At 35.5% G+C, this 72,089-nt stretch overlaps 2 protein-coding genes, 2 long non-coding RNA genes and 1 pseudogene across 4 annotated transcripts in view; 2 read left to right on the top strand and 3 right to left on the bottom strand.

Annotated features, from left to right (window-relative positions):
- Positions 1–2,264, bottom strand: part of LOC133796936 (COP1-interacting protein 7) — a 5,966-nt gene extending 3,702 nt beyond the window's left edge. The window contains exons 1-7 of the mRNA XM_062234641.1: positions 1,993–2,264; positions 1,713–1,892; positions 1,278–1,408; positions 941–981; positions 775–827; positions 502–654; positions 1–86 (exon numbers count right to left, since the gene is read on the bottom strand). The exon at positions 1–86 is cut by the window's left edge and continues 183 nt beyond it. Coding sequence (XP_062090625.1) covers positions 1–86; positions 502–654; positions 775–827; positions 941–981; positions 1,278–1,408; positions 1,713–1,892; positions 1,993–2,051 — 703 coding nt within the window. The 5' untranslated portion in view covers positions 2,052–2,264. The remainder of the gene's footprint in view (positions 87–501; positions 655–774; positions 828–940; positions 982–1,277; positions 1,409–1,712; positions 1,893–1,992) is intronic.
- A 15,284-nt stretch (positions 2,265–17,548) lies between these two features.
- LOC133799173 (small nucleolar RNA Z247) lies at positions 17,549–17,642 on the bottom strand (annotated as a pseudogene).
- An 8,209-nt stretch (positions 17,643–25,851) lies between these two features.
- On the top strand, positions 25,852–26,645 carry LOC133793730 (uncharacterized). The gene is made up of 2 exons (XR_009874929.1): positions 25,852–26,098; positions 26,379–26,645. It is a non-coding gene; the product is annotated as an uncharacterized LOC133793730 (long non-coding RNA).
- A 14,565-nt stretch (positions 26,646–41,210) lies between these two features.
- On the top strand, positions 41,211–41,921 carry LOC133795303 (probable 2' cyclic ADP-D-ribose synthase BdTIR). The gene is made up of 2 exons (XM_062232759.1): positions 41,211–41,680; positions 41,801–41,921. Exons 1-2 carry the CDS (start codon positions 41,211–41,213, stop codon positions 41,919–41,921), a joined length of 591 nt encoding a protein of 196 aa, XP_062088743.1.
- Positions 41,922–52,976: 11,055 nt separating this feature from the next.
- On the bottom strand, positions 52,977–54,654 carry LOC133793729 (uncharacterized). The gene is made up of 3 exons (XR_009874928.1): positions 54,382–54,654; positions 53,766–53,791; positions 52,977–53,690 (listed from the first exon to the last, which is right to left on the bottom strand). It is a non-coding gene; the product is annotated as an uncharacterized LOC133793729 (long non-coding RNA).
- Between the last annotated feature and the right edge of the window lie 17,435 nt (positions 54,655–72,089).

The raw sequence follows: 72,089 nt of genomic DNA, 5'->3' as shown, positions 1-72,089 counted from the left end.
ATGCCTGCATTGCAGCTAATTCATTTATCCAAAGCCTATCCTCGTTCTTCTGTTTGCATAGCTCAATGAAATTTATGCATGCTTCCCTGTAGAAATCAGTAATATATTAGCCTTTAATAAAATGTATACTCCTTGAAGCTCCTCAACATGTAGAATTCATGAAGAAGAGGGGAGGAGGGGGCAAAGAAATGGTTTGCAAGGTCAGGAGTGGGAACTTATGAGTAATCTGCTTGTAGTTACATATGCATACATATATATATATATATATGTACACACACAACTTCTGTTATCATTCAAATAATTGATTAGGCTGTTGATGCCACAAATTTAAATGTTCTCGAAACAAATAAGAAGAAGATACATAAAAAAATTAAAATAAAAACCTAAGAAAATTAGAACTATTGAACGAAACAAATAGGATGGATACTAAAGTTGAAAAGGTGCATTTAAATTAGTGCTTATTGTCAACAACGAATATTGCTTTGCTACATCTTTTGGTACCTTAAACGTGAAGCTCCAAAAGCATCAGCAAAAGATATAAGATCATCTAAATAGTCTGGTTCAAATCTAGCAACTAAAGCACGAGCATAAGCCATTGCCTGCTCTTTGCAGAGCACGGCTCTTCGTGTTTCCAAAACTCGCTGAAGACGGATCCTGTTCATAACCCGCAGCTGACAATCAATGAATGAGAAATACAGATGTCTTGTAACCAGCAAAAAATGTATGACACCATGAGAAGTACGGATAAAACAAAGGAACAGATGATGAATTTACTTGGAGTTCTCCTCTGGAGAAGCATCGACCGTTCCATTGGTTTCAGCTTTTAACTAAAAGATAAGGCCAAGTTAACATAAAAATAAAAAATTGGACAATTTAAGCAAAACATCAATTTACAATCGATATCACTTGTCAAAAAATATGAAGCTGCAAGAAGACATACCTTGGAGACAACTGCTGCCTTGTTTGAGTTCCCATCAGCAGCTGAGACATTTAATTTCAGAGGTTAGGAGCTGGAACCTCAAAACAATCTGCTAAAACGATGCAATTGAAAAGGATACATTTTACTAGTTGAAATTGACAGACTGAAAGTATGCTAATCAACCATAATTTTTTCAAACGTTTAATTGTTAGCACATTCACACTGTCGCTTAAATCTAGCATAAATGACCATTACAATTTAAAGCCAAAATAAACATGGGGATGAGGCCCACAAGTACGAGAGATCCATTATGAACGAAGTCTCCTTCTCTGCAATATATATTTATATGTGTACGTACCTTCAGCCTGTACCAATGCATTACTGTTGGTCAATTCATTGGTTTGAATTGAATTCTCAATCTGCACAATCTCTTTCTCTAAAGTCACAAATCTTTCAAGAACTTCGGGTTGGTTAACAAATCTCACAAACCTGCCGTAATGACAATATTCAGTATATTGTCAACGATAAATATTTTTAAACTTCATCAATCTAACCTCATAGCACTAAATCTACAAAATTTAGTCTAAAAAAGTTAGATTTGTAGCTTCAGCGGCCATATCCCACTCCAAAAAAGAATACCACATCTCAATTCTCAACCATTAAAGCAAACCCATTTCCCCTAAACTCATCCTTGAAAGAAAACAAAGTGCCCTTGACCAAATCTGAGTCCAAATACCACTCACGAACCAGCAATGGCCGAAAAAAAGTAAGCTTTTTAGTGAAGTGATTTTACCTTTGAAGAGTGGCTTTAGTAAACCAAGGGGCATTGGAGCCCGAGGGACGAAGAGTAATGGAGTATCCACCTTTAGAAATCTGATCTTTGGCGCATTTGAGGTGCGTGAGAAACGGCGCCAGAAGACCAGACGCCAGCTTCTCGTTCCCGCCCCCATCGGCGAAAATCACCAGGTCACATCTTCAGTACAAAATGAAGCAAAATTAACATTCAAAAAAGAAAAAAAAAACATTCTCAGCAGAAGCCCAGATGAGAAAATGTGCTTAACTAGCCAAATTACCTGGTCCTAGTCGGAGTGAGTTGGAACAGTGCATGATCAAGACGAGTTCTGGAGTCCATTTCTTTGCTCTGTTTGAGGGAATGAACAGAGAGAAGCAAAGAGAAGAAGAGAGGCAGAGAAAGAGAGAGCTAAAATGATCTTAGCTGAAGCATAGTTTTGGAATTTTCCTACTCAGGAATTATACTCTTTTCTTTTTTTAGTTTTTATTTTCTCGGGAAATTTTGTACAATGGAGAGTAGAATAGAATAGAAAGAAAGAGAAAATGCCAGCAAGAGGTGATGAAGCTAAAGACAGTTGGGCACATGGGGAGAAACTGGAGCCTTGGGATGGACCTCTCTGTTTTTAGATCGTTGATGAAAGTGGGTCCCAATTTTTTATTATTTTTTTTAAAAAAAACTTCAAAAAGAAAAAAAGATAAAATGCCGACAAATAAAAAACACATTAACAAGGACTAGTGGTGTTTGAGTAACATCCACACGCTCCCCTTTGTTTTCTTTTAATAAGATTTTATAATTGTAATTATTATCAATATTATTCTATCTAAAAGATTAGATAGGATTGAATTGAATCTACGGTGTTTTTCACTGTATTGCTTTTTTGACGGATTGGATTTAGATAGGGAGAAGAAGACGATGATGATGATGATGATGATGATGATGAGTTTTGTGGTGGAGAAACAATGGGTGCGTGCAGTTGAGAAGTCTGTTTCGTTTTTATTAATTTTTCTCTCTATTTTACTTTTCTCTCAAGCTTTCTTTGTATTCAAACTCAAGTGTGACTCTCAAAATGTATATTATACTAACTATTAATTGATTATTCCTGAATTACTATTTAATATTGTACAAATATATAGTTGATTTTTCTAATTTAAGAATGAGTTTAATATCAAAGAAAAATATAGGTAGAATAGGAGGGGTCCCTACTCCTCCTACTCGAATGTGTGTGAGTGAGTGATATATCATATATGTGCATGTTTTTGGTTTTGGAGTGAGTAAAAAGATTTGCTTTGCTTTGCTGTGAGTCACAGTGGAACTGTGAAAGAGTGAGTGAGTGAGCAAGGAATAATAAAAAGTCATCAAGTGCCAACCGCTAAAAAGCTATGTTTTCCATAAATAATACAACAACACAACTACTTATTATCATTTCGGCATCAAATATTCAATGGTATACGTACGGTGAAGAAGAAAGATATTAACAACGTTGTTACCAAACAAGTTAAGTTCTTAACTGTACCACTCAAGTAACTTACTTGGATTGGATTGTATACAATTCATGGGTAGTACTTGCTTAAGCTATATCAAATCAACTAACCCTAACCATAGTAGTCACACTCATATGGGAATTATTGGTTGGATTATTTTGCACATTATGATATGTTATAATATAATAATGTACAACCATAAACTATTACATTTTGCATTAGCGGTGATCATAACAACAATATATAATATATAAATCATTAGGTTTCTGTTTGAATCTAACTAGTGTCCCTCTCTACACCAAGTGCACTCTAGTTTGTTAAGAGCATTAATTAGGTTGATTAATCTTGAGAATTTTACATAAAGCGACAAAAAAACTAATTTTTTTAACTCTTTTACTGACACACGGGATTTTAAACATTCTTACCGTTCATTATTTTTTTATTACACTTTTACAGACTCTCATCTACGGCTCCGGCGGAGCTCTTGCAGGTGGGAAGTCGGCGGGGCTGTGTGAGGTCACGCCGAGGCATGCACAGATGGATGGGCACGCACAAAGGGACTGTCGGCTGGTGGTTGCGACGAAGCGTGGGAGAGGCTTGGCGTCAATGTTTTGGGTGCTGGGTCTGTGGCTTTGCAGTTGGGATCTCGGAGGTTGGTTTTTTGCGCAGTAGGGCTGGGTGCTTGGGGATCTTGCGACTTGGAGCTAAGATGGGGAGAGGCGAGGGGTCCTAGGCTTGTGCAGAGGTCTGGGTCGGGCTTGCACTGGTGGAATCGCGCCTGTGATGCGCATGGGCGATGGAACTCGGAGCTTGGGACGGGGTGCACCTGGGCTCGATTTTGGGGCTTGGGTGAGGATGGGGCTAGGGGTTTTGGGTTCATGATTGGTTGGGCAATGAGGGCTGGGTGCAAGTTCAGGGTTTTTTTTCAATATTGTTTTTGTGAGGTTGTTGCCGTGTTGTATTTAAGTTGTGTTTTTTATATTGTATTGATGTGTGTTGTTTTTTTAAAAATGTAATAGGTTGAACTGTGTAGCTGTGGGGTTGTTGTTTAGATTTTATATATAGTTGTTTTCATATTGGTTTTTAGTTGTTTAAATTTATATATATAGTTGTTCTATTATTGTGTTGATGTCTATTTGTTGTTTAGTTGTTTTCACATATATTTTGAGTTTTTAAAAAAAAACATGTTAGCATACAGTGAGTTAATGTTTAGTTGTTTTTTGGTTGTTTCATTGACACTGTATTTTTGTAAATATAAAACTTAAAAAAAAATGTATTTTTAAAAACTTAAGACAGTATTTAAAAAAAAATCAGGCACCATAAAAAATATAAAAAAATCACAAAAAAAGTATATTTTTGAAAAAAAAACAAAACCTTTAATCTTTGGTAGATAAAAATGAATTTGAATATTTTATGTGAATTTATTTGAATTAATGCTTTCTGATTTTTTTATATATTTAGAAGTTATTTTAGTAATTAAAATTTAATTACTTTCTTATTTTAATAATTCTATCTTAATCAATAAAGTCAAATGCAAAATGGGATACTTTTTTTTATAAAAGAATAGTGATTCTTTAAGCAAATTTATTTTGTTTTTGCTCTTTATATATTTAGTGATTCAGCTAGTACGCATTTCATGCTTGGGAAAGTGAAAGGAATGTGGAACAGGAAGAGAAAGAGAAACAGAAACAGAAACAGAGGAGGTGTTTACAAAGTCTTGTCAACTATGCATAATAAGTAATAGCTACTGTTGGGAAGTAAACCATAAATACTTGTGTATATATACATAGAGATAGAGAAGACAGACATACTTGTTCATACAGCATTAAATTGGCTAAATATGTGTTTTTATGCGTTTAAATGAGAAGTTTTATTTGGTCGGGTTGGAGATGGTTTTTGGGTGCGTTCGAAACAACTTTATAAACAGATTCGAGTTTAATTCAAAGTGATTACATGAAATGACATATTTGTCCGTTTATGTAATTACACAGTAATTGTGTAATTATATTATGTGTAATTATAGTATTTTATTTTCATAGTTGTTATAAGAATTGAGTGTAATTATATTGTGTAATTATTAAATATTATTAATTTTAAATAATATTTATTATACATATACAATATTAATTTTTTTTGTGTAATTACTAACTATTTTTCTAAGCACGACAATAATAATTCATAACTAATTAACACTTGACATTCAAACATATATTGTATAATTTAGTAATTACAAAATTATTTCCAATCACGTACTTACTAAGTTTGCATTTTTAAAGAATGTGTGTGTGAAATTGGACCCTAGTCAGCTTTCATATTTTTAGACAAAAGAAAAAAAAAAGTTGTGAGTACTTGTGAGCTATAATTAACTAGGAGATCAAATGCGAATCATGCAACTTATGAAAGAGACTCACACTTATAATCGTTAAAAACAAAAAGTTATATGCCTGAGAACAATGAGTATTAGCTAGCCAGACTAGCTAGTTCTCCAAAAGAAAACTTTAAAAAAATTAAGAAAATGTAAATGGTAAGATGCATAAATTTAAATAATAAAATAACTACACAATAATAATTCTATTTATTTTTGTACGGTTCGGATGATGTTTCTCTCTGTTAATATTTATTTATTTGAGTAAGGATTGTCAATGTAATTTTCCTTTTCAAAAGGTCTACTTTTCAGTCCTCTTCTTGTTCTAAACGCTAATTTTTTTTCCCTTCAAAATTTTGTGGCATAATGTTAGGATACCAACTTTATAATAGTTGCATTTGAGCCAAAAAAAAAAAACTTCACAATAGTTGCATGGTATATGAGCTGTCATATATTAATTGGTACATTAAAACTTAATCTAATACGATAAATTATAAAACATTCCCCATTATTTAATACTGACAACTCACATTGTTAATATCAGTTTGTAGTAAAAATTTAAGATACGAATTCGTATACATAAATTATCCTTTATATGCTATACATATGTATACATTCATAATATATACATAGTGATTAATAAAAAAAATTAATTAAAAAATATCAAGAGTGTCTCACATTGATAATTAAAAAGCCATTTTTTGTTTTTAACAGCCATGATCTTTAAATTAAGTTCAACAAATAAACTAATTAGGACATGTGTATAAATTTGAGGATATATTCAAAGAGTGTTGCTATTTGACATTTTAAAGTGCCTAACACTTCAAGATGTGTCACCTTTTAATTGGTTAGCGATACAATTATTAAATTAAATAGTGTAGAACGTCCGATATTAGATTTCATTAATAACAGTATGTCATCTATTTATGGTGTTGGACACTATTGGTATCCCTTAGCAATTCTCATACATCAACGTGGTCACTCACAAATCACAATAATTGAGCTCACTTTAGAACTAATTACTCCTTTAATTCATTGATGTAGTACTGTACTTGAAATTTTCATCAAACCCACAAGATAATGCAAGCATTGTTTAGTTAGAGTTTAATCATCATAGGTCGTCATGAATTTTCGATCTAGAGGGTGATTGCATTTGTCTTCAAGAATATACATCCAACTAATTAGTACAAATTATTGGTCATAATCACATGGCCAGCTTCCGCCAGATGATCATAATTAATATCCACACATCTTCTTTTGTCCAAAATGTAGTGTATACCGGTACTCATTTATTTCTTTGACTTTAAACTTTAGGTATATTTACATCCATAAATAATCTTGGGATCTGGTGATCTACATTATTCCGACCGCAAATGGATAATTAAATAAATAAATGTACTAAGAATTGTGTTTGCTAGTTATCTTATAAAAGCTCATTATTTGATCCTCTGACTCTATTGACAAATTAATAATAAAAAAAATTGATTGGTTTTATGTTTAAAAAAATTCACTTTGCATCCACGTTCCTAAACCTAATAATTAAGTAACTATAATAATATAAAATGCTCATGCTATAACTTTATTTTATTATTACATGATAAGTAGCTCCTACAAACATTGATTAATGATTTTATAGATCAGTAATATTTATTTATTTTGTAAACATCGGTACTGTGTTCAATGCATAATAATTGTATGTCACAATTAGGTATGCATTTACATTACATATAATATACGAGATCAAATATATTCGGTTTTTTTTCTTCTTTCTTTTCTGAATAAATGCCCTGTCCTAATTGGTTCAACTTGATCACCGATTGATATATAATACAGTCCACTAAACAATCATATTTTGTCACACACACACACATATATATATATATATACCATCATACAAAGACAAATTGTATTGTAACTAAAAATAAAAATTAAATTTACAACTAAAAAAAAACACAACAAGTATCTATCATTAAAAATTTGTTAAAAATATTAATCATAAACAAAAAGAGTTGTTATTAAAAATGTACGAATGATCATTTTTGTGATAAAAATTCGTGTTAGGATTATAAAATAATTCCTAGCTGATAAAAGAATTTTTTTTTTTTTGTAATGACACTTGCCAATAACAATATGTGATCAAATACCAACATAAATATACATTTATAAAGAACTTTAAGTAATTAAGTTACAATGGCGCGCATATATATACGTACATTCAAAGTAAAATGTATATTGGCTTTGATGGGAATTCATATATCCAAGTAAAGAATAATAAAGATCCGTACGTTAATTATCTTGGCTGGTCCTTATTCCTCTTGTATTTAGTATTGAGGTTTGTAAATTATATTATAACCACTTTATCACCATCTCTTCTCTCTTTCTCTCTACATCCCTTTCCTCTGCCTCCTACCAACAACAACAAAAAAAAAAAACAATTTCACCAAGAATTATATAATTTTATTACAATATTATATTAAGTACGTTTTTTTTTTGTTTTTAATGAAACTGAGCAAAATATTCATTATAAGAATAATGAAGTATAAATATCATAATATAAAGTTGATTTCGTTGTCTATTTATAGTGTATATTTGGCGAAACAATACACAATAAAAAAAAACCATAAAAAATACAAATAATAAAGATCTAAAGTTTAACCTATTGTCAAATTGAAAACAATTGGTCATGCATATATCAAATAGTTTTTACATTAACATTTTTCGAGTGACAATTTTGTAACACATTATTTTTTTTTTATAACTATTTAGTTGTGTCCGAATAAAAGAAACAACTAATCTTAAAACAAAAAGATATTTAATCATTAATAAATTGTTCACTTATAAAAGTTCAATGATCACAACTTTTCATAATAAATAATGATAAATTAGAAAAACATTGTGTCAATATTTTTATCCAGTCATAAACAAATGTTATAATTTATTTTAGTCATAATTTCATCATTTTTTCAGCGACAAATTTTGTTGATGATACAAATTTATTTATTTATTTATTTTTAAAAAGGAAATAAAGCAATGTGACTTCATTACATGTCAGCCTATGTGGTATTCTTTCTTGCATTAATCTAAATATTTATATGAAGTGGTTAGATTACAGAGAAGAAAAGGGGTCCGGGGCAGTTTATGAAGGAACAATCTACCTTAGTTAGCTGGATAAATTATGACACTTTGTCTATGATGATGACCAAACAACCATCTCAGGCTCAGCAGGGACATTACGGGTCCATCATTTTCTATTTTCTTGCTTTGTATTCTTCTTCGTCTTCTTCTCATATTTAACCAATATTATTGACATGAAATGCTAACCGCCACAGGGAGACAAACCACAACGTTCAAATCCCATTTTAACCTCAATAATAACATGGGGACTCTCTACTTCATTATTCAATTTATATATATATATATATTGTTCTTGAATGCCATTTTATATAGTACTATATAAACTAATAAATAAATAATTATACCAAAAATGTAAAATATTCGCTTAAATTCATTAATACTATACACATTTGAGGGTTGACCAAACTGTACATGTGAGAGTGTGACCCTTATGAGCATTTTTATGAATTAAATAGTTGTTGTAAAGTATATGCTGTACATGATGTATTGTGTACAGTACTTCCGTCATCTTTCTTTGAATTTAAACCAAAATTTGATGTTGACTATACAACAAATTGATGTAAAATCTGTGTGATCATATACATATAAATTAATGACAACCAAAATGAAAGGGAAATTTTGCATGTTAATATACCTTAATAAAAATTTATGCCCAAATTAAGATTCATCCCCAAAAGTATAATATTTTATAAAATTTTGATTATATCGCCCTTTTCATAAACGACTCACCTCTCTCTCTACTAAGATCGATAGCACTAGATCTGTAAATAAGGACCAGACTTTCTAGCACGGTACGAAAGTGGCACGAGCATGACATGGCACAAAAAAATATGGGCTTGGGTTAGGCATAACGTGAATTGAAAATTAGCACTGCATAACATGACATGGGTCTGAGCATGGCACGACACGACACGACACGAAAGCACGAACAAACTAGCCCGAAAGCACGACACGATAAAAAACTCGATATTTTGACATTAATAATGATAATAAATTTTTATTTGTCAATTATCTATAAATTAGAATGATAATAAAAGTCTATTATTTTTCTCAATGTTTATAATTTTATAATTATATTAATTTATTTTAAGATTTGTGAGTTAAATTTTTTAGCATTTATTAGTAGGTATTCAAATTAATTATCTTTGATATAATTTTGTGTACAATATTATTGAAAAATATATAAAAATATCTCAAACTATAATTAAACACAAAGAAATGTATTTGGATTGGTAGTGAGTCCATTGATTGTTAAAGAGGAGGTGGGGGGTTCAATTCTTCATTCTCACATTTTTTTACAATAATAAAATTGGCCTAAAAGTGGGTCTGAATAAGGAAAATGGGCCGGCCTGATTTGGGCCCAACACGGCACAAGCACAACACGACATGGGTCGTGCTTATGGGTCGTGTTGAGCTTACTCTTTCAAACGGACACCCGAATGAAAAATTATGCAATTTCTATTAATTGCATTGATTTGCATCGAGGCCTATTGATACAAGCGGTTTTTTTTCATGAAAATCATGATTTTTAAGGGTCCATCGAGCTGGGCATCGAGGTCTATCGAGTTTTCTGCAAATTTTTACATTTCAGATCTAAAAAATTGTGAAAAATTGTAAAAAAAACCAAAAAATCATGCACAGATCTATTCGAAATGCATAGATTAGTGTCTTAATTGAACTTTTAGTAAGTTTAAATTTTATATCACCAAAATCTATCATGGGGAATTTTATTTTAGTCTCCATGGACACTTTATCAAAATAAATAAATATAGAAAGAAATAAAGCAGACAAGGTCTATATACTGAATATTCTATTGTATTAATGATTTCTTAAATTGATTATTGATACAATACATAAATGGGGTATATATATTACAACAACACTGTACGATGACAACAGAAAAATATTCCAATCAATTCTAATTGGCACACGTATAAGATAAATTCCACAAATTGTGGGATGTGTCTAATTCTAGAATCATCTCCTAGATAGCTGTAAATGAGGAATAATCAGAGGTATCCAATGAATATGCTGAGGTGTCAATTTCTATTTTTCAACATGCTCCCTTAAGATTGATTGTGGTACCGAGACAACATCAAGCTTGTTGTTGACGCTGTTTTTCGTCAAACAGTGAAAGAAGAGCACATAAACAATAACTGATAATGACCAATTGAAATAAAACAATACAAAACACACGATTTTTACGTGGTTCAGCAGTTAAATCTGCCTAGTCCACGAGTGTAACGCCCTGGCTACCCCAGAGCAGTTACGGAGAACGGTGAACCGGAAATTTGACCCGTTACCCGAGTCCTTTGGTTAAAAACGTGATCTAAGTGTTATTATCAGGTTAAGGTGGAAAACTAGTAAAAGGAAAGGGTACATTTCATTAAGTAAATAAACTGCTCATGAGCCTTTTAAAATGTTTACAAGTAGTTCGTATTACAAAAGAGTCGCTACAGTTTCATATATACAAACTCCGCCGGCCTAAGCGGCAAAAATAGGGTAAACCCCTAGTCCCTCTGAGAACTCCTCGACCGTGGCGGTCAAGCGGCCCTGTATGTACATCACATCGCCCAAGCTCTCCACTCAAGGCTAGCCAAGCTTTTCCTTTCCTTTACCTGCACCACGTAGCACCCATGAGCCAAGGCCCAGCAAGAAAACACAATAAGATACGGTATAATATCAGCAACAATCATAATAATCATCCAGGACTATCAGTCCAACAAATAGGTGACAATAGCCAAAAGTCACAGTAACGAGCAATGCTCCCTCTAGCCATGTGACGATAGGGTCACCAGGGCTTAATCGATAAGTGTTTCACTCATAAGTTTATTCAGGACAGGTGCATGGTGATTGGTCACCAACATAACCTTCCTCACGACTCTAGAGCCGAAACTATGGACAACGTCCCTTAGCCATGTGACAAACGGTCACCGGGGTCATATACCTTGGCTATAGTCATCTGGTCGTAGACCAGGCAAGCGCTTATAAGTTCATCGACCTTAGGGCCGGTCCCGCATTAATGCCATAGGGTCATTCAATGCGTGATCATCGACTTTAGAGTCGGTCCCTGACTAGTCAGTGTCTTAAACAGGTGATCATCATTCATTAGCATTTAATATGCAATCCACGTTCACATATATCAACCAACATGCTTCAATATCAAACCATGCATGTCATATACCTGTACAAGGTGCAACTGTATTCATACACTGTTTTCTTAGCTCAAGTTCGAGCGAGAAGTACGATAAAGACGACCCCTGAGAACGATCGGTCTTTTAGCTCCTTAGCGGTTACCTAATCACAACCAATTATAACCTCCATTAATGAGAATCCACAATAATAGGGTCTTAACCTAAACACCATCCTCGGGACCTCGAAACATGCCCACACGGTGAGTAGAATCGATCCCGGGCCTTAAGGATTGAAACCCCAAGTCAAAAACCCTTAAAAACACTCAAAACGGGGTTTGGAAGGAACAGGGTAGCGCTACAGCGCTCAACCCCTAGCGCTACAACGCTATACTCAGAACCGCCCAAGTGCCAGAAACCCTCCTGAGGAGCGCTATAGCGCCCTAGGGTGGGCGCTGTAGCGCTACCTCCAGCCCAGAACACCCCTGAACCGACTTTCTTCATCTCCTTCGGTTCTTACTCGATTCCCAAGCTTCCAAAGCCTATTCTTGATGCCAAATGAACCCAAAAACCATCCCAACACATCCCAAACATCACAAGCATGGGAACCCTAGCCAAAACTCCCAACAAAACCCATGAATTCACCCTAAACATTTCAGCTGCAAAACAAAACTAAAACAGAGCAAACCAGAGAAACTATGGTTAGAAACTTACCCAAAGCTTGGCTTATGAAGCTCTTCAATGATGGAACACACTCCCAAACTCCCAAGGCTTGCTTCCCAAGCTAGAATCCTCAAAGTTGGCTCAAAAACCACAAAGAACATAGAGAAAAAGAAGGTACGGGAGAACTCTCAATGATACTCTGTTTTTCCATCACCTTTTCAGCTAAATAAGGTTATATCTATCCTAGGGGTGAAATGACCATTTTACCCCTAGGTCATTTAATGGTTTCTAAAGACTCCCAAGGGCATTTTTGGTACTTTCCTCCTAACTCGTTAATCATAATTAACGCTCTCCAATTCCCGTTATTCTCAATAATCTCAAACACCAATAGTTCACATCCCGTTACCCTTTATCTCCCGGTAACGCTCTAATCATCAAAATCACCCCGAGACTCAAACCAAGTCCCGACACTTAATCCTGTTGTGACTAAACCGCTAATCAATCATCTACGATCGTCTCATGTCGAACAGCTCGAACAAATCCACATCATAATGTGGTCTCAACATATATCACCGACATGCATACAATTAACATTATATTATAATATAATTCTCATAAACGTACATAAACACGTTTAATGGCATAATTAAACAATTATGGCCCTCCCGGCCTACTAATCCAGCCGTTAAACCACATTAGGGAATCCGGGGCATTACAACGAGTCTCTGTTATTAATACTCAAGATTATCTCTGAGAATTCTTCAGCATGAATTTTTCAGAGTTTTCTCTCAAGGATCAGAATTTCGGTCCATTACAATGGTGCTTAACCTCTCTATTTATAGAGAAGGCTGCAGAATACTATCCCACATATTTTGGGTAGTTACTCTTTTTGTGAATAAAATTAATGGCTTTAAATGCCTATAATCAGATATAAAAGGAAACGTCCCCTGAATACCAGGGGACGTATAACTGACCAAATAATATCCCACGATTCTAGGGGATTTACAATAATAAATGAGGATTACATCTCGTATTTACAACACTTATAGATATTCAAGGTGGTTATCATGTATCTCTAAGGCTTTAGCCTCCCAGGTTTCCCGTCATCTTTCGAGCTTGAGATATCTCTCGAGGCCACATGGATTTCGAGATCGTATGTGCGTCGAGCTCGGGACCCCTGATCCGAGGTCATCCCTGAAGATGGAAGCGTCTCCGGAACTATCTTTTCGAGATCATGAACACTCCGAGGTCACTACATTCGAGGTCGTCCATGTCCTGCAGGCTCGATATACAATCCTGGAGCATATTTCCAACCTTATGAGTCCACTAGTTTGCGAATCCAACTTTCGAGGTCATATTTAACATAGCTCGAAATCTGGGTGTAACACTTGTCTTTTAAATGTAGAAATTGGTTGATTGACATGGCTTTGGTAAAGATATCTGTTGTTTGTTCATGTGTTAGAATGTGTCGCACCTCAACGAGACCCTGTTTGATCATGTCACGGATGTAGTGCACATCAACTTCTATGTGCTTGGTTCGGCTATGGAAAACAGGATTAGAGGAAAGTTGCTTAGCTCGTGCATTATCACACTAGATTACGGCAGGGACACTGTGATTAAGACAAAGTTCTTTGAAGAGTGAGTTCAGCCACGCCACCTCAGTGGCAGTCTGAGTTAGAGCACGATATTCAACTTTAGTTGATGATTTTGCAACAGCCTTTTGTTTCTTGGAGCACCAATTAATCAAATTGCCTCCCAAATACACACAGTAACCAGTAGTCGACTTTCGATCATCAATAGAACCAGCCCAATCCGCATCGCTAAAGCATTCGATTGTCCAATGACTTGAAGGTTTGAAGATGAGGCCCTGTCCTATAGTACCACAAAGATATCTCATGAGCCTTTTGCAAACAACCCAATGATGTTTGAGTAGGGCTATGCATAAATTGGCTTAACTTATTTACAGTGAATGCAATGTCAGGTCTGCTCAAGGTGAGGTATTGGAGGCCTCCCATAACACTCTGAAAGAATGAAGGTTGGTCAAAAGGTTTGCTATCTCCAGTACTTAACTTTTCTCCTTGAGAGATAGGTGTTGGGCTGGATTTACACTTGAGCATATTAGTTTTTTGAAGCAAATCAGTCGTGTATTTTTCTTGAGAATGATGAATACCGTATGCTCCCCGAGTGATTTCGAAACCAAGAAAATAATTCATAGACCCCAGCGATTTTAGAGAGAAAAACTGCTGGAGTTGAGTGATAATATGCTTGACTTGTTGATGATTGCTGCTAGTTAAGAGAATATCATCGACATAGACGAGGAGATAAAGTTCAGCACCTGCATTGCGATAGTAGAAGAGAGAGGAATCTGAAACCGAGTTCTTGAAGTTCAAAGATAAAATAATTGCCTTTAGTTGATCAAACCATGCCCGAGGAGCTTGTCGAAGCCCATATAAAGCCTTGTTGAGTTTACAAACATGATGAGGAAAGGCAGCATTGACATAACCAAGGGGTTGTGACATGTAGACTGTTTCAGTGAGAGTGCCATTGAGAAACGCATTATCAATATCCACTTGTTGAATATTCCAAATTTTGGAGGCAACGAGAGCAAGAATAATGTGAATGGTAGAACTCTTTACAACTAGACTAAAAGTCTCAAAGAAATCCACCCCTGGTTGTTGTTGAAAACCTTTAGCAACAAGACGCACTTTGTAGCGCTGAACGGTACCGTCTTGGTTCTTTTTAACACGAAATACCTAGCAATTGTCAACAATACTCATAGCAGAAGTTCTAGGAACAAGGGTCCAAGTATTGTTCTTCATGAGAGCTGAGTATTCAATATCCATTGCAGATTTCCAATGGGGAAGAGTGAGAGCTTGAGCAGTAGTTTCAGGTTCATATTATGTTATTAATGCAAGCGGTGATGGGAAAAAGGCATGAAAAACTCGAGGTTTGTAGATACCGGCTTTGGCTCGGGTAATCATAGGGTGGGACGGTTTTGGGAGTGGCTGTGGAGAGGATAAAACTGGTCAATTTTGTGGGTGAGGCACTTGCTGCAAAGGTGGCAAAGGTGAGTGAACATGCAAAGGAGGAGTTGAGTAAGAAGATGAACTACCTGAACTAGTTGGTTTTGATGATTGAGTGGGAGTCAAAGGTGAATATGAAGTTGAGTCTTCTGCAAGTGAAGGAGAGGAATATACAGTATCAACATCCACATTTCCAGCTGCATGTTCAAAAGTCACAGTGGGTAAATAGGGTAACCATTGCGGGTACTGAGAAGGTGTGATGGCAGAATCTGTACAAGCAGTAGTGTAAGTGAACCCTGTAGCAAAATGAAAATCAGACTCATCAAATGATACACTACTCACGATATAGACACGACCAGATGAATGAAGACACATATATCCTTTGTGACTTGAACTGTAACCTATAAAAACACATCTTGCTGAACAGAATTGAAGCTTGTTTGAATTATAGGGGCGAAGATATGGATAACAAGCACAACCAAAAGCCTTTAAAAATGTATAATTTGGTGTGAGATTAAATAATTTTTGAATGGGAATTTTGTAGTGTAAAACAAGAGTAACGAGATGATTAATAAGGAAGGTGGCTGTTTGAAAAGCCTCCCACCAAAATCGTTGAGGCATGATAGAGTGAGCTAGAAGAGTTAAACCTGTTTCAACGATGTGCCTATGTTTTCGTTCAACTTTGCCATTTTGTTGATGTGTATGTGGACAAGGGTGACGAAATCTAATTCCCAAGCTTTGAAGGAAAGGCTCAAAGGACCGATATTCACCGCCCCAATCGGTTTGGACAATTTTGACTTTGGTGTTGAGTTGGCGCTCAACTTGAGCCTGAAAGTTTTTGAACACTTGAAGAGCCTCATCTTTGGGTTTTAATGGGAAAATCCAAGTATACCTGCTAAAGTCATCAATAAAGTGAATGTAATACCTATATCCATGTCTAGACAAGGTAGGGGCAGACCCCATATATCAGAATGCACTAAGTCAAGTGCATGTTTGGACTCTTCAAGAGTTGAGGGATATGTTTTATGATGAGATTTACCCAATTGACAGCTAGAGCAAAAATGCAAAGTGGAAGACAAAGCTTTATTTTCATTGGTTAAAACATGCTTGAGTACATTAAAGGAATGATGGCCTAACTTAAGGTGCCATAATTCAGACTCATTGACAGAAACACTAAAACAAGATTTGAAAGACTCTTGACTAGGACTTAAGATTTTATTTTCTGAGACTTGGGCGGTAGGACAAGTTGAACTGAGACTTGGAGAATATGTAGCAGGAGCTGTAAGTTGATAGAGTCCATTGCTAACCTTCCCTTGAAAAAGAACCTTCTTCGTATCCATGTCCTTCAAAACACACGAGTTAGCATAAAATGTGGCATATGAATTATTATCTTTGGTGAGTTGAGAAACACTTAAGAGATTTTTAGTAATAGAAGGAACACAAAGAATGTTATTGATTTTGACAGATTTTGTAGCACCACTTGCTTTAATAACAAAATTGCCAATATGAGAAATTTGAAGAGCTTGATCATTACCGACTGTCAAGTGAGTCTTACCATTGTACTAAGTTTGAGCTTGGAGATTTTCAACATGGTCAGTGATGTGGTTTGTGGCACCACTGTCAAGATACCAATTTGCATCATCAGAAAGAGATTGTTGGCTAGAGTTAGCTATAAAAGCTTGCTGGTAGTTACCACCGGTTCTGCCATGAGCATTATGCTGAGAAATGGCAGGTTGATTAGAATTGAAGGGAGCTGGAGCAAAGCTTTTGTCGAAGTGATAGTAACACTTGACTGTTGGATGGCCTGGTTTGTTGCAAAGTTGGCAAACAAGACGACTATGGTTGCTTCGACCACGGCCACGACCACGACCACGGAAGGGAGAGGACCTACCAGAGTGAGAAAGAACAAAAGGTTTCCTATTCTGAGCTGCAAAATTAGCAGATGGAACAATGAGGTCAGTGGTTACAACAGAGTTGATTTGATCAATCCTCATCTCCTGAATCTGGAGGAGAAACTGAAGCTCAGAAAGGGTAACGTGATCAACCCTGGATGTAAGATTAATGACAACTAAGTCATACTCAAGTCCAAGGCCACCAAGGATATAGAGAATCAAGTCATCATCATTAAAACCTGTCCTGCAGCAGTGAGACCATCAGCTATAGTTTTCATTTTTAAAATATAGTCATGAATAGACAGAGCTCCCTTTTTCATGGATTGGAGTTGAAATCGCAGCTGGAGAATGCGAGCGCAAGATTGGGTTGTGAAGAGATTTTCCAGGAGAACCCATAGTTCTTGGGAAAAATTGCAGCGAAGCACATGACCCAGCATAGCTTCAAAGATAGAGTTCAAAAGCCAACTTAAAATAGCATGTTCGGGACAAGAGGGTTTGGATCTGTAAGAAGATCAAGAAACTGTGGTGGGCGGGGTCTGGTACCAAGGAGAAAGCCTTCATAGTCATGAGCACGGACGGCAGGGAGAACCTGGGAACGCCATAGGGGTAGTTCTCATGATTTAGGTAGTGATGGGCGCAAGAAAAGGTGCAGCAGAAGCGTGCACAGCAAGAACGACCAGGGCTGGAGCTTCAACAACTAGTGGAGCTGGAGGAGGAACAACAACGTCGATGACTGGTGGAGCTGGGGGCTGGTTTTCACATTGTTCATGGCTGATGGAGGAAACAGATTGAGACCCTGAAGATGCCATGACTTCTGATACCAAATTAAAATAAATAAAGATAGAAAGAAATAAAGCAGGCAAGGTCTATATACTGAATATTCTGTTGTATTAATGATTTCTTAAATTGATTATTGATACAATACATAAATGGGGTATATATATATATTACAGGAACACTGTACGGTGACAACAGAAAAATATTCCAATCAATTCTGATTGGCACACGTATAAGATAAATTCCACAAATTGTGGGATGTGTCTAATTCTAGAATCATCTCCTGGATAGCTGTAAATGAGGAATAATCAGAGGTATCCAATGAATATGCTGAGGTGTCAATTTCTATTTTTCAACACACTTTAAGAGAAAAGAAGAAAGAGAGAAGAAAAAAATAGAAGAGAATGCCAAAGTTGTAGACGTTTTTTTTTAAAAAAAAAAAATTGGTGGTGATGATGGTTTGGTGGTGGCTGCCATAACTCCAAAGAATAATGGTGACCCGAGAGAGAGAAAGGAGGGGGGGGGGGGGAGTAGAGAGAGAGATAAGAAAGATGGAGACTAAGAAAATGATAAGGGTATTTTTGGAAACTAAACAATTAATAATATTATTTTGGAATGATATTAAAGAATTATATTTTTTTTTATATATGCACTTACATTATGCATAAATACCCAAATTTCCCATTATGTTTTATAAATTTTTGATTATGATTGAGTTGTTAACTTCTTGACTACTTTGTATCAAGTGTTTTGTTCTTAGTGTTGTTTCTGTAGAATAACAGAGGTGTTTTTCATGACAGCATCTATGACGATTGTCCCACAGTTGTTTTGATATTTACATTAGTTAAAGGATCAATTGTATGCAAAACCTAAACGCCTGCTTTTTTTCTTTCAATTTTTTTAACATGGAAGATTTTCATTCATTTTTTTTCTGGGGGTGAAAAATGTTGATAATGTTTATGATAATTTACATTTTTTTTTTATATATATATTTCTAAGTAATGGAATTCATGTGTTGTATTCTTATGTTTTCGTCGCATATTCAGTTGGGGGTGGGTTAGGCCCAGCTGAAACTAGGTCCGTGGTGTACGAGGGTATATAGATCCTTTACTAAATATGGTTTGGTCTTTGTAGTTTAAAGAATTTATTTTACTATCATATATAATTGGAAAATTTACAAAAGGAAAATACACAAATGATATAAAAATTTACTATCATATATAAAAAAATGATATCTTTTAAGATAAATATTATTCTTGAAAATATGGTTATGGTTACAAAATTAACTAATATATAGTCACATAACTCATAGATAAATTCATTTACACCACTTGAAACTAATAGTTACAAAACTATGGCTCCAATTAGACTCCAAAGTTGATTCTCAACATTAGAAACATAGTCGTGCATTAGACTCCATATCGTCCTCGGACAAGAGCAAATTGGGCCAAAGATGAGCTTGCATGCGGCAAATCAATCCGAGTTTGGTCTTTCTTATATATAGTGAGAGGGTGATCACGATGGTGGTCAACATGTTGCCGAAGGTTGTTCGGATGCAGTTCCACTGAAGGCCGAGAAAGAGAAACTAAGAGAATTAGAGATCGGGGAGAAAAAGGAAGAGAGAAAAGAGATCGGGAGCTAATTTGTGTTATTCTTTTCACGTACTTTCTAAAAAAAATTAGTACAAAATTATTCCATAAATTAAAAATAAATTTGACCTCTATAAATATTTATTGTATTAAAAAATTAAATTATTTTTGACACTTTCAATAAAAAATAAATAATTTTAATAGCAAAAAAACATAATCTCAATTTTTTTTATATAAAACTAATAATAAATATAAATAATTCAAAATTAAAAAAATTATCGTATTAGAATCAAATTACTTCTCAAAAATAAAAAAAAAATTCTTAAAAATGATAAATTATATATTATATATTTTAAAGATGCTACATAATTAATTTATATTTTTTAATATTTGATGAGAATATTTATGTCAATTTATCAAAAATATATAATAATTAAATAACTAAGAGGAGTGATAAGTAGGTGTTATTTCTTCCAAAATGTACGAGTCCACACTCTAAGTCCATGGGTCGCTTTCCTGGGAGTTAAGGCCTAGACCGGGCCTATTAGGCGAAGGGAGAATAGATATTGGCTGCCTAAGTCTCGGCAAGGCCCAGAGGACATCCGGGAGAGTGAGCCGGGACCATCATCGGGGCAGGTTGGATAAACCCGGGACTACGTACCGGGATGTCCCCTGAGGTACGGGAAAGGAGGTCACGGGCTCCCAAATTCGAGATTGGGTCGGGACCTCCGAGGATAAACCCGGGTCCTAGTAAACGAACCTGGACCCGAACGGAGGGGGACTTTGGTAAATGGATCTGGATTGGTTGGCCGAGTTTGACGTGATAAAGTGTCCCCGATACTGACATCGTCCTAAGAAGCATGGGGGTTGTCCCCACGCTTAACCTGCAGAGGAGGCTACCTCGGGATTGTACGCTGTTGGTTCAGAACTGCGTCGCCATTACTCTGATCGATCTTGTCCCCCAAATCTTCCTCGTAGCCCATAACACCCAGACTGAAACACCAGTTTGTCGCATGTCTTAGAATAAGATATTGTTTGGGCCGGCCCAATGGCCTTCGATTAATGTTTGTTTCATATTTCAATCATTTGTATTGGGCTCCTATGAGAGAAGCCAATAGTATTTACACCCTTATTGGGTCGGACCAGCCCGGCCCAAGCCTAGTGCACTCATGTGCCTATAAATACGAATAATGGTGCACTGAGGAGGGGATCCTAGATTTTGATTGTAAGCAGTTACTCTGCTCAAACTTACAGAAAAACTCCATTGTCAAAAGCTCTAAGCTCTAATACAACTGTCTCGTGGACTAAGGCTCATTAACGCCCAACCACGTAAAAACCTTGTTTACTTCTCTTAAATATTTTCTTTTAAGCTCTTTAATCTTTTATAATTCTAATTTCCAAAAACTTCGGTAAATAGCAGGGATGCACATTTTCCCCATGGGGATGGGGCCCCGTGGGGACCCTCCCCTAATGGGGCGTGGAATCCTAGTCTAAATGGGGAACAGGACAGGGACGGAGATAATTTTCAATCCTCAAATGTTAAATGGGGTGGGGCGGGGGTGGGGATGACACTCCCCGCCTCGACAGGGCCCTGTTTAAATTATTATATATTTTTGCAATATTTTATATGTATTTTATATCTAATTTCTTTATGTGTTATTCTAGTATATTAGTAATATTTTTAATATCTTAAGTTCTATTTAGGATATTGTTTAGTATTTTAAATTATAAATATTGTGTAATATTTTAATTTACATATAATTTATTATTTTTATTTAAAAATTTTAATCTAGAATTAATTTTTAAATAAATGAGTTTCTCGCCCCAATATGAGATTCCCCACCCCGTCCCCAACAAAGAATAAGCAAAGATGAGACAGGGACATTAAAATTATAATGAGGACGGGGATGCTGCCTCCCACCAATTTCCACACCATGTGCATTACTAGGGAGAATAGTAAAAATAGGGTGATAATAGTCTAGTCCTTTTAATTTTAAAATTACATTATTTAATTCGTCAAAAAATTATATTACTTATATAATATTAATACCATATAAAAAGAGACAACCATTAAAACGAATTTATTTTTATTTTACGATATACTATGATGGATTTTTTTTTTTTTGTGAGGTGAGAATTGCCTATAGTTTTTATTATGATGATGTGGTGATATCAATAGTATTTTTATAATAATGTGCTTGCCATTTGACAAACATATGGTGTAACGCTTAGGGTTATGCAAAAAATTTTGCAACCCGCCCAACCAGAATAATCCGCTCAAATCAATCTGAAAAAGCCGACAAAAAATACAACTTGAAAAACCCGACATTCATTTCAAACCGCCCAATTATTATATTGGGCAGGTTGAAATTTTTGGCAACTCGCCCAATATAACTGACCCGCCTAATTAAGGATTTGCCTATTTTTTTTAATTTTTATATTTATTTAAGTATTAATTATACATATATAAAACTAAATTCAATTTTTTTTTATAAAAGACCCTATATTTTAAAGTAACAATTATTTTTAGTTACAAATACAAACTAAAAATAGAGAAAATAATAAAAAAATTAGTGAACTTCAATTTTTTTTAATGGGTGAGTTACGGGTTGAAAAATATCAACTCGATTATAAGTTTAGGTTTGTCAAAAATCCACCAAACTCGCCCAAATCGACCAATGAACACCCCTAGTAACGCCCTACTTCCTTAGAGTTATTATTAAGTGAGTTAAAAACGTGTCATTAACTCGCTAATCGAGGTTTTAAGTTAAAAGTGTGACTAAACTGAGATAAAACTCGTTTACAGACATTAAATATAAAATATTTGGTTATTCATTAAAATCTCAGAAAGTTTTACAGTTGGGATCCCAAAATACTGTTTATAAAATATATTACAGATCAAAATATACACATGGTCGACTTAGGAGACAAAACAACTAGTACAATATATTTTCCCAAAAATAACCCTAGCCGTGGCGGCCAGGCAGGCCGAACGTGTATCCATCGCTCCACGCTTTCCGTACTCATGGTTGGTCGACCTTTCCCTTGCCCTTACCTGCACCATAGAGCACCCGTGAGCCGAAGTCCAGCAAGAAAACTCAACACAAAACAAATAACATATGCATATCTATCAACAACATATAACAAAGCAGCCAATAGGCTAAACACATAGCAGCCATGTCGTCCCAGGCGCTTTACTAGACCCTGGGTTCGCGGTCTTCACCGAGAGGATGTCTCTAGCATCCTAGGAGGGTCTCGCCCTAACGGCCTGCACTCCGCGTGCTGTACGCCGATCCCGACCCCTTGCAATACTCGGCTTCTTGCCATTCTCGGGCTTCGCCGTTTTTGGCCTTCGCCGTTCACTCACAAATATGCATCATATAGCATAATATCAACATATATTTAAACGTATACTAAACATAAACAATAGGGCTACGCCCTACAATTCAATCAATTGGGCCACGCCCTGCAATACAAACAATAGGGCCACACCCTGCTCTATGAGTACAACAATTTTCTTACCTGTGTCCCAAGCTAACTGAGCATCGCAATCTCGAGCATAGTCCTCTAACCCGAGTCTCATTGAAAACCTAGTCACAACATATTTATAATAACCATCCATCAAGTTCTAATCCAATAAATAACTTTGGAATATAAATCTAGCTTCCAAGACCTCGGATTCTACCAATCTGCGTAGTAACATCCTTCCTGAGCCTTAACATTTGAGTTCCCAAGCTAAAATCCTTCAAACATCCAATATTTGCATTTGAGCCGCGACCCAGCCCCTTAAGGGTCGCGACACGCTCAAGTCAGAGGCAAAATGCCTCTCTGCTGAGGGACACGGGTCGCGACACGCTATACCTTACGCTGCGACGCGCCTGGGCAAACAGAGGCTTTCCAGCCTTTTTGACACACACGGGTCGCGACACCTGAAGAATAGGGCTGCGACTCGATCCCCCAAACCCAGAAAACCAACATTCTTCCTGCGTTTTCGTCAAGCCTAAACCCCAATTTCATATCCTAAACACCAATTAAACCCAGAATTAAGCTTGGATTCCTTATTCACATACACTAGACAACACAACAAGTCCATAAACAACCCCGTATACTCAACAAACTTCCAAGATCATACTTAGAACTCACTTTCATGCAAGCTTTAAAGTTCTAACAAACTTCAATAGACTTTAACAGATTCAATGGCTAAAATTCCTTACCTTGCTGATATCTTTACCCTTGAGCTAATCCCAACCATAGCCAGCTTCCAATTCCTCAAAGAACTATACCTAGAATCCTTCAATTGATCCAAAGCCCTTCAAACACCAAGGAAGAGAAAGGAAGAACCGAAGGAGAGAGGGACTTGAGAGCTTCTGCCTTATTCTTCACTTAGTTCTAGTGGTTTCTCAAGCTATCTAAGTGTATATCCAACCATAGTCAAAAAGTCTAAAATGCCTCTTGAGTCTATCTTAATCCCCAAGTGCCACCAAGGGCACTTTCGTCAATTGCCAAGTCCCACTAATTCCTCGAGTGTTTCTATAAATTCTCGTTTAATCCCAACATGTCCAAATCATTGCTAAATTACTACCAATTACTCGATAAATCCCGAGCACATATAACATTCTCGAAATACCCCTAGCGTCCTCCCGAGCCGGGTATTTGACCCCGCTGTGACTTTATAGCTAAATTTCTCTCTAGGACCGTATCGGATCGTGCATCACAAATATGTCACCACTCACTCGTGGTATCAATCACAATATACACAAATATTGCATTTATGCCCTCAACGGGCTAAAATTACAAATATGTCCCTAATAACCAAATAAGGCCCACATGCATATTTAATTTACCTAAACATGCATTTCTAATTACATAATTATCAAATTCATTTATTAACATAATTAAATCAATTATTGCCCTCCTGACACGCTAATCAAGACCCTAAACTTTATTAGCAAATTTGAGACGCTATATGTAGCAATGTGAACCCAAATATTTGAATGTGATCATCTAATGGCATGTCAATATTTAATTTTATTATTATATGTTTTTTTTAGAAGATTTATTATTATATGTTGCATGTCATGTGCAAGCTAATATTATTATTACCATTATATGTTGTCATGTGCAAGCAATGGACCTATATAGATTTTAGAGGCACAAGGTAGAGGTTGAAGATGAAGTCCCTCCCTCAATTGTTTTTATTATGTTTTATTTTAATGCAGTTTTTTTTTTTTAAAAAAATTAGCACTTGAGCCCTCTAATTTTTAAATTTTTTTTTTTTAAAATTTTTTCTATCTTATTCTTTATTATAATGAAAGAAAAAATTAAATGCTTTATACATATATGAAAATACTTTTAAAAAGATTTTTTAAACATGAACTTAAATGATAGGATTTTTTTAAAATGTTTGAAAGTAAAAAACAAATAATATATAAAATCAAATGATGATGTAATAATATTTTAGCTTTTAGATATGATATTAATTAGGACAATTTATTGATGGAGTGCTTCCTGAATGATCAACACGTGGCATTGTAAATTGCCACTTAACTACAAGTGTACGACCAAGTGTCATTGTTGATGATGATTATTTTAAATTACTTTGCATTTTATTTTTCAAAACAAACAAACAAAATTGCATATGATCCGCTAATTATATGTAAATAAGTAGACATAAAGTGATATTATAAACTAACGAAAGAGTTAGGTACATAATAATTTGGCTTGTGCTTTGTGGTTTAGACAAAATAATTATTGATTATTCTTTAAAAATAAAATTCAAAAATTAAGCTGATGCAGCCTTTTTTTAGGTCATTGAATTCAATAATTAATTAATACATGCATTATTATTCATTATGAGCAAGAAAACCTTGTGACCATGATCCCTGATGATGAGCAGCACTGGCAGTGAGTAATAGTGATTCATTCAGTTTCATGTGATTTTCTTATCAGTCCATGTACATATACGATCTGTGACACACTTCAATATCATCGTCTCTTTAATTAATAGTGATTCTCTTTAATATATATATATATATTTATAGAGATTTTTGTCTAACAATATGTACTTCCCTACACAAGAAAATTAGTAAGTACTAGATATCTCAATATTACAACTCATTTCAATCTCGGATAACCCAGTGGAAAAACCTTTCTTTCTAGCTACTCATCTCTTGTTATATATCTAGATATAAATATATACATACAAGTACACACAAACGATGAAGACCTCCATCTCTTCAGCAACAATATTTCTCACTATGCTTATTCTTCTCCTCCGTTTCGTTCCAACATCCATTTCTGCCAGACAACTTGGGTTGCCCCCGCAGAAATGTACAAATTATTACGGTTTTCATATTTAGTAATTAGCATCTCTCTATATATATAGTACATATGTGACATGGCATGCCAATTATTATCGAATGCATATTATTTGTACCTTTGTAAGTGTGTTCATTTTAAAGACCACTAAAAATAATTAAAGCGGGCGGGAATCATTTGTTCAATTATTTCTTGCTTTTTTTTAATGTCTTTCTAATTAAAATTTGATATATTCAACTTAATTTGAGTACGGAAAAGCTTGATATTGTGTTGTTATGCATGTAAAATCCAGACGATGGGGATGATGAAGAGAAGAAGGAGCGTCCGCTGGAAGTAGGTGTGGGGTCAAGAGTACCGGATTGCTCTCATGCATGCGGTTCGTGCAGGCCTTGTCGATTAGCTATGGTCAGCTTTGTCTGTACAAAGTCGCTTGCTCAACCAGAAACCTGTCCTGTTTCCTATAGATGTATTTGCAATACTAAATCTTATCCCATTCCTTAAACTCCAGTATGCTCTGTAGTACTAATCTTATCTTAATTATATTAGAAACATCAATTTCCCTTTCCTTAAAATGAAACTAATATATGCCATTTTAATTTATAAATATATACATGATATATATTATAATAGGGAGCGACAATTCACTTTTTTTAACTATATCGGTGCAGTTAGTTTGTGCTTTCTACACCTCAATAATTTTTTTTCAAATTTTTTATATGACGGTGTACATTGTAATCATTCAAGACACTATGCAAATTTTCAAGAAATTCTGAATAATTTACAGTACCGAAAATAAGGTTCAAATAGTTGAATTTTACACATGTATAAAAAAAAACACGCATGCACCAAGTTATTTGAACCTTGTTTTCAGTGTCATAATTTATTCGGAGTTATCTTGAAAAATTATAAGATGTTCTAGATACACTACAAGAAATGAGGATTTTGTCGACGGTTTTTCCAGTCGGCAAAAACCAAATATTTCACCAGCAAAAACCAGTTCACTTTTGCCGACGCGCTTTTGCGTCGGCAAAAGAGAACAGTGAAGAGTGACTGGTGCACCATCTTTTGCGGGCGACTTTCACATTACGCCACCAAAAGATATTTTGGCAGCGAAAATAATTTGCTGGCAAAAAAAATCATGCGTGCAAAAGACTGTCCCACGAAATCGTGGCTTTATCTTTTGTTGGCGAACTGTGGTTTTTACCAAGAGTTATTTAGTCGTTGGCAAAAGTCTGGCCGAGAAAAAGTTAACTTTTGCTGACGCAAAAAACACACCTGGAAAAATATTTTTAATTATTGTTTTTAAAAAAAATAAAAATTACTTTTGTAGGCGCAAAAAACGTGTAGGGAAAAGTTTTTTAATATTTTTAAATATATTTATAAAATCAATTTAAAATTATTCTTGGTAATTAATTAATTTTATTAATATTATATAAAAAAAACTACATAATTATCTTTTAAATATAATTGACAAAATAATAACACATAATTAAGTAAATGTCATGAAACATATAAAATTACTTAACAAAATAAAACAAATTGTCTGAAAATTAAAGACGAAAATAAAAGTACATCTACTTAGCGAAATCATCCTCATCATCATCGTTGTCTTCTTGGTAGATTGAATGGGATGACTGGCTAGCTGAAACACCATCGAAATTAAATGTTGGTGGGGGCGGGGGCTGAAATGGGGGCGGGAAATTTATTCCCGGTACCATGGCATGCATTTGCTGCTTGTAATTCACCATGTATTGGTTGTGTAGTATTATGTATTGGTTCTGAGCGAGCATAAATTGTTCATGGGCTTGCTGCTTCATTTTGAGTTGCTTGTTTTCCTCCCGAAGATAGCCTACATCCACAGATGGTTGACTACCGGACATGGAGGACGAACTCTATGCTCGCTGTCCTCTAGTTGCCTTAAGCCTAGGCAATGTCCCAAATCCTTTCTTATAGCGGGCTCGAGAACCTAAAACATCACACACTATGTCCAAGTCCGGAGGTAGTGGGACATTAGAACAGCCAACACAAGATGCAGCAGACGAGGCAGTAACCGTACTTAGTGATGCCCGCTTTTGAGCCAGCTCCTCCTAAAAAATATTAAAGTTAATTAATTAAGATTATAAGAGACAAAATTTAAACTAAATAATGATTAATCAAATTTAAAATACTTAAATCTTACATGCGTCTTCCTAGCTTCCTCGCTTAGCCAACCTTTCTTCTTTTGGTGGAGTTGTTCGAACGTGTCAATCAAGCTCAGAAATTGGCCAGACTCATCAACCTAGAAAGGGAAAAAATATTAGAACCTATACATAAATTCATTATAAAATGATAAAAATTTATAATTTGTATAACTTAAGTTATCATGAATATGTGCCACGATGGATTTGGAGTCGTGTCCCCCCGGTATACGCCTTTTGGCCCGATTTTCCTGTTCCTTCGAGACCTTTTCTATTTTACACGAAACAATAATAATGTAATTAGTAGTTTCATAATTAAAAATAGTATAAATAATTATAGTTTTACTTGTTGTTCCTCAGAAAACCAATAATCACACAACACCGCCTAGTCAGGTTGAGAAACACCTGTATATGGTTTCGCCTTTACTGCTTCGTTGTCATTCTCCACTCCAATTTCAACCTAATATCGCTTCATATTATACCACCAGTCAGACAAATACTTCATCATTTATTTTTCCATCTGGTCCTTAACAACTTTATCCTTAACAAAAAGTGAACTTCTCCTACAATTAAAATTGGAAAAACTTGGGTAATATATACTAACCATCTTTATTAATTATTTTAGTGCTATGTTAAAGTTTAGTAAGATACTTACAAATAATCGCTGGTAAATGGTCGCAACATTAGTCTGTGGCACATTAGTTCAATGAAACAAAGTAGGGGATAAGATGTCCCACACCAATCAAGCAATGGTGTTGTTAAACCATTTTTCATAATTAATTAATTTAATCTACAATTAATAATTTAAAACAAGAAAATTTATAATCTCTATGCTGATATCCCTATCATTGAAGGGTATTATCTACACCCATCAATCATAGGAATGCACAAAGATCATAAATTAATTTCTAAAACTTGATTACTTTAACATATAATTAAATTTCTTTAAAATTAACACAGAATCTTAATTCAATTTCACAAAAAAAATTGACAGCAAAACAGCTTCATATTGACTATTCCAAAAATTTAAAATGCCTGCACTTAGAAAATCCCAAAACATTCACAATAACACATAAATTATTTTTAGCAGAAAATCCAAACATGCCAACAATTTCTAACACATACAAAATATATACACATACAAAAAAAAAAAAAAAAAAACTAAAAACATACTTTTTCACAAATGCAAAATTTGTGATATCTCAAAATCAAAAGCAGCAGCAATGGTGCGCTCAGACCGGTAGTGGAGGACATACGAGCAATTCATTCATACATACAAAAATTGTGTTAGAAAATTAAATAAAAATAACAAAAAAAATAAAATAATTAAAATAGTTACCTTTACAAGAGGAGGTGATGATGGAGCTCGGAAAATGACACCCGCGTTGGTGTGGTGGCTCGGACAGAAAGAGAAAGGAAAATGGGTGTGGGGGGTTTGGGAAAATGGGTGTGGGTGGTCTTAGAGGTGGGGGCTGGGAGGGGTGGTGGGGGCTCGAGTAGAGGCGGTGGGGCGTGGAGGCAGTGGGGTGTGGAGGCAGTGGGTGTTGGGAGGGGCAGTCGGCGGCTGAGAGGGTTGGCGGCTCAGGGGGAGGCAAACTGAAAATGTACAGAGAGAGGAGAAAAGGAAGAAGGAAAAGAAGAAAATGGGGGAAGAGGCAGACCCGAAGGTCTGATATCGCAATCATTTTTTGTCGGTGGGTATGTGCTCGTCGGCCAAAGTACCAAGCTCACTGGCAAAAGTAGCCAGTGAAACCCTAAGCAAAAACGCCACATTTTGTTTAGTGGGCACTTTTACCGACGCTTTAATGCACTTTAACCAGTGCATAATGACTCGTCAACAAAAGTCACCCAACACTTTAACACGTGGGAACTTTTCTAGCGAGATTTGCCTATCTCATCGGCAAAGGTCCCACGTGTTAATGGAGGTAGATGAGACTTTTTTCGGCGCGTTATATTGCTGGGAAAAGTATTCCCGTCGGCAAAAGTTCCATCAACCCCAACAATATATTGCTGATATTTGTCACTTCAAATATCTGATAGATTATCGTATGGTTGATTAAGTTAAAAAAGACTCATCAATTCTTGTAGTCAGAGTTGATCAAACATTTATCGTGAAATCAAGATCAAATATTAGAAATCAGAACACTTTGATGTTTAACATTCAATAAAAACAGTATTACTTACTTCGATTGTTGATATTTAAACACTCATGATTCAATCAAAACATTTATTACGTTTTATCTAACTAATAATTAGTTAACGTTCCAAGAGATTACTAATTCGTGGTTTGATTAAAAATGTTACACACATATCATAACACTTTAAGCTAGGGGTGCACGAATGGTAGATTGGGTGGGTTTTGGGCGGTTTGTGCGATTTTTTTATTTGGCGGTTTTAGAAAAATGCAATCCATAACCGCCAACAAGTGTGCGGTTTGGGTGGTTTTTTTAAGGGTGGATTTATGCGGTTTTATGGGCGGGTTGAGTTGATTTAAAGTTCGAAACTTATGATATTTTAAAGAAAAATTATAGACTATAAAGTTCAAACTTATACCATCTTTACTCAGCAGTGTCATCATGAATACTAACTTGATAAAATATTATCGTATCTCAAACTTGAATTTGAAATTCCACAATTTTTTTAATAATTGTCTAAATTATACAAATTAGAAATGATATTAAACTTATCAATTCATTCATACATTAATACTTAACAATTTGAGTTTTATTTTCACTAATATTTAACCATCAATACAAGTAACACAATTTATTTTTTCATCTATTTTTCCTAAATAAGTTTATATACACAATTCCTAAGTTAGCACCATTAATCTCATAGTAAAGAAAGCTTTCATTGAAAAAAGTTAAATCTTTGGACTACTATAAATATATATATGTATAAATATAAAGAATATAATTATTCACATCCCAAAATCAAATATCTCCATCAAATAAATTAAAAGAGCCACACACTTTATAAATTTCAATGAACCCTTTATGGGTTGTATTTTTAAGTTTAGATTATTACTAAAAATATATATATACAAAAAAAAGTAGCGGGTGCAGGTTGGACCCTCCTTATAATATTGCAATCCGTACCCAACCCATCTTGTGGCGGGTTGGGTTCAACCCTACCCAATTTCGGCTGGTTTTTTAATGGGCGGGTTCTAAGCGGGTGAATTTTGATGGGTTGGGCGGGTGAGGCGGATTAGCAGTTTTTTTGTGCACCCTTACTTTAAGTACTAACAATTAATAAAAACAATTATTAATGTTAGAGAGTATGTATCTGTAACCTAATAAGGCATAGTGCCTTGATTAGGGGGCCATGATGCCAATTTATGAAAATTATATGTTTATGTGATATATATGCGTGTGATTATGTGAGTTATATGATAATATGAATAGATATGCATATTTATGTGTATTAGATATGCATGTGGACCCATTTCTTATTAGAAGGGCAATTTTCGTAATTTGACCCGTTATGAGTATATTTGGCATATATGTGATTATGTGTGAGACCACATTATTAAGTGTATATATTTGGGTTACTCGGCACAAGACGATCCTAGGGAGCAAGCTACTGGGAAAATAACAGCGGGACCTAATACCCGACTCGGGGCTAGTCAACAGGTATTTTGGGAATCTAGTACATTATCGGGTTATAGAGTACGGTAATAAATATTCGATGATATATTTGGAGTTAGTGTGAATAGGAGGGGATATTAGGGATTTTGACCATTTTGCCATCGGGGATGTTTTGGGTTCCTTGAGCCTCGGGATTTGCTTAAGGTTACTTGAACCTTAAGTAAACCACACAAAAGAAAAATGCAAACACCCATCTCTCTCTTTCTCTCCCAACCGACTCTTTCACTATATCTCAACTTTTGGTGTGGATTTCTTGGGGAATTGAAGGCTTGAATCTAAGATTGGATTGACTGCAGCTAGAGGATCATTTAAACACAACTGAGGTAAGCTTTATTCCATGTTAAGTTGAATTCTATCATGATTTTCTAGAGTTCTTCAGGTGTTCTTGAGCTTTGTGGCTCAAGTGGTTGATTGTGAGTTTTGGTGAGTTTTTAGTCAAGTTTTAGGTTGGGTTTTGTTGCTGGTATTATGTTAATGTTGTTCTGGGGATTGAATTATGGTTCTAGGAATTATTTGGGAGGATTTTGGTGGGTTTTTGGCTAAGGAAAAATCATGGGAATTCTGGGTTTGTAGGGTCGCACCGTGACCCTGTTCTTAGGGCGCTACGACCTATGCGAACCCAGGGCCAGGTGGGGTTTCTTTCTCGGAGGCGCGCCGCGACTCTTAGGGGAAAGTCGTGGCCCGTGTTTGGATTTCCAGACAGAGGGCCTTCTGTTATGGGTGGCGCATTGCGACCCTTAGGGGCAAGTTGCGGCTCGCCTGGGCAACTTTGGCCACCTTAGGTCTTAAGTAAAAGGGGCCCAAACCTAAGTGCTCGGGATCGATTCTACTACTCGGTTTAGTAGAATTAGACGTCCTAGAGGCTAGGACTCGGTCTAGAAGCCTTTACTTGCTTGTTATTGACGTGATCCTATATTATGTTTGTGACTAGGTTATCGCTAGGGGCTCGGAACCGGGATCGTACTCGAGTGTCGTTCTTATTATACTTTTTACTCGAACCTGAGGTAAGAAAAATGCACCCAATACGTGATATATGTGATTAGGGCGTGACCCGGTTGTTGATTATAACTATGAATAGGGCTCGGCCCCTGGGAATGAACGTGATTTAGGTTATGCTTGAATGCTCTATGTCTGGATAATTGTTTAATGAATGCTTGCCTTGTTTGCATAGGTAGGACTCACCCCATTAATGAACATAGTTATTACTATGTTTGTGTTTGATTGGTTAAGATACCATGATTTATATGTATGCATACTTGTATTGTTTGAAGTATGCTTATCTGTATCCGTATCTGATTGTCTGGTTATCTGAATGTCTGATTAAAGCCTTGACTTATTAGTCAAAGGCGGCAATAGCTCGCTGCACACTGGTCGAGAGGCCTAGGCCCAATCAAGGACGTACTATTACGTTGGCCGACCCTATGGTCGTTGAAAAAAAAAGCGCTTGGCTAGCTCTATGGCTAGTTAGTCAGAGCTAAGGGCAAGGACCCCATGTGACTCTATGGTCACATAGCTAGGGCATAGGGCTCCAGGTTGACTCTATGGTCAACTATTCAGGGCAGCAGGCCCTAGTATGATCCAATGATCCTTTATTTGTAACTGTATGCATGCATGAGTATGTTATTACTGATGCACATGCTAGATATGGATTTAGAATCTGTATTTACTATTCATGCACATGTTTAAGTTTTCTTGTTGAGCCTTGACCCACGGGTGCTATGTAGTGTAGGTAGGGGAAAATGAAAGCTTGACAAGCCATTAGTTGGAGAGCTTCGGTGGCGGCGTGTACATATGCAGCTGCTTGTCCACCACGACCGAGGATGGTTCAGAGGAACTAGGGTTGTAACCTTGATTTTGTTGCTTAGGCCGGCTGGGTGTAACTTTTGATTTGTATATACCCTTTTAAACATCTGTTTGTAATATTTTGGGATCCCATGTATGTATTAAACTTTTAAATGAAAATTCAACAGTTCATTTGACCAAAATTTGTAACCCAAACCCTTAACATTAACCTTAGTTACACGTTTATGACCAAATGACTTGATTAGCAAGTCTGACACTATTTAAAGTACATAGTGTAACGGTCCTGGGTTAGGAGGACGTTACAGTATCTTAAAACACTATATGTACAATCAAACCATTGATTAATTGTAAAATGATATTTAATTATCAAAGGTTACTACAAACTATGATATCATAGTCATAACAATACCAATCAAATCAGTTTAACTTTAAATTGTTAAGAAAACACTATTAGTAAGCTTATATGTTAATCTTAGAACAATCTGGAAGAAATCAAACCGTTGATTACGTTTTCCAAACTCAAACATATATAAAGATGCAAGTTAAACTTAAAATAAATTCTACAAGTTAAAAAAAAATCAATAATTCCAAACTGAAAAACTTTTGCCGGGCAAACCAATACTTTTCCCGACGAGATTAAGACATTTCCCGGCTATAGTTAGGGACCTTTCCCGGCGATATACACATTCTCGCTGCCAAAAGGCTATCCAAAATCTCATTGAAAAATTCGATCACTCTTTGCTGTCACATTTGGTGAACATCGTTGACAAAAGTTACTTTCACCGGCAAATAATACCACCGGCAAAAAATTACACTTTCCGCGACGAGTTTCCCTAAAATCGTCGGCAAAAGTGGACCTTTCTCTGCGAAATAGTGAGACGCCCAGGGAAACATCCAATTTCTTGTAGTGATAGTTACAATGTATACCGTCGTATAAAAAAATTTAGGATTATATTTATCTATGTGCTGAAAATAGAAAAATAATATATCAGTGTTGTCAAAAAAAGTAGATGCGTTGTAGTCGCTTATGAATGTATAACAATCCATTTTTTTTATCATTAGGAATGTTTTTGTATATAACACTCAATCGGCCAAAATCCTTATACGTAATTTCTAAATATAAAATTAATAACAAAATATATGGTTAATAGATTAGATCTATATCATTTCTTCAACGAGTAGCATATTATGAAATAAAAAAAATTCACATTATTGATTTTTCTCAATATTGTGTTATATTTGCGTGGTTGATTAATTTTTCCCAGTATAGTTAAATGAGTAATTTTATATGTTGCAACCGTTGATCTAGGCGAAAATTAAAATCCAACAGATTGCATTGTAATTTCTCAAAAACTGATCACTTTTGTTGTTTGGGAGTGAAAATGCTTTGCTAAATTTGTTATTTTTACATAAATTTCTTCCCTGTATGTAAAAGATATATAAAAACTGTAGTACACATAATAAAATATATTCTCATTTATTATACGTATAATAATTCTACGTCTTGAATTTCGGTCAAACTTAATACTAAAATTTTAATAAAAATCTCAAATGTTCTACTTAATACTTTTCTTATAATGGGCGTTTCATAGTCTTATAAACTCTTAATATTATTAATAAAAAAAATACAAGATGACTATTTTTAAATCAACAAACCACTTTAATATAAAATTTAGTATACACTATAATATTATTTTTACATCTTATAACATTTTTAAGTTATAATTTATCAAACACATATCAATTTTATATTTTAGTAAAAAATAAAATAAATAATAATTAAAAATATAGAAATAGAGAGTTTTAAGATAACTTCAGCTTTACATATATTTGTGATTATATCATAAATTAAATTATAATATCATGATTATTATAATTGGAATTTTAGCTACACCGACATCTATTTTAGTTTTTTAATATTTAACAACACTTTTAGTATATGGTTTACCACATTCTGATATAGCTTTTCCAACTCATAACATACTAAAATATATAATTTACCAAACGTTCAGCAACTTTTCCCTACATCACAACTACAACTGTTTTTTCCCATAGTACATCCACTATTAGAGAAGATAAATGAAAAAAAAATTCAAATACAATAAAATAATTAATTCAGTAAAATTCAAACAAAGAAAATGAATAGAAATACCTTAATAAATGAGTCAAAAGTGTACTTCTTACATAAAATTGATCAACATTCTCAAGAATGTTCATGGTAAAAGCATGTATATATAACCTGAAAATACTAAAATAATAATTTTTTTCGAGAAAAACTTCGCCTCGTTAAAACCTCAAGAGCAAAATCTTTATGAGAAAATGATTAAGAGAAAAAAGAGTACCAATGAGATATTATTGAAAATAACCATCAATTTGAATATAGGAGTCAATATAATAAGGGTACCTGGGATGCCATAACATATGTTCATTCTTATACAATACTAACTTAGTTAAGGAATGAACAAAATAATCATTTAATTGTGGAGCTTTGATTGAAATGTCAAATTTGAAACATAAAATTTTCTAAATTAATTAATACACAATATGTAAGAAATACAGTGTTGAGTTTTGGAGACTTTCCATAGTTTCTTTGGAAGATTGCTTGTTATCAATGAGGGTTTGGAGAGAGAAAATGGTAGATTTTTTTTGGATTTTCAAAAAAATATATTTTTTTGGTATTTTTTAACTTTTTTACGGTCCTTGATTTTTTTTAAAAATACTACCTTAAGTTTTCAGAAGATACGTTTTTAAAATTTTATATTTACAAAAATATGGTGTCAATGAAACAACTAAAAAACAATAATTAAACATCAACTCACATGTTTTTTTCTTAAAAAAAATCAAAATATATATGAAAACAACTAAACAACAAATTGACATCAACACAACAACATAACACCTATTGTTATCCCTAAAAAATTGGAGATCGATGACGTGGCAATAGATGTGACAAGTGGCAGTACATGGTCTGTAAAAGACACATTAAATAGTCAATAAATACAGTCCGAGGACCAGTCCAAGGGGGAGATTGGACTTTGGTCCGAGGAGCAGTCCAAGGAGGGTGCTCGGATACATGTCCGAGGAGAGGCTAGGGACATGGTCCTTATGAGTATGACCAACAAGTGCATGGTTGTCCAAATAGAGACATGGCATGCTAGAGGAGAGTGCCATGTTAGACGAGAGACATGGCATGCTAGAGGAGAGTGCCATGTTAGACGAGAGACATGTCATGTTATAGGAGATTGCCATGTTAGAGGAGAGGAGTGCATGTCCTACCTGCAAGTGCATGTCCTACCAGTACTTGCATATGTCAAGCATGCATGTATCCGACCAACTCTTGCATGAATGGTTAGTAGGAGATATGGGTCGACCGCATAGAGGAGGACTAAGTCAAGATTCCCAGAAACGGCTTCAACAAGAACCGGTCTTAGCACGCGCGGGAATCTCTCATTCTTCCCACAAATTGGGGGTTTTGTTACATTTTGAATGTTTTTTGTAATTTAAATGTAATAAATATAATAAAATATCCTGATTCTAGGGGATATCAGATGTATGATCCTAAGCCTATAAATATATGGCTTATGGGATCAGAAAATGGTTTTCTTCTTCTTTGGAGACTTTTGGGAAATTTTGGGTCTGGGTTTTCTAGAGAGAGAAAGTGCTTGTATCTAGAAAAATTCTTATATTCTTGCAATCTGTACTGAAGAAACTCAGTTGACTCAGTTCATCTGATCTTGAGTACAGATCTATAATCACAACTCTAAGTGGATTAGACTATTACCAACATATTGGGGCTGAACCACTATAAAAATTGCTGTGTTATTTACTTTCTGTTCAAAAACCGTCTGTGTCGTTTTATTTCTCTTGAAGGCTTTATCGTTTTTGACGTTCTCACATCGTTGACCAAAAACGCGGTCAACACCTATATATAAACTTAAACAACTAAAAACTAACATTAAAACAACTATACATAAAATCTAAACAACACAAAAACTACAACCCCACAACAACACAATGCAACCAATTACACTTAAAAACAACACGACAACAACCTTGAACCCAGAACACGAAAAAAACCCCAGAACTTGCACCTAGCCATCACTGCCAAACCAACCTCGAACCCAAAACCCCTAGCCTCATCCTCATCCAAGCCCCAAAATTGAGCCCAGGTGCACCCTGTCCCAAGCTCCGAGCACCCCTGCGATTTGCGACCTCGTCCAAGCTTCAAGCTCTGTAGCCCCTGCATGTCACATGCGCGATTCCACCTATGCAAGTCGACCCGACCCAAACCTCTGCGCAAGCCCAGGACCCCTCGCCTCTCCCAATCTCAGCTCCAAGTCGCTAGATCCCCAAGCACCCAGCCTTATTGCGCGCAAAACCAGCCTCGAGTTCCCAGTCGCGAAGCCACAGACCCAGCACCCAAAATGTTGATGCCGACGCCGAGCCTCTCCCACGCTTCGTTGCAACCACCAGCCAAGAGTCCCTTCGCACGAGCCCCACCACCAGCACCCACACAACCTTGCCGACTTCCTACATGCGAGAGCTCCACCGGAGCCGAAGAGGAGAGTCCGTGAAAATGAAAGAAAAAAAACAATGAACAGTTAAAATGTTAAAAAATCCATGTGTCAATAAAATTGTATACAAAGTGACTTTTTTGTCACTTTATATAAATAATCCTTTTTTTTCTTGGTATAACTCATCTTTAAAAGATACGGATGATTAAAACGGAAGGAAGTTACACTCCACTAAGATTAATGTCAGTTTAAATTTAGATTATACGCGGCAACTTTTGTTTTAGAAAGTGTTGTCTTTAATTATTTTTCATTATCAATAAAAACACTTTTTTAGAAGTGTTGCTATTTGTTATTATTATTTATTTTAAAAATATAAGATTTATAAATATATGAGTTCTTTAGCAACATTCTATATTTAAGTGTGTCTAAGTACAAAAATCAATAAATTAAGTGTCGCTAAATATCTTTTGTGTAGTAGTGATACAAAACTGGCCCATAATTGTTTAGGATTGTTGTTTGGTACATGAGACTAGAACCAGGATAAGAATTATTTATCTTTAGACATGTTTGTTGCTTAATTTGGGATTATATATGATTAATAATTTAAACACTCAAAATAGTCATATTTACTTGAGATAATTTATTATAACTAAAAGTATGAGATAATTTATTTCAATTAAAAGTGGTGGTCTCACGTGATCCCATTCCACTCTAAATTACACAATTATAATACTAATTATAAAGAATACCATGCATATATTTTTTTTTATTGCTTTATAAATTAAGTTAATCAAAAAGTAAATTAAAACATAATATTTATCCATTCTAAAACTAATACGAAATAAACCAAACATATATAAGATTATGAATAAATTTATCACAATCTTGATAGAATCCAATCCAATAATGTTTAATCCTATACACCAAATGGGCTTCTCAGTAGTACTACCTGGTTGTACCTCGTTTTAATATAAGTTTTCATATTATGTTCTATGCACGGATATGTATAAGAACTTGTTAATTTAATTAAGTAAGCAGTACAATTTATTAGAGCAAAAGTATAAGTATAGTGTACGGAGCTTGCCACAACCCACAAGCAAGGTATACTATTCAAGTTAAGTAGTGTACGAAACTACGTATCGTTAAAATCAAAGATTTTAAAACTTAAATTTAGCTTAAATTAAACGCTACATTTATTTTTTATTTTAATTTATTTGACTATTTTGGCACCTTTCACACAAATGTACGCGCATAAAGTATATATTTCCAAATAAGAATGTTTTTCTGTTTCAATTCCTCTTTGATTCAAAAGAAGAAAAGACAAAACAAAAAATAAATGAACAAATACTGACAAATCCATTTTTACTTTATTGATTTCTGACTAAAAAAAAGAATATTCTTAATTTTTTTTGAGGTGAGAATATTTTTAATTGCTTATACATATTAATTAAGTACTTAGGGAAGTATCAGTACTCAACGTATATATAAAACACATTTATATATATAATAACAAAAATGCTTACGCATATATCATCTTTAATTTTCTTTCTATTTACCTTCCTTAAATTATTAATTTGGGTAGAATTAAGTATGATCAATCTGTCATTATTAATGTATTTACTAGGAAATAAAATCATTCTCCCGGGTAATTAAGAAAGGCATATATAATTAAAATTTCAATTAAGCAGGTAGTATATTAAACTTAGAATACGTGGATCTTAATTGGCAAATAAACCTCTAACTTAATCCTTCAATGGGCATAATCGAGTGGCAATGAGGTATATACTGTTTTTAAAAATTATATAGAAATGCACAAGGAAAGTTCATAGAACTGTTGGACGTTAAATTAAAATTAGAATAATTATTAGACAAAACTCTATATTTATTTTACATGTGCAATATCATCATAGGGTACAGTTTTCCACAAGCACATATCTCACGGCCACGCGTCCTCGACATTAAGCTAAAAAATCGTTGGAATAAATATAATATTTGTAGCACACTTGAATTATAAAATACAATATAATAAGGATTATAACATTTCATTATTTTTTTTTGTTAACAGATTCATTATTTTATTATTTAGTTAATACCAAAATACTAAGTTAATATAAAAACATAAATATCCCACATAATATATACAATATTCTATTAAAAAATCAAACTTTAGAATAATTTTAATTAATTAAAATCTTCAATTAATTAAAAAGATCAGATGAAAACAGATACACAATCATTAATTTTGTAAATTTTAAATCAATTTAAATTATTTATATATATTTCTTATTTTAAATCATTAATATTAACCCTTGGATTTTTTTGATATTAGATTTATTATATAATCAATATAAAATGGATTAAAATTGTGTTGAAGAGCTATTTTTGTACTAAGTAAGATTATTGCAGCCGAGACAAGAGAATAGTTGGTAAATCCCTTATAATATAGAATTATATGCTGATAAGCCTAGGGAAAGTAAAAGAAAACGAGAGAGGACATATATATCAGACCAACGTGTTTGAAGGGTTTAACCTGTGCCCTCTTCTGATGAGAATTGGTCAAATTACTTCAATTTTTTTATGAAGTCCTAATGGCGCATTTCCATTAGCCGTCACATCAAACACGTACAATTACCCGACACTTAATTTTGGCTTATAGTATTTTGGTCTCTTCAAAAGCTTTGAAAGGGAAAGAAAAAAAGGGGCATTGAAATTCAAACATTGATCTGCCAATGTTAAAAAAACATTACAATAAGGACTATATGTTAATTCTTTATTTGAGTGCTCAAGAAGCAACGGAGAATATACAATGAGGACCTCCTTTGGATCTATATCTATATATACCCGTTATATAGAGGTAGTTTAACCAAAAAAAACAAAACACAATAAAAACAAACATACAATAAATAAGAAAAGAAGAGGAGAGAAGAAGCTAGGTACGTGGCAGTATAGCAGACAGATCGACAGTGGTTCTTTACTTGAAAAGATGATCAACAGTCTTGTAAAAGCACGAGCCCTCGAGAGGTTAGCTAAGCGAGTTATGAAGCCAAACTGTGAAGTTTTCATAAACCACAGGGGGGTTGACACGAAGAGAAGCATAGCTACTTTGCTATACGACCAGCTGTCATGGCTGAACATTCGTTCTTTCTTGGACAACAAGACAATGAAACCAGGAGATAAACTGTTTGACAAAATCGACAGTGCAATCATGGGGTGCAAGGTGGGCGTGGCAGTGTTCTCGCCTCGCTACTGCGACTCTTATTTTTGCCTGCATGAGCTCGCTCTTTTCGCCGAGACGAAGAAGGTGGTGATTCCCATCTTCTGCGACGTGAAGCCCTCGCAGCTTCGCGTCTCACTAGACAATAAACAATATTCGGAGGAGGAGCTCAGGCGCTTTGCTTGGGCTATTGAACAGGCCAAAAACACCGTCGGCCTCACGTTTGATTCCTCCAAAGGGTGACTACCTTCGCTAAAATTAATTAATTCCTTTTACTTTTTCTAAGACTTGATTTACAAAATTCATTTATGTATATAATTTCTTGTCCATAATTTCTTTATGTATATATGTTAATGCAGGAGCTTAGCTGATGTAGTACGAAAAGCTTCAAATATAGTGATCCGCACATTGATAGAGATCGAGATCAAGGAGAAGCAGATGCAACAACGTCGTGACCAGATGTTTCCAGTCCCAATATGATAAAAAAGCACGCATTATTATTAACAATAAATTCTAATCTCATGAATTTTGTTAATTATATATTGTGAAGAGCTAATTGAAAATTATTACAGCTTCTCACCCTCTGACGATCTGCTTCAAGTACATTTTGTTAATAAACTCAATATTGAACTAATGTCGTTTACTTTCTCTCAATATTGTTTCATTCATTGTAAGAAAATTTCTCTACTTTATAAGTCCGTGTATTAATTAATTTTGATTGATGAAAAAAAAAATATATATATTGTAGAAATCTAATCTCTTTGTTTTAACAAACAATATACCATTTTTGTTAATTTACTGTAATAAATATCAGTGTATTGAGGTTATTACGGCGAAGATATATATAGATTGTACCTCCAGTATTGTATTAATTATTGTAGCTTCTTATTTTTCTTCTAATTAATTTCTAAAAACCTAACAAGAGAACTACAACAACTCACGACAAGTTACTAAATGTATAATATATTTAAGAAAATAAAAAGTGCATTTATATATATGAAACTCTTGACTAGGTCTAGTACTGTATATATATATTTTAAATTCTTTATAATTAAATATTAGTGATAAAAAAATGAGTGTTCAATACACAGTCCAAAAAGAAATTAACTGACGATAAATAATATTTGCAAGAAATAAACACTCTAAACAGATGGAATTTCGTACACTAATTACAGTAGAGTCTCTATATAAGAATACTCAATATAAAATAGTCTATATTTTATTATAAAATTATTAAGAAAATTTACTTCTATATAGTAATATATATGTAGTGAAGTGTTCTTCCTAACATTTGCTCACTGTGTATCAAATTAATTATACATAAACATGTGGTAAGTTGGTAATAACTCCAAAAAGTAAATTAACGAATCAAATAATTTTACGTAATTTAAAATAGTTATTAGGGAGTTCAAAAACTAATATTGTTGTTAAAGTTAATAATTTTGGATGTTAGGAAATTTTTCTGTACCAATACTTCTATTGACTTATAATGTCTCAATTAAAATACAATTATTTTTATATAGAAGTTTTAGCGTGAATGCAATAGATATATAACAAGATTTGCGCGCATACATTTTCTTTAACCTGTTTGGTATTCCACATTAGTTGTCAATTGTATCCAGTATGTTAATTATAGTTGATATAACACTTCTACTTTTCAATTTGATTGATTATTAATTAATATAGTAAAATAATTTTCTTCTTTTTCAAAAAAGTTACTGGAAAAAATAAAGTTAGTAATAATAAAACTAATTTATGTTGTATAAAAGTAAAATACTTTACTAAAAGAATGCCATTGTTGATCATTCTGTGATGTATATCATAATCATTTTTTATAATAAAATTTGCGGCAGGTTAAAATTATATTATTTAATCACTTTTTATGACTAAATACTATTCTCCTATATCCAAAAAAAAAGGCAAACATTTTTGTGTAAATGTATATATGGAAAAATAATATCATACTTAAACATATAAAAATAATTTGAAACATATAAAAAAATCCCAACAATGTCAAAAAGATAAAATAAAAATCCCAACACAATTTATAATTATAATTAAAGAATATGCAACTAAACTAAATGTAATTATCATTTTATTTTTTTTTAAAAAAAAAACACGAGTGTGGAAAGAATTTGTCCAAAAAATAAAATTTGATGTAATTAGTATATTTATAGTAACAAGTAATTTGATCATATATACATAAACAAACTGTTCTAAATGTTTTTTCAAAAAAATTCAAATATACTAAATATTAAATATAGTAATAAATTTAAGTGATTTTAAAAAATCATCACCAAATAATATATTTTTTTCTGAGTGGCTGCATGCTCGTATAATTACAACTATTGGTGATCGAATTTGCAATATATATATATATATATGTTAAACATATAACTAAAGTGTCAGTGGCCCCTACGTTTACGAATTGTGGTCCCGGCGCGCCGGTCGGTATGCATGTGCGAATGTGTTCTTCCCTAGCAAAAGTTTCTTGAACTAATAGAAAAGAATTTTTTTTTAATTAAGTTGATGACACGTGAAAAGAAATCTTGATAATGTTGATTACATCAAATCTTGAAAGTGTCATTGAAAATTAGGTACATACATTAATATGTAACGGAGTTGTAAAGTGAATTGCAGGTGTGGTCTATCCTATTTGCATGATTATTGTTTGGATTCATTTAAACATTCTTTTGAATTTGTCGTAGTCAGTACTAGAAATTAAAGCAATATCAACAGAGACCAAGCAAGGTAAGTCAAAGTTAATAAGTACGTAACAAATATTGTTAAAAGTCTTGCATGGCGAACTGCATAACTTTGACATATCTAGACTTTTCTTTCAAGGCTTTTGACCTTTTTTGTCTCTTCATTTTTTGATCATTGATCATTATAACCAGCGAAGTTTGAAGGTTTCTTGTTCTTTAATCTTATTATTATATATCTTTTTCAGCAATCGATCTTATTTTATAGATGCATTTTAATATATGTGTCATTAATAAAGAAACTAATTAAAGAAATGTAGAGGAAAATATATTTGGATATATATATATACGAGTATTTACACATTTATTACTTTTTTATTTTTTTAACAACCTCTAACTAATTGTTTTTTCCACTTTTGATAAAGGTTTTTTTTCTTCACTAATACAACTTTATAAAACTTTTGATTTTGTCCTATATAAAAAAGCATCAACCATATTGAGATTTTAGTTATTTTGTTTACATATACTAATTTAATCGATATATATATTTTTGAAACATTTATCATCAACTTCAATTTAACACAAGTATAAAATAGTATAACATCAACAGGTTAACTTCAAATACATTGATCCGAAAGTCTTATAGTGTAATTTCATTTTATAAATTGTAACTAAATCAGTTAGATTATCTACATGTTGTTGTATGCAATTACATTAACCAACGTTTCTAGTTTTTTTTTTATTGTAGAATCAGCAAGCGTATTTATCATATATACTATATATATTTTTTACATTTACATGTTATATTATTTTAAATAATATAATGTTAGATTAAATAATGTGAAAAAATGAGATTTGTCACTTCTTGTAACATATTATTGAAAGTTACAAAATTGGATACATGTGTGTGCCCAAATGTAACATATTTTGGAGTTACAAAATCAGTTGCAAATTTGTAACTCCCAAATATTACCCAATAATGTGTAGATTGTATGTTACACATTTGAGTTTGGATTTCACAAAGTCAAAAGTAATATGGTTATTGGAGATGTGATTTTAACTCCCATAATGTGTGTGGAAGTTACAAAATCAAGTGAGAATGAGTTTGTGACATTTTTTGGAAAACTGAAAAAATTGGAAGTTGAATTTGCACTGTGGCCGCGACCGCTGATTATCTTTGGCCGCGGCCTGGGTGACAGAGGCCAGTGGCCACGACCACTGATACTCCTGGTCGCGGCTTGAGGCGCTGACAACCTATTCCAATTTTGTATTTTCTCCAATTTGAACGGTTTTAACATCCCAAGTAACTCCCAAATCTTCATTTTAATTCCATAAACATCCAATTAAACATTGAGAACAACCATGTGGGTTGGTGGAATTTGAAATTTAAGGGGTATATCTCAAACTCTATAAATAAGAGCTGTTATCCCCATTTCCTGCCTTGGGCCCGGGACGGTGGACCAGGCCCACGCTCTGGGATCAATTGGATTTGAGCCCAATCTAGGCCCACTTAGCAGGGGAATGACCAGGAATGACAGTCCAAGTGTTGTCCAAACCCAGACAGTGTCCAGGATGGATGATCCAGGACGATAGTCCGGGAGACGTATGACCAGTTGGGTTTACGACCGAGGTGTACACAAAACGGTCCCGGAGCCTGGTAAACAGTTCGGGCCTGTAGTGAACGAAGAGGGACAGAGGTAAACGAACCCGGGTCAAGTCCTCCCGATGGGCAGGAAAAGGCATCCGTGACCCTGAATCCGCCCCACGACGCGTGGGGGTTGTCCCTACTTTTCACCTGCGGAAAAGGCCACCTCGGGATTGCACGCCGCTGTTTCAAACCTGCGCTGCCAGTGCATTGACTGACTTTGTCTCCTGAATCTGCCTCGTAACTCGGAGTGCCCAGACCAAAAGCACCGTTTTGTCGGGCGAAATATAGTTCTTGGGCCGCCCCATTGGGCTTTAATAATTCTTGGACTTGTGTGTATTTTTATCCTTTGTATTGGGCTTCCGCCAGAGAAGCCAAGAGTATCCATATCTTTGATGGGCTCGGGTCATGCCCGGCCCAGACCCAGTGTTCCTATGAGCCTATAAATACATGCGATGAAGCACCGGAGAGGGGCTCCCTCCAACATATAGACAGTTACTCTGCAAAAACGTAGAGAAAAAACACCATTGTAAAAGACTTTCCAAGCTCTAATACAAATGCCGCGTGGACTAAGGCTCATTAACGCCCCAACCACGTAAAAACCCTGTTTTTATCTTCCATAGTCTATATCATTAATCTTCGTTAATATAGTTGCCAAAAATCTCGGTTAATAAGAGCCTAATGCTCACTTGTAAGATACACAATTTTCTATCTACAAAGAACTTGGCTAGAAAATACACCATAGATGCTTGATAATTCTGAGAGCTATTTCCTTGTGAGATCCCTTAGTGCTTAGAGAATAGGGGAAATAAGTTTTTGGACAAATGTTAACATTGTTCAAATTGATGATCACTACTATTCTACACTTTGGTTGTGTGAGATTTTGTGTTCATTCTTTTGTTCTTCTTGTTCTTATCTTATTTGTATTACTACTATTTTGAGTTTTTGATCTTCCTCTTTTACATCTTTCTATTTATTTGTATTTTGTACAATTGAGTTGTAACATTACACTTTTATCAAACTCCTTGTCCATTGTATTTTGGATAGAGTTGTATTTTTGTTTCTCTATTCCCATTGAATATAATAAATTCTCTAACAATTATGAGTATTCACATATAAATATTTACATACATACAAATGAATTGAATCAGTGATATTGAAGTATCCCAATTACTAAGCTCTCGTCGTAGAGTCGCCATGTTTGAAGCCTCCGTCGAAGCTCCCACCAGGGACGAACTTAGGAGTAGAGTTAAAGGGGGCCAAATTGATAAAAAAAACATTTTGGGACAGGAGAATTCATATATTAAAAAAATCCAAGGGTTATATTGCAAAGAAAATATAAAAAAAAATCACAAATTTTGGAAGGAGGGGCAGGCCCCCCTTTTCTTCTTATTGGGTTCATTCTTAGCTCTCACCGAAATTCTTGTCGAAGCTCCCGAAATTGTCGTTGGTTGCAACCATAGTTTATCTAAGATCGGCTTGTCACTGGAAGCCTTGATTATTCATTGCAAGTTGTAAATTTGAAAAGAAGCTTCTGAGAACACAATTTTGAAAACAAAAAACAGAAAACAAAACCAAACAAGCCCTTATTTTCTTCTTTTTTGTGTATTTGTCATTTTCTATAATTACAATCAGCAGTCACAGGTCATACAATTAAAAAAAATAGAATGACATAGTTGTAAATAAGCTAGAAAAATAAGCCTAATATTAAACTAGCTGACTTGTACTGGGGTGGGGACAAAGCTGGACACTAAACGCTTGGAAAAACAAGTCCTCTAGTTTTATATTCAGTTAGAAAACAAGAAAAGAGAAATGCAGTGTAACGCCCTACTTCCTTAGAGCCGTTACTAAGTGAGTTTTAAGACAAAACAGTGTGCAATGATCTCACTAACCGAAGTTTTGAAACGAAAGTGTGACTAATTAAAAGTTAAGGCTGTAACCTTTGAAAATGCGTTGTTTCAATAAAAACTTCTAGTAATAGACATTTGGGATCCCAAAATAAGGTTTGAAAACTATTTACAACTTGAAATAAGTTTACAGTTGATCAGTACTAAAATCATAGATTATTACAGCCATTTTCGAATAAACCCCCCCAACCAAAGCAGTCGGGCAGGCCAAACATGTACGCGTCGCTTCACGCTCTCTGTACTCATGGTTGGTTGACTCAGTCTTTGCCCTTACCTGCAACACGAAGCACCCGTGAGCCGAAGCCCAGCAAGAAAACTCATGCAGAACATAACATATGCAAATATACAGTTAATCATATCAGATAGTCCACAGATAAACAAGTCAACCATTAGACTAAGCAAACACGGCTATGCCGCCCCAGAAGCCTTACCGAAGCCTGGGGTATCGGTTCTCACCGTAAGGATAACACATATATCCACCGGGCCATGCCCTGACTATAGCATCCCATGTGCTAAGTGTTACTTCCGGCCCCGCTGCCGCACCCGGCCTACGCCGCTCTCGGCCCTTGCCGTTCATAATATTATAATCACACATATAGTATAACACAACAATAATCAAACGAATATTAATTCATTTAAGTCTGCATCCTAACATGTGATGCAATATAGAGCCGTGCCCTGCAATCATCTCATCATGCAACATGCAACATAGGGCCGTGCCCCGCAATCATACTATGGGCCCATGCCCTATCCTACGGGTGTTATAGTTTTCTTACCTTTAGCTTTCAAATGAGTTAGTTACGGGCGATACACCTTGAGCGCGATCCGATCCTCTAGCCCTAGCTTAACACCTAGTCACAACCATGAAGAAAGACACCGTTAACAACCTTAAATGAGCTTCCAAGCCAAGCTCTAGTACTCGGCATGTTGAACTTCACCAAATATGGTAAAAGACTCAACCCCGAGCACCCTAGGTTAAATTCCCAAGCCTAAAATCTCAAAATCCCAAAATCCCTTAAGCGTCGCGGCATAGGCCACCCATGCCGCGGCATGGCCCCCAAACAGAACCCCCAAAGGCCCAAAAACAGGTAAGGGCCGCGGCATTGCTTGGGCCATGCCGCGGCCCGCCCTTCTTCTTCAGCATGTAACTTCTTCGAAGGGCCGCGGCTCACCAAGAACCATGCCGCGGCCCGACCCTTCGAACCCAGAAAAAAACCACCATTTTACTCTCTAAACCTCACCTTAAACCATCCCAAACACATATCTCAACCCCAAAACATCATAACCCAACTAAATAACACAATCATACTCAAAATCCACCCATTTGATCTCAACTTAAGAAATCTAAACCCATAAACCAAAAACATAAACCAAAGCTTGAAAAGCTTAAACCATGCTTCAAATTTCACAAATCAAAACATAAATCAAACTTAATTATGCATAAATTCCTTACCTTAAGTAGAGAATCCAACCCTAAGCTTCCTTCATCCCCTAAGTCTCCAATTTCAGCTCCTCCACTCATCTTCTTCTTCTTCATGCCCTAGCTTTTCCTTCTCCTTTTTCTTCCCTTCAATTGATCAAAGCATCAAATGACCAAGCCCCAAACCGTGTACCCCTTAATACCCAGCTGCCATATATCAAATTCCTAGCCAAATGACCATTTTACCCCTCCTTGCCTATCCTTTCCTAACTAAACCTCAAGGGCACTTAAGTCTTTACACTTCTATTTCAATTCTATCACTTTCTATCTTAAAACTCGATACCCTCAGCAGTTACAAACGGTTACCCAGGTTACTCAATTACCAATAACTAACCACTCATTTTCAACTCAACTTAAAAGATTCCCGAAGTACCCCTAGGCTCCTCCCGAGCCGGGTACAACTTCCCGTTGTGACTCTTAAGTTAATTTGCTCTCTCTCGGACCGTCTCGGCACGTGTATCACAATAATAACACCACACTCACGTGGTACAATTCACAGAATACATTTATCACATATCAATACAGCTGTGCCCAATCATGGCCAAAATTACAATTATGCCCTTCAAACACAATCAGGGCCTACATGCATACTAATACACATAGTCATGTATCTCAGATAAATAAATAGTCAAATAACATGCTTTAAATCATAACCATGCATTTAACTAATAAAATCACACATAAATCCCGACATGCCCTCCTGGCACACCAATCAAGGCCCTTAAACCTTATTAGTGATTTTGGGTCGTTACATGTAGAGATAATATATGTGTATGAAAGCGTAATGCTCAACTCAATTAGGGCACTTTATTTATAATTTTTGTGTACAAATACAAGCTCAATAAACAATGAACATGTATACAAGAATATTTTAGTCCTCATGAAAAAATCATAGCAAACAATCAAAATACACAAAAAATATTCAGCACCAATGGTGGAAAGATGAATAATAGCTCTTGGACCACCATTTTGTTACAAATGGTAACAGGTAGATTTAATTTCTCAACATCTCCTCTCAAACACAGTGGGGAATGAACAACGCCGAGTTTGTCTATGAGAAATTGAAATCTTGTTGGTGTCAAGCTCTTCATGAGGCACTCCACAATTTGATCATGAGATGAGATGAGCCGAAATTCAAGATGCTTTTGCAGAACTTTATCTCGAACAAAGTGAATGTCGAGCTCAGTGTGTTTAGTATGGGCATGATACAATGGATTAGATGCAAGAGCCCTTGCATTGATGTTGTCGCACCAAGTGACAGGCGTGGTTGTGCATGGCAGGTTCAGTTTTTGAAGAAAACCTTATATCCATGATATTTCTGCTGCAACATGAGCTAAAGCCCTGTATTAAGATTTTGTACTAGACCTAGACACCACGACTTGCTTTTTGGCGGACCAAGAGACTAGTGTCTCGCCAAGATAAGCACAGTAGACACCTACAAATCTCCTATCTTGGGATCAACATGCCTAATCTGCGTTTGAGTGCTGAGTAAAATTAAGATGCTCACTATTTGTGACATGAACTCCACAACTTATTGTTCCCTTAAGGTACTTTAGTACACGCTTTTACAACACTCCAATGGATTGTGGTAGGAGCTTTTAGGAACTGACTTAACTTTTTGAAAACAAAGTTAATATGAGGTCGTGTATGAGTAAGGTATTGTAGTTCTCCAACTATACTGCGATATAAACTGGGTTCTTCAAGTGCTTTGTCATTAGTAATGGACAATGGTTTCCCCGTGGCTATTGAAGTGGGGCAAGGTTTGACATTAGTGATATTAGATCTTCAATATAAATAGATTGTGTCAGATATATACATGTATAACATCCTGAAACACTTCAATGCCAAGAAAATAATTCAAGTAGCCAAGGTCCTTTAAGGCAAAAATTGTATTCAACCGTGTGGTAAACTCTTCCAATTTTCGACCAAGATTCCTTGTAATGATTATGTCATCGACATAAATGAGGATGATTAAGATGATACCGCCTGCATTGTAATAGAAGAGAGAAGAGTCGATTCTTGAGTTGCTAAAGTTCCAGCTAAGAATGGTGCCTTTTAACTGGTCAAACTACGTACGAGGAGCCTGCTTGAGGCCATAGAGAGACTTGTGCAACTTGCATACATTTTGTGGTTGGCCTTTGACTTCAAACCCGGGAGGTTGACTCATAAAAACATCTTCATCGAGCTTTCCATTAAGGAAGTCATTATTGATGTCAAGTTGACGAATACTCCACCCCTTGGAAACTGCAATTGTGAGTATAATACAAACAGTGGAAGCTTTAATCACTGGACTAAATGTCTCTTTGAAATCGATGTCAAGTCTTTGATGAAATCCTTTGGCGACAAGTCTCGTTTAATAGCATTGGAAAGAACCATCAGCATTCCGCTTGATTTTGAACACCCACTTCCATCCCATGATGTTCATATAAGGTGCATGAGGGACAAGAGTCCAAGTGCCATTCTTGGGTAAAGCTGAGTACTCCTCTGACATAGTTTGCTTCCAACTTTTGTGAGCAAGAGCTTCTGGTATAGATTCTAGTTCATCTGAGATGGGATGCCAATGAGAATGACTAAGGTACACCTTGGGCTTAAAAATGCCAGCCTTGGACTGTGTGATCATTGGTTGTGAAGGCGCACCAATAGGTGGAATTTGAGGCTCTTGCGACATGGTAGGACTAGAAGATATCTTGGCATGAATATCATGAGAGGTCATAGACTCACAATCTGCAGGATTCTTGTTAGGAAACTTGATCTTAGAACCAATGTGATCATTGAGAGAATTTATTGGATGGTTGTTTGGAGATGAAGCATGTGAAGAGGGTACATCAGCGGTTGCTTGGGGATGGAAGCCATCAACGTGAGTTTCAGATTGAGATGAACGTGTAGTGGGCTGAGAAGAAAAGAACATGGCTGACCAAGATGGAACCTCAACCATAACTGACTTTTCAGATTGATGTGTGTTCAGAAAGCCCTTTTTAAATGGAAACTCAAGCTCATTGAATACTACATTCCGAGAGATGTATATACGACATGTTGAACTAAGACACGTGTACCCCTTGTGAGCTTCACTATAGCCTAGGTTGACACACTTGACAGAGTGATAAGAGAACTTGTGAGATTGGCAAGGTCGAATACACGGAAAACACGCGGAACTGAAAGTCTTAAGGAACTTGTAATTAGGAATTTTAGAATGAATGAGCTGAAATGGTGACTTATCATTGAGAATTGGTGATGAAAGTCTATTAATGAGATAGACTGAGGCGACAAATGCATCCCACCCGTATTTTAAGGGCATGGTCATTTCAGCAAGAAGTGTAAGACCCATCTCCATGATGTGTTGATGTTTTTGTTCTGATTTTCCGTTTTGAGCAGACGTGTGAGGGCATGAATGTTGGAACACAATGCCATCTTCAGTTACTAGATGCCTAAGGGCTTGGTATTCCCCTCCCCAATCGGTTTGTAGTGTTTTAATCTTTCTCAAAATGATTTTCAAGAAGAAGTTTGAAACTGAATAAAGGCTTGCAAGGCTTCAAACTTGGCTTTAAGTGGATATATCCACATGTACCGACTGTAGTCATCAACGAAATAAATGTAGAACCTAAAATTAGTGTTGGACATAACAGGAGCAGGACCGCAAAGATTAGTATGGATTAAATCAAGAGGATATTGTGCTGGGTTGATGGAATGTTTAAAATGTAAGGCATGAGACTTTCCAAATTGACAAGCACCACAAAAGGTTTCATTATCATTGCTCAACACTTTTACATTTGAAAGACTCAAAACTTGACTCAAGACACAACTTTAGTGATGCACACGGGGCGGAAAATTAGCGGGAAGTGCACCCCCTGTCCCCGTCCCCATTTATATTTCTAATCCCCATCCCTGCTTATTCCCCGTCGGGGATGGGGTGGGAATCCCCACGGGGAACCCATTTATTTAAAAAATAAATTTTAAATATTTCAAAATAAAAATCGTAAATTATATGTAAATTAAAATATTGCATAATATTTATTATTTAAAATATTAAACACTATCCTAAATAAAATTTAAAATATTAAAAAAGTTACTACTATACTACAAAAACACATAAAGAAATATATAAAATACATATAAAATATTACAAAAGTATATAAAAATTTAAACGAGCCCCGTCAAGGCGGGGAGTGCTACCCTCGTCCCCACCCCATTTAACATTCGGGGATTGAAAGTTATTCCCGTCCCGTTCCCTATTTAGACTGAACTAGGTAGGTTTCACCTTGGAGCCAGTGAGGAATCTGTCAAGTCAATGGCCACGAATGATTGCAGAAACCATCGTCTTCCAAAGCGTAAAGTTGTTTTTGTCTAATTTGAGGGCAAAGGGTTGGCTGAGTGTGCTGCCAAATTCAAGAACTTGGCGGAGGCGTGGCAAGAGTGGACGATGCAGGGGAGGCTGAGACATTACTGGTCGTAGGTCCCGTCGGAGACGCAGGAGGAGTGTGGTCACCACCATCCTACATGGGCAATGGCCGCCTAGAGCTAGTGATACCAAGTTAGAAAACAAGAAAAGAGAGATGTAGAGATAATATATGTGTATGAAAGTGTAATGCTCACCTCAACTGTAACTGGTGCAGAGGGCTCTGTTTATAATATTTGTGTACAAATACAAGTTCAATCAACAATGGACACATATACAAGAATATTTTAGTAATCATGATAAAATCATAACAAACAATGAAAATACACAGAATATTCAGCAGCAGTAAAGGTGGAAAGATGAATAACAACTCTGGACCACCATACTAGTACAAATGGTAACGGGCAGATTTCATATTTCTCAACATATTCTACCTATATTTTGCAGAAATATGAGAACATAATTACACCACAATAGCATTAAATACATAAAACAAGCTTGCTCGACCCTGTTCATACCAAAGCCAAAAATCCATACCAAAGAAAGATTGCTCCATTTTTTTTTTGAAGGCTTTAATACATTTTTATTCTTGCTTTTGGGGTATAATACCCTGCCTGCTGGGCTGGCTAGTTGATGTACAAGGATAGCTACTTTCATGATCAAGATTTTTCTTATTGAAAAAATAGCCCCATAAAAATGGGAATTACAAACTAGAAGAGTAGAAGCTACTAATATTAGCATTCAGTTCTAATTATTAGAATGTGAATATATATACATGGAGAATCTTAGTTTGATGTTGATAATTAATCTCACCAGCGTTACGCTGAGCTATTTAATTGATGTTTTTTCACTGCCAGTGCATAAACGAAGTAGAATAGGGAAGATACGAAGAGACAGATAAAGAAGGAATGCCTCTAATGATCCGGCAAATGGCGCCGCCCAGCACTTCCACCATCTCACCGGCGAATGTCATCAGCGACGGTCGCAACCACACCGCCCAAAGCCCTACCACCGCCATTGCTACGTCTATTCCAAATAACCCCATTTTTTCCCCTAAGAGTTACCTTTTGCATTGGAAATATTGTATTAGATATTGATGAAGAATTGAAGATGTTATTATAAGGGGTGATTTTAGGATGTTGTAGGTTGAAAATGTCACCCCTGGCTGGCGGCGTCTAGCAGCAGTTACAACCACCATTCAATTCCAACCTAACATTCTTGATAAAAGTGATGAAAAAGTATACTATCAAAATTGTTATAGCTAAACTAAGCTATATTAATTCGAAGGAACCGTATAATTACACATTTATTATTTAAATGCGAAAAGTATGAAATGTTGAATTTTTCCTATCATTGCAAGAAAAAACATTTTTCGCATGCCTTTCTATATCCGCATAGAATGTTGTTTCTCTTTCTGTGGATCTGGACTTTTTGTCTTTTAGTTTTTGTGTTTTGTGTATTTTGATATCTATGTTAATGTGTTTGCCTTTTGGCTTTGTAATAATGGTGTGAATTACCTGTCCATTTTGGATCTAGGCATGTTGCCCATCTCTATGTGATCTTTCTCTTGTTTTAGATATATTCGGGTGGTATCGCTGATTCGATTGTACATTATTTGTGTCATCTTTTTTTGTGAAGTTTGTGCAATTTTTTAAACTTTATTTGACTTGTAGAAGTTCATTCTTTTCGGCTATTAAAATTTATTTTATTCCCTTTTAAAAAAATGTTGTTAGTGTTGAGTATTGATCACACGTAATTCTTTATCAACATTTTGAAAGCATCGGAGTTTACTAGCAAAAAAAAAAAAAGGCAACATCAGTCAAGCTAGACGCGTAAATAATTAAAATATATACGGATTCTATTTTGGCCTTGCTGATGATTTTTAGTTAAAACAAATTTTGGAAAATATTACTCACTCTTGCAGGCATTGGTATTTTTTTTAGAATTTTTTTTAATTAAAAAAATACTATAAACATCACCGTGCATTTTTTATTTTTATTTTCCTGAGACCAATTTTTTTTCTTTCCTCTAACATGGCATTTCTCACCTCTTCTTTCTTCTCCTCCACTAGCTACTCGAGTTATCTTTGTCTCCTCTGCTTTGTTATTGTTGGTTTCCCCTTCCACTAGTCGTCGTCACTCTCTTCCTCTCCGACTACTGGTCTCAAGGCGTTCGTTACCTCTTATGTGGGAATTAATTTAGATTATATATCTTGAAGATTGTGTTTTAGTTTTTCATTTTTTATCTTTTGTTTAAGCTTATATTTTTTATTGAATTTTCTTATGTTGGAAATTACAGTTGTTGAACATGTTTGTGTGTGTGTTTTCTTGGTGATTCTTGATCAGTTTTGCTATTTAATTTTTAGAATTTTTTATTGGTTGATTTACTTCATTTTAGAATTGAGGACGAATTAATAAATCTAATAGTACAATACTTATTATAATGATATTAGCTTAAAACGCTCGTCAAGTATAAAATAATACATAGTCAAATACATACTTCAAGAGAGAGAATAACACTGCAGAAAAAATAATAATAACATGTGTGAGATATAAGAATGTCCCACTTTGAAAAATTGTGGACATATTAATACACTTATAAATATTATGGATCAATCTATTAGCTGTGAATTAGTTTTGAGTTAGAATCTTATAAATGTTAATAATACTGGAAAAGAAAAGAGATTTGATATTGAAATGACACATAGTTATAAATAGCATTTTTAATGGAGTATTAAATTGGTGATTCATTGCTAAAATATAATTTATTTTACAAAAAAATTGTTCTAATGGTGTGCCAAAAATTGTGTCAAATTTGACACATATTAAAATTTGTGTCAAGTTTGACACACAATACAACATGATGCATATTTTATAACTGTTACATTTTTTATTTATTTTTATGTCATTTTTATTATTTTAGTATTATTTTTAATAATCACCATTAAATACTAGACTTTTTACATCATTATTTTATTATTATCTTTAACTATCAATAATAAAATTTTAAAAAATTATTACGTTATGTATATTTTTAATAAATATTAATTGAACATTAATGAAAGATTGATTTTTGCATCAACTTTTATAATTGTGCATTGAAGCATAGTACTAAAAATTATGTCAAATATACCACATATTAATTTTTTATGTCAAATATAGCATAGTATTTTAATCACCCATTAGAGATAATCTAAATTATCATATTCATTGCAAGTAGTCTTAACTATGGAATTATCCCATAAATAGTAACATGGTATTTGAGTCTAATAGCTAAGCAAGTAGCAAGTACAAGTATCATGCAAAATAAGATAGTTTATATATATATATATATATATATAAAAGAGTTCACATTAAATAGAAGTGATAAATACAAATACATTTATAAAACCATATGTTAAGATCCCTGTCAAATATTGCTGTACTAAATTGTGTCCATCTAATAAGAATTTGACAGCACGTTTAAATATATATATATATATATATATAATATGCTAATTCAAGCCTCCCGTTTATTAACGTATTGTAATCACTTAATTTTTTTTTCTAAAAAAAATATATGCTAATTCAAGACTCCCGTTTATTAGGGGTATATTTATTATTTTGGCTCGTTGAGAGCATAAATGTGATATATGTGTATTGTGATTAATATTACGAGGGTGTGGTGATATATTTGTTATGTGCGATCCGAGACGGTCCTAGGGAGCATATTAGCTAAATAGTGACAATAGAGTCGAATTAATACCCGACTCAGGAAGAGCCTACGGATATTTTGGGAACACAGTTGATGTTTGAGATTTACCGAGTAACGGGTAGTGAGTTAATGTTTGTTTAAGTGTGTCGGAGATTAAATGGGGATTTAGCGGGAGGTGGCAATTGACGGGAATGCCCTTGGTGACATTAAAGGATTGAGGATAGACATAGGGGCGTTTTGGTCATTAGGCAGCTAGGATAGACTCAACCAGCAACACACTTGAATGTTTTGGACCCTTCTCAGCCTTGCCACACTCTCACTCTCTTGGTTCTCTCTCTCCCTCTCTTTGTGACTTAGAAAACTTTGGGCAGAATTGAAGGGAAGCTCAGGATTAGAGCCTCGAAGCTTGGGAATTTGCAGGTATAAGTGCAGCAGAGCTAGCCTAGGTCGGATTCTCAGTAAGGTAAGTATTCAAATTGACTTCTTTCTGTATAATTCTGCTGTGAATTGGAAGTTTGCATGAGATTTGAGCTTTAGCTTGATGTTTAAGTGTTGGTGAAGATATGAAATTTTTTATGGGATGGTTGTGATGTTTAAGCTGTGTAAATGAGGATTACAGGCTAAATTCTAAGTTTAGATGTTGGTTGGAGTGTGAGTTAAAGGTTTAGGCTCGGGGAAAAACGCAGAAAAGTGGTGAGAATGTTGGGTTTTAAGGCTCGAGTCATGGCCCTATTCATTAGACGTCGCGACCCGTTTGAACATTTAGGCCTGGGGGCCTCGGAAACTTGCCTAGGCACCGCGGTGAAAGGTATAGCGCACAGCAACCCATGTCCTTTAGTAGAAAGAGCTCTGCTCTCTAACTTGTAGCGGGCTGCGACTCAAAATGGAAAAAATAAATAAATGAAGGTTTAAAGATCGGGAACCCAAATGTTAAGGCCCGGGAAGGATTTTACTACCCGTTTTAGTAGAATTCAAGGTCTCAGAGGCTAGATTAATATTCCGAAGTTCTTATTTGGTTTAGGGCTTGACGGATGGTTATTATGGATGCGTTGTGACTAGGTTTTTTTTCAAAGCTCGGACTAGGGGATCGTGCTCGGGATCGCGATAATCAATCAACTCGGGACACATGTGAGAAAATTGTTGTACCTGTAGAGCACGACATGGCCCTATTGTTTGAGTTTCAGGGCATGGCCCTATTGTTTATGTAACACCCTGGATTTCCAAGACCGCTACACTGTGTACTTATAAAGGTGCAGGACTTGCTAATCAAGTCATTTAGTGAAAAACGTGATACAGAAACCACTAATGAACTAGGGTTAAAAGGTTTTGGTCTCAAAAGGGTACACTTCATATGACTAAACATTTTTACACATGGGATCCCAAAAAGGAATAGCGTTCAAAAGTCTGTTTACAAAATTTCCGAAGTCTAAACAACCATTAGCCACTCTAAGGCAAAAATAGACGTTTTGTGTTCTCCTGTTCCTGTCTCCCTCTCAACCGTGGCGGCTAAGCAGCTAATCATGTACATTCTGCTCTCAGAGCTCTCCGAATCAGGGCTGATCAAGCTTGCCCTTGCCTTTACCTGCACCACGAAGCACTCGTGAGCCAAGGCCTAGCAAAAAAAACATATCATATTACATAACAAGCAATAATAACACTTGGATAACCCTTTAAGCATGTTCATACACTTAACATACCACAGTAACCACAACCAATAAATCAGCTAATCATCACCCAGCTATACAACATAACAATCCACCAATCAATAGTAACAAACAAATCACATAATAATCAGGGTCGACACCTTAGGTCGCACCCTATGTTTACCTCACTAACTCCGACCTGCTTAAACCGAGCTCAGTGCATAGTAAGCTATCCTCAGCTACCAGTGGCCGAGTCGTGCCCTGTGTGTTAGTGTAAACTTTGGTAGTCTTCGGCCGTTGGTTTACTGTTCACATGGCATAATACCATCATTTACAAAGCATACAGAACAGGGAACCCTTAGTCCCATTATAAATCCACAACTGGGTGCAGTTTTCTTACCTTTAGTTCCCAAGTGCACTGACTATGAGCGATGCCTCTTGAGCACGATCTGATCCCCGAGCCCTAGCTTAGTACCTTCTTTGATGAACCAACTTCCTTAACAATTTCTGAGCTAAAACCCAAGCTTTCAAGCCTCAATTCTGCCCTTAGTTCTTGACTGAATCCTTAGCTGAACACTGGACTAATCCTTCCAAACTCCAACCCAATCCACTGAATTCCTAGCTAAAATCCTTAAGTTCTAGTAGTTTTCCTTTGAGAGAGAAAGGGAGAAAGAGGGAGGGTCGGTTCCTTATGTTCTACTATATTCTGAGTCTTTTTTTACTTAGTCCATCCTTAGGTAATTAGGTTAATCCCAAGGCTCGGGGTGCCGGAAACATCCCCAATGGTAAAATCCCCCAGTATTCCTGCCTAGACTTCCTAACCTCAAATATATCTCCAATTATTTATTTCCCTAACCCAATAACCTAAATAATCATCCAATACTTAAAATACCCCTTGACTTGCCTGAAGTCAAGTACTAAGCCCCGTTGTGACTTTCCCGCTAGCTAGCTCCCTAGGATCGCCTCAAGTCGCATGCTGCAGATTTACCCACATAATAATGTGGTTCTCACAACTATAGCATATATTCACATTTATATTCATATAAACATATTAGCATGCTTATCATACAATCATGCATTAAATCAATAAATTCACACATAAACCAATTATGCTCTTCCGACACACTAATCAAGGCCCTTAAGCCATATTAGTGATTTTGGGTTGTTACAGTTTATGTTTAATATATGTGTGAATATTTGTGAATGTTATGATGTGTTAAGCATGCTTATGAATGAACGGTGAAGGCTGGGAACGACGAAGGCCGCGATCGACAGGAAGCCAGGTACGGCAAGGGGCCGGGATCGGTGTTAAGCACGCTGAGTGCAGGTCGCTAGGGCGAGACCCTCCAAGGGTGTTGTATCCACATGCTCGGTGAAGACCGCGAACCCAGGGCCTGGTAAAGCACCTGGGTCAGCGTAGGTCGCTATGTGTTTAGTCTGTCGACTGTTTGTGTTATTATTATTGGATTGGATTATGCTTTGTTCGCATTAAGTTTTCTAGTTAGGCTTCGGCTCACGGGTGCTCTATAGTTCAGGTAATTGCAAAGGAAAGGTTGACCAACCATGAGTACGGAGAGCGTGGAGCGATGGGTACATATTCGACCTACCTGGCTGCCACGACTAGGGTTATTTTGGGAAATGTACTGTAATGGTTTGTTTTGTCGCCTAGGTCGACCGTATTTATATTTTGAGTTGTAATACATTTTCTAAACAGTATTTTTGAGATCCAAACTGTATAACTTCTTATGATTACAATGTATGTCCAAATCTTTATAATTAATGTCGTTAAACAAGTTTTGTTCCATTTTAGTCACACTTTTAACTTAAAACCTCAGTTAGCGAGATACTGACACATTTATAACTCACATGGTAACGACTCTAAGGTAGTAGGGCGTTACACTTTTTTCTCATCACTTTTTCTCTTATTTTTTCTCTTCTCACTTTCTCTTTCCTCAAATTTTCTCTCCTTACTTTTCATAATTTTTTTCTTTCACATTACCTTATTTCGTTATTTAATACAAACTTTTAAAAGATTTTTTCTTTGTAAATATGTTTATTAATTTTTTATTTAAGATTTAAAAAAAGATAAAACAAAAAAATAATTTTAGAAAACGTTAACCAAACACCATTTGTTTTTTTTTTAAATTACAAAAAAATGTTTTATGTTCTCATTTCTATTAACACAACTTTTAAAACAAAAAAACAAAAATTAATATCAATATATATGAATATATGCCTGAAGATATATGTTAATTTATTATTTTGTTTTGTATAATTTTTTTTTGAGGAAGATGACATCAACAAGGAAAAAAGTTGGAGAAGATGGTTCGATTATAGGGGGAAAATATAATTAATCGGTAATAATGGCGAGAAGCTTTACAATCGTTAATAACGACAACAAAAAATTATTGGATTGACATAATTTGAGACAACATTATTTGACAGGTGATCTTAATTTGTTACCTTACTTTTATCAATTAATTTTTTTTATTATTTTTTAGATGAATTTTAATTTTGAATTTAAACTCATAAATTATGAGATACAAACTAATTTCATTATTGAATGCATAGTAATAAGTATATAGTATATGGTAACAAATGGACAAATTAAGCAAATTTAAATAAAGTTATCTTGCATAATTTGAAGTAACAGAGTGATAGTAGTGATACTAATGGAGATTTAATAATATACATATCATTTTTATTAGCTGCTTTGCCAGGGATGATAGGTAGTAGTACAAAATGCATTATTTTATAAAATAATGATTCATGGGTATTCATGCTGATCAAATGCTTTCCAAAAACAAACCCTCGTGATGGTTATGTCCGCTAGCATTAGTGTCAGTAAACCATGCGGCAGAAAGTTTTGCGATATGTTGGAGTGTGGCATTGTCCACATTATATAGCTCAAATCTAGTTTCGTAACCATCAGCCCACTCAAAGTTATCCATCAACGACCACAATCGAGTCATTAACATATATACTCACATTAGCACCCTTTCTAATAAAGTATAAACACCATCATATAAATATATTAAAATTTACCCATATTTTTGTAATTTAAAAAAAGTTTGAAAAATACAAAAATATTGATAATAGTTTGTAACATTTATTATGTTATTGCTTCTTACAATTTTCTATTTAGTTTGTAATTATTGTTTACAAAATTATAATATATAATTATAAACTTGTAAATTTTAGTTATAAATTTGTAAACTTTCCTCACAAAAAAATAGTATTGTTACAAATTTATTTCCAAAAATAAAAAATTTCTGTATTTATCATTGTGCCCCGTACCTTTTGTAACTTTTTCCAAATTCCATACTTTGTATTTTTTCTAAATGTTTATGTGTTTTTGTAACTTCCCATAAGTATGTATACACACATTATAAGAATATGTAGTGATGCTAATAATAATGGTAATATGTGCTTGTATAACTTTGATTCGATCGTTACCTTATTGCTCGGGCTAAAACAATAGGATATTCTTTATGAAATTTGATGCGATTGAGATCTTGGAGCTCTTCTTGTTTATTCTCCTGTAGTGGCGAATCATATCCTAAAGAAATTTATAATTTTCTAGAATATTCATTATAAAAAAAATCCACAATCATATTGTGTATCCTACGAAGCCTCTGCAAATACAATTATAGTTATATGTGGTGTGTAAATTTGTACTGACCATTCTCAGTAACGAACATCATCAAGTTATTATATATGTGTTTAATGTATTCAATCATCTCCTCCATGCCTCTTGGAACTACAAAGAAGGCTGGCTTTCTGGTCTATAGAACAGCAAATTATGACCCAAATTAGAAAACTGCTGAAGAAAATAGCAATATAATTAATGAGAAAAATAAATAAATGAAAAAAAAAACTAACTAAAAGTATATATGTTAATGACTCGATTGTGGTTTTGAATGACTCGATTGTGGTTTTGATTTAGAGCAGGGCCGCCTTTGACAATTTAGAGTAAGTCCTGCAAGAATTGAATTTACTGGACCTATAAATATTGGGAAATTTGGATAATTATGCAATAAATGAGGTCTAATATCAAAATTATATTACCCACTATTGATTTGTCAAATTGGTCCTATTGTTTTCCTTAGTTCCCGAAATACCCCTGACATTTGTTTCCACTCTTTCTCTCTCTTCTCTCGGTCTCTCTGTATTCTCTCCCTAAGTCTTGGTCTCAAAACCAAAACCCCAAATCTCTTCTCTAATCTCTCGGTCTTAAACAAGAATCCAAAAAAAAACCCCAAATCTTCCCTTGGCAGTGCTCGGATCCTTGTCGTGGTCGTTGGTACGACATAGGGGACGAACGGAGAGGCGACAACGTTGAAGGGGACGACCGAAAGCTCGAAGAAACCACCCAGAAGAAAACAAAGGTGAGTCCTCGATCCATTTCTGGGTTTGTTTGTCTACGCCTGTTTATCCTGTGATTTTTTGTTCATAGGTTAGATCGGGTTGTTCATAGGAAAATCAGGGCTTTTTTTTCTTCAAATTTTTGCCTTCACCTCGATAGACATCGATGGTGCTCGATTGACCTCGAAAGGATATAAGGGATGTCACCTCAACATGCCTCGATAGACCTCGAAAGAAATCGATAGGCTTATTTAGGTGTAGAATCTGACTGGCCTCGATGGGCCTCGACAGGCCTCGATATTGTAACGCCCTGGTTACCCCAGAACAGTTACGGTGAACCGGAAATTTGACCCGCTACCCGAGTCCTTTGGTTAAAAACGTGATCTAAGTGTTATTATCAGGTTAAGGTGAAAAACCAGCAAAAAGGAAAGGGTACATTTCATTAAGTAAATAAACTGCTCATGAGCCTTTTTAAAATGTTTACAAGTGGTTCGTAATACAAAAGAGTCGCTACAGTTCCAAATTTACAATCCCCGCCGGCCTAAGCGGCAAAAATAGGGTAAACCCCTAGTCCCTCTGAGAACTCCTTGACCGTGGCAGTCAAGCGGCCCTGTATGTACATTACATCGCCCAAGCTCTCCACTCAAGGCTGGCCAAGCTTTCCCTTTCCTTTACCTGCACCACATAGCACCCATGAGCCAAGGCCCAGCAAGAAAACATAATAAAACATGATATAATATCAACAACTATCGTAATAACCATTCAGGACTATCAGTCCCACAAATAGGTGACAATAGCCAAAAGTCACAGTAGTGAGCATCGCTCCCTCAAGCCATGTGACGATAGGGTCACCAGGGCTTAACTGATAGGTGATTCCTTCATAAGCTTATTCAGGACAGGTGCATGGTGATTGGTCACCAACATAACCTTCCTCACGACTCTGGAGTCGAAACTATGGACAACGTCCCTCAGCCATGTGACGAACAGTCACCGGGGTCATATACCTTGGCTATATTCATCTGGTTGTAAGCCAGTCAAGCGCTTATAAGTTCCTCGACCCTAGGGTCGGTCTGGCATTAATGCTTTAGAGCCATTCAATGCATGATTCTCGACTTTAGAGTCGGTCCCTGACTAGTCAGTGTCTCAAACAGGTAACAACGTTCAACAGCATTTAATATGCAATCCACGTCCACATATATCAACCAACATGCCTCAAGTATCAAACCACGCATGTCATATACCTATACAGGGTGCAACTGTATTCAAACACTGTTTTCTTACCTCAAGTTCGAGTGAGAAGTATGATAAAGACGACCCCTGAGAACGATCGACCTTTTAGTTCCTTAGCGGTTACCTAATCACAACCAATTATAACCTCCATTAATGAGAATCCACAATGATAGGGTCTTAACCTAAGCACCACCCTCGGGACCTCGAAACATGCCCACACGGTGAGTAGATTTGATCCCGGGCCTTAAGGATTGAAACCCCAAGTCAAAAACCCTTAAAAACACTCAAAACGGGGTTTGGAAGGAACAGGGTAGCGCTACAGCGCTCAACCCCTAGCGCCACAGCGCTATACTCAGAACCGCCTAAGCACCAGAAAGCCTCCTGAGGAGCGCTATAGCGCCCTAGGGTGGGCGCTGTAGCGCTACCTCCAGGCCCAAACACCCCTGAACCGACCTTCTTCATCTCCTTCGATTCTAACTCGATCTCCAATCTTCCAAAGCCTATTCTTGATGCCAAATAAACCCAAAAACCATCCTAACACACCCCAAACACCACAAGCATGGGAACCCTAGCCAAAACTCCCAACAAAAACCATGAATTCATCCTAGTAAACTCAGCTGTAAAACAAAACCAAAACAGAGCAAACCAGAGAAACTATGGTTAAAAACTTACCCAAAGCTTGGCTTATGAGGGTCTTCAATGGTGGAACACACTCCTAAACTTCCAAGGCTTGCTTCCCAAGCTAGAATCCTCAAAGTTGGCTCAAAAACCACAAAGAAAAATGAAGAAAAGAAGGTACGGGAGAACTCCTTTTTGCATACTCTGTTTTCACTACTTTCTTCAGCCAACAAGTGATATATCTATCCTAGGGGTGAAATGTCCATTTTACCCCTAGGTCAATTAATACTTCCTAAAGGCTCCTAAGGGTATTTTTGGAACTTCCTTCCCATCTCGTTAATCATAATTAACGCTCTCCAATTCCCGCTATTCTCAACATTCTCAAACACCAATAATTCACATCCCGTTACCCTTTGCCTCCCGGTAACGCTCTAATCATCAAAATCACCCCGAGACTCAATCCAAGTCCCGACACTTAAACCTGTTGTGACTAAACCACTAATCAATAATCTACGATCGTCTCATGTCGAATAGCTCGAACAAACCCACATCATAATGTGGTCTCAACACATAACATCGATATGCATACAATTAACATTATATTATAATATAATTCTCATAAACATGCATAAACACATTTAATGGCATAACTAAACAATTATGGCCCTCCCGGCCTACAAATCCGGCAGTTAAACCACATTAGGGAATCCGGGGTATTACAGATATAAAGTGAACAATTTTGAAATTTGTAGGATTTTGAGTGTCTCGATAGGCCTCAATAGACCTCGATAGAAATCGATATACTTATTTATATATAGAATTTGAATGTGCCTCGATAAACCTCGACCGATCACGATGGAACCCGATTGTACATAAATGTACAAGTTACCTCGACTGGCCTCGATGGGCTACGACAGGCCTCGTTGATTGCTTTATATAATTGTACCTCGATATACCTCGACATGCCTCGACGTGCCTTGATAAAAATAGTTTTGCTTTGAACATGTATTGCCTCGACAAGCCTCGATAGGCCTCAATGGTTACCAAATTTCTTTAAAATGTTATTAATAGTTTTTTTTCAGATGTTTGATCTTATTGTGCCGTTGGAGAAGCACTTTCATGCTCATATTACTTATAGGGGTAGTGCCTACTTGGATACCCTTATAGAGCAGTTTCAGATGCATGAGTTAATTGAACTGGCAAAGGCATGCCCATTGGGGTAGTTCTTTAATGCCAAGTCTTTTAGTTTTCTGGGGTTCTACTGCACCAGTTGATATTGCGTAAGGTGGAAAAAAAGAAGCTTGAAGATTGTCAGTTCTACGTGGGCAACAATCTATGTAGATTCATTGTTGTGGAGTTTTCCCTGGTTACCGGCCTGAATTTTGGAAAGACTCCGTCCCCAGATGAGTTGAAAGAGCATCTTTCAAGTGATCAGATCATCCAGGAATATTTTAATGGTGAGACAAATGTTAGTTTTGGTCAGTTGGAAGATGCTAAGAAGGCCTCGAAAAATCCTGAAGATGCATTTAAGTTGGGTTTATGCTACTTGATAGAGGGGGTGTTGTATGCCCCTGAGAATATGGAGTGATTCACTGATGTTGATTGAGGATCTTGATTACTTTTTCAAGTATTCGTGGGGGGAAGTTGTCCTTTAAGAAGTTGATTATAAGAGTTCAGAAAGACATGAAGAAGCAATTGAAACTCTACGAGGACAAGAAGAAAGAGGGTTCAGGGATACAACATAAGGAGTCCAAGTACAATTTCTATGACTATGCCCCCGCACTTCAGTATTGGGCTTTTGAAGCCATGCCAAATATTGGGAGGAAATTAAGTGAAAATAGTGGGAACCAGATTCCCAGGATGCTTAGTTTGTCTACCATACCGATATCTTTCCTTCCACAACTCAGTTGGTTCCGTTGTTCGGCAAGACTCGAGTAAGTTCAACTTTATCTTCTTAAATGTGACAAATTAATTTATTGATGGTTTACTTTATTAAAGTATTTCTAACATATGTTATTTGTTAATGCAGTTGGTGGTATTTTCCATGTTGAAGCCACATCCTAGTGAGGTGGACTACTACAATAGCCTCCCAGACATTGATGGTCAATTATTCCCTGAGTTGGGATCAGTTGGACTGGAGGCTGAGACTGCAGTGGAGGAAGTAGAGCCCAAGAAGGAGGCATAGAAGCTGGCGGAGGTTGCAAAGACAACTTCTATTTTTTACGAGGATATCTGGAGGGTTGAGGAGGACATTACATGTAACGACCCAAAATCACTAATGTGGCTTAAGGGCCTTGATTAGTGTGCCGGGAGGGCATAAGTGGCTTATGTGTGTGTTTATTAATTTGATGCATGATTATATGATAAGCATGCTTGTATGGTTATATGAATGTAAATGTGATTATATGCTATAATTGTGAGAACCACATTATCATGTGGGTAAGTCTGCAGCATGCGACTTGAGGCGATCCTAGGGAGCTAGTTAGCGGGAAAGTCACAACGGGGCTTAATACTTGACTTTGGACAAGTCAAGGGGTATTTCAGGCATTGGATGGTTATTTAGGTTATCGGGTTATGGAAATAAATAACTAGAGATATATTTGAGGTTAGGAAGTCTAGGTGGGAATACTGGGGAATTTGACCATTTTGCCCTCGGGGACGTTTCCGGCACCCCGAGCCTTGGGATTAACTTAATCACCTAGGGATAGACTAAGTAAAATCTCATAACATAGTGGAACACAAGGAACCGACCCTCCCTCTTTCTCCCTTTCTCTCTCTAAGAAAAACCACATAAAACTTAAGGAATTCAGCTGGGAATTCAGTGGTTTGGGCAGGAATCTTGAAGGATTAGTCCAGTGTTCAGCTAAGGAGTTCAATCAAGAACTGAGGTAAGATATAAGCTTTGTGCATGGTGATTAATTTTGTGTTTTGTCTGGGTTTTAAAGTGTTTATGGTTTTGAAATTTAAGGACTGAATTGAAGTTAGAAAGCTTGGGTTTTAGCTCAGGAATCGTTAAGGGAGTTGGTTCTGCAGTGGAGGTAAGCTTGAATCCGTGATCTAATGGTTGAATTCTGGTGTTTCATTGCTGGTTTTTATGTTCTTGAGTTTCTGGGTTTCAGAAATTAAAATGGGATTTTAATGAGTTTCTAAGTTAGGTTTTTGTTGGATTATGTTGCTAGAATCATGTTAGAAGTTTTGTGATCAATGGGTTTTGGAATTAGGATGGTTTTGGGTGGTTTTGAGCAAGGTTGGGATGTTAAAAATGGTGGATTTTCTGGGCACGAGGGGCTGGGCCGCGGCTCTGTTCTAGAGTGTCGCGGCCCTTCGAAGCAAAGAAGAGCCAATGAGGCTCTGCAGTAGGGAAGCGCCGCGATGCCACAAGGCAGGGCCGCGGCACGTGTCTGTCTTTAGAAAGGCCTAGCCTCTGTTTCAGGGGTGGGCCGCGACATGGGTTTCAAGGGTCGCGGCCCTTAAGGGCATTTTTTATTATTTGGAGGTTTTAAGCATGGGAACCTAACCTAAGGTGCTCGGGATCGATTCCACCACCGTGCTTGGTGGAATTCGATGTCCCGGAAACTAGAAATTTATCCAGAAACCTTTAATCAAACATTAATGGAATCCCTTACCTTGGTTGTGACTAGGTAAAAGCTAGGGCTCAGGAGACGGATCGTGCTCAAGGGGCATTTCTCATAATCGAAGCGTTTGGAAACTAAAGGTAAGAAAACTGCACCTGGTTGTGGATTTATAATGGGACTAAAGGTTCCCTATTTTTTATGCTTTGTGAAGGATGGTAGTATGCCATGTAAATAGTAGACCAACGGCCTAAGAGTTCCGAAATTTACACTAGCGCACAGGGTGCGGCTCGGCCACTGGTAGCTAAGGACAGCTTATTATGCACTGAGCTCGGTTTAAGCGGGCCGGAGTCAGTGGGTTAAACAGGGGTGCGACCTAAGGTGTCGACCCTGATTACCGTGTGATTTGATTGTTATTATTGATTGGTGGATTGTTATGATGTATGGCTGGGTGTTGATTAGCTGAATCTTTAGTTGAATCTTCATGCTTTGTTATTTGTGGTATGTTAAGTGTATAAACATGCTTAAGGGGTTGTCCAAATGTTATTGTTGCTTGTTATACATGATGATATGTTTTCTTGTTGGGCCTTGGCTCACGGGTGCTTCGTGGTGCAAGTAAAGGCAGGGGCAAGCTTGATCAACCCTGATTTTGTAATGACCCAACTATTTCTATGACCTTGGACCATGAGATCTACTATACATAGCTAATATTTTGGGAAAGATACATAAGAAATAATATAACTTTATTAAATCTCGAAATATTGTATCAAATACATAATAATAGAAAATATGGCATGGGTACCCATTGTTTAAAACATAAAAGATAATTTTAAACTAAAGAAAATTGTTTACAAAACTAAATGCGGAAAAACATGATTTAAAAGACTAAAAATAAATAATTTCATCCTCGATCGGCACGCAGTCCACACATTCCATCCATCCTCAACACACAAGCCAAGCTACCAAGAATCTTTCCGCCTCCGTTTCTAGTTTCCTGCATCACACTAAAAAAAAAAAAGAATGAGCCTAATTCCCAACAAGGAAAAACTATTAACACCATAAACATACACATAAAATCATATCATAACATATGCTATAAACATATCATAACATATACTAAAAACATATTATAACATATACTATAAACATATTATAACATATTCCTTATAAGACTATACTAATAATGGCCATTATGACATGTGATAAACCATCTACGTCCCCTGTCTAATATTTGAGGTAGGTTAGATCACATGTAGTGTATGATAACCCATCTACGTCCCCTGTCTAATATTTGAGGTAGGGTAAATCATACCATAACATATTAAAACATAAACTTATCATAACATATTATACATAACATAACATAAAAGCATAACATATCATTCAAACATACAAGATCTAGCCTATTTTCCTTACCAAAACCGGGATATGAGAACAAATGCGGGACTTGGAACACTCCTAAACCAATAATAAGAATAGTGAGTATTTCTAAAGAGTAAAGAATAAATGTGGAAACTAAACCTTTAAGACGAAACTTACCAAGAAAGATCTTTAAGTTTCAAGAGCCTAATCAAAACCAATATCACAAGTTAGGATCTGAATAAAAATACTAAAGAAACTAAAGAGTTTTAAAGGATTGAACTTAAAGAATAAGAGTACCTTAGTTGACTTTATGGATTGGTCTAACTCCAATACCGAAATATACTAAACCTCACTTCCCAAGTATTTTATAAAGCTTAAGAATGGCAAAGCTTTTTTCCTTTCCCACCCAAGTGTATCACTCTTATGTTCTCACTAACACCTTGGAGTATGATCACAGCTGAAGAGTGAGGAGAAGGGCTAGGTTCTAAGTCCTATTTATAAAGTTCTAGGAATAAAAATCTTCTTTTTGGCTTTGAATAAAAATAATGAATTTAATTGAAAATATTTGAATATTCTTCAGTCAAAGGCTTAAGACTTGGTCAAATTGTTCAGAGAGAGGTTGAAGGAGTTAAAGCTTGATTTTTAAAATTAAAAACAAAAATAATAAAAACAAATAGAATCCTAACTTCTAACTCCCTAAATCTCTGTAACTCTAAACTCACCTACAGTAAAATCAACATAACTGGAGTTGTAGGACCCTGATTTAGACCATCTTTAAACCATTAGAAATATAATTCAATTATCTACAACTTTCTAGAAATACTATTTTTTGAAATTCATAACATAACTGGGTCAAAAATAGCTCAGAAGTTATAGTACCCTAAAGCTACAGAAAATCTATTTAATTATCTAAATAACAACCTAATCCACAAATAAATAAAATTGTGACAAATGTCATGCTTCTAACAGATTCTAATGAATACTAAGTCTTATATTTCCCTTATTTTACCATTAAAATAATAATTGCTTAATAATCATGCACATGACAAGTGTCATAATCCTACTGGCTCTATTTAAACCTTAGGAATAACCATGCTCATGACAAGTGTCATATTCTTATTGGCTCTATCTAAACCTTAGGTTATAATAATTATCATATTAATAACTACCAATTTTAATCAAACCTTATGTTATAATTAATATTCTTAAACTATAGATTAAACTTATAAAATCCATAACTATTGCTAGGAGTTTCCAACTAAGTCCCGGTTTGAACCAAAATCCACGAAAGTTAACATACTACAAACTAATACTAGATATTGCTACTACTACTACTATCTAACTAGCTAAGTAAAATTCAGGGACTCTACAATTCTCCCCTACTTAAAAGAATTTTGTCCCCGAAATTTACTTGTCAAACAATTCCGGATACCGATATAACATGTCTTCCTCCAACTCCCACATTGCCTCCCGTTCAGAACTATTTCTCCATAGGACTTTGACTATCGGAACTCTTAGACCGTAATTCTTTCATCCCTCTATCTAGGATGCTAACCGGTCATTCCTCGTAACTCGAGTCTTTCTGGAGTGATATCGTATCGTACATGAGGACGTGAGATGGATCTGACACATATCTATGCAGCATCGAGATGTGAAATACATTATGACTATCAGCTAAAGCTGGCGGTAGGGCTAATCTATATGCAACTGCCCCCATTTTTTCCAATATCTCAAAAGGACCTATAAACCTGGGACTAAGCTTGTCTTTCTTCCCGAACCGCTTCACACCTTTCATAGGAGATATTCTTAAGAAAACTTGATCTCCGACTTTGAATTCCACCTCACGCTGCTTGGCATCCGCATAACTTTTCTAACGGCTTTGAGTAGTGAGCATACGCTTTCTAATCAGCGCTACTACATCCTGAGGTCCTCTAACAGCTTCAGGTCCAAGTAGTTGCCTTTCTCCTACCTCATCTTAATGCAACGGCGATCGACCCTTCTTCCATAAAGTAGCTTGTAGGGTGCCATCCTGATTGTT

The sequence above is a fragment of the Humulus lupulus genome, chromosome 8 (assembly GCF_963169125.1).
Source record: "Humulus lupulus chromosome 8, drHumLupu1.1, whole genome shotgun sequence".
NCBI lineage: Eukaryota > Viridiplantae > Streptophyta > Magnoliopsida > Rosales > Cannabaceae > Humulus > Humulus lupulus.
The sequence above is the reverse complement of the archived record's forward strand: the minus strand, read 5'-3'. Positions and strand labels throughout refer to the sequence as shown.

Bases quoted from the DNA above. Each gene is read 5' to 3' on its own strand.
- LOC133795303 (XM_062232759.1), top strand. From the start codon at position 41,211: ATGATCAACAGTCTTGTAAAAGCACGAGCCCTCGAGAGGTTAGCTAAG. The intron at 41,681-41,800 runs GTGACTACCTTC...ATGTTAATGCAG, and splicing joins ACGTTTGATTCCTCCAAAGG to GAGCTTAGCTGATGTAGTAC.